The following is a 63,015-nucleotide window of genomic DNA, read 5'->3' on the forward strand; positions in this document are numbered from 1 at the left end:
CATCAACATACAGACTTCATGCTAGGGTTGTTGATTCTAGCTTCTGAGCTTCCGATGGTAATGAAGCTATTGCTTCAGGTGTAGAAGCAATGTCAACAGGATATGTGAAGTCGGCGATGAAATCTGCTACTGCTTGACCCTTTTTGGCTGGTTTTGGTTGGTAGGAGATGTCAAACTCACCCAATGTTATCGCCCATTTGATCATTCGCCCAGACGTGTCAGGACTCTGGAGTATCTGTTGAAAAGGGTGATTGGTAAGCACGATGATGGCGTGTGCTTGGAAATAAGGGCGAAGTTTTCGAGCAGACATGACCAATGCTAGAGCTAATTTCTCAATGTTGGAGTATCGTGTCTCCGCATCTTGTAGGGCCTTGCTAGCATAGTAGATGGGCCGTTCGACACCACTGTTATTTCGAATAAGAACAGAACTGACTGCTGAAGCTGAAACCGATAGATAGATAATAAGAGTGTCACCAACTTCTGGTTTGGAGAGCAGAAGGGCTTTACTCATGTACTCTTTGAGGTTCCTGAATGCCTTGGCACATTCCTCCGTCCATGTAATGTACTTCTTATTTCCCTTGAGTGCTTTGAAGAAAGTAGCACATCTGTCTGTGGCCTTAAAGATGAATCTGGTTAAGGCTGCCACCTTGCCAGTAAGGCTTTGGATGTCTTTTGAAGTTACTGGCTCTTTCATGTCGAGGATTGCTTTGATCTTTTCGGGGTTAGCTTCAATGCCTCGTTGGCTAATCATGAAGCCTAAGAATTTGCCAGAGCCCACGCCGAAGGCACATTTGTTGGGGTTCAACCTCATTCGATACCTCTTTAGAATGGTGAAAGTTTCAGATAGGTTGGTGATGTGTTGGTCAGCATGTTTGCTCTTGACTAACATATCATCAACGTAAACTTCCATGCTCTTCCCAATCTGTTCGGCGAACATTGAATTGACCAGTCTCTGATAAGTTGCTCCTGCATTCTTTAGACCGAAGGGCATGACTTTGTAGCAATATAGTCCCCTGTCAGTAATGAAGGCTGTGTGTTCTTGGTCTGAGGGGTTCATGAGGATTTGGTTGTATCCTGAATAAGCATCCATGAAGCTCAAGAGCTCACACCCTGCCGTAGAGTCTATAAGTCTATCAATGAGAGGAAGGGGGAAACTATCCTTTGGGCATCCTTTGTTTAGGTCGGTGTAGTCGACACACATTCTCCACAAGACCTTTTGAAGCAGGAGACTTTCCTTGGTCGAATTTTTCTTAACAAGGACAACATTTGCTACCCATGTTGGGTAATTGACTTCACGGACGAAGCCTATGTCCTTGAGTTTTTCAACTTCTGCTTTCATCGCCTCGTATCGTTCAACATCATAAGATCTTCGCTTCTGTTTTACTGGTTTGGTCTTGGGATCAATACTCAAGTGGTGACAGATGATATCGGGAGAGATGCCCGGCATATCTTTATATGACCAAGCGAAGACCTCGGCGTTCTCTTGCAAAAATGAGATTAATGACAACCGAATGGGTGGTGACAAAGTGGTGCCAATCTTCACCATGCGATCTGGATGGTCTTTGGAGATAGAGACATTCTCTAACTCTTCAGCGGGTTGTGCTTGCTGAGTGAAGGAGTCATCTCGAGGGTCATCGGGTTGACTGTTGCCATTATGAAGATCCGAGTTGGCTTCATCTGGACTGGTCTTTACTACTTGGTTATGTATAGAGAGGGTCTCCTTGGGGACAGGCAGGTGTTGTTGCTTAACTGAAGTGTTGTAACATGATCGAGCACTAAGTTGATCTCCCCTGATGTATCCATTGCCGAAAGGGGTTGGAAACTTCATCAACAACATATGTGTGGATACCATGGCCTTGAGATCATTGATGCCTGTGCGTCCAAAGATGACATTGTATGCCGTCGGGCAATTGACCACTAGGAAGTTAGTGGTAATAGTAGCTGTGTAGGGGCCTGTACCAATGGTGAGGGGTAAGTGTATACTCCCTAAAGGTTGCACGATATCGCCAGAGAAGCTTATCAGAGGAGAAATCGAGCGATAGAGCAAGTGTTCAACTACATTAAGTGCCTTGAAAGCTTCAGCAAACATGATATTGACTGAAGCACCTGTGTCTATTAGGATTCGTTTCACATCAAAATTTGCTATGTGAGCCTCCACGATCAACGGGTCGTTGTGAGGGTAGATGATACCTCTTTCTTCCTCAGGGTAGAAACATATTGGATCCCAGTTAGGCTTTTGATACTTGCCTCCCCTGATGTCTTCCACGTGAAACACTTGATGGCCAGGTCTCAAAGTTCGTTCAATGTTTTTCATGGCCCTATTGGAAGATTCAGACATAGGTGTGCCACCGCTTATAGAATATATCACATTCACCTGGCGTTGGTTACGGTTATCCCTTGGAGGGTGAAGGAGGAACTGATCAATTTTTCCTTCACGTGCCAAAGCTTCAATATGATCACGGAGGATGACGCACTTCTCGCCATCATGGCCATTATACTCGTGGTAGCAGCAAAACATGCCCGTGTTTTTCGTGGACTTGTAATCTGGCTGTCTTGGCTTTGGCTTTGGTATCAGATGAGCTATACTGGGGTAGATGGCCGCGCATGTAGCGTTCAAAGGTATGTATGTCTCATACCTCGGGGTAGGGCCTGTCTTGACATGTGATTGGCCCACTGCATTGACTGCCTGGGGACGGGCGTTATTGTGACGATATCCTGAGTTATCCCGATAGTGCTCCTTATTCTTTTTATTAAAATAAGATTGGTGAGGATGGAAATCTTTCCTTTTGCCCTAGGATTGATATGTCTGCTGACTTGGCGAAACATTAAATGAGGCCGGGGGGTGTGCTGCTACCGTTTGGAAGGTTGAGGTCTTTTCATTCCGTTGGATCTGGCCTCCACTCCCTACTTGCTGATAAGGGGTGACTATAGGGGGTTTCCCTTGATATGTCCTTGCCTCGGCAGAGGCATGGTTGTAAGCTTGTGCCATCACCTCAGAGTAAGTCTTCCAAGTGTTGGCATTGATCATGTACTTGAAGAAACAGTCACGTAAGCCTGCCGTGAAGGCTTTGAGGGCGGTCTTGTCATCTGCCTCAGCACAGCGGGAATACTCATGGCTGAAGCGGCCAGCATACTTTCGTAATGACTCGTCCGACTTCTGGCGAATAGTGTACAAGTCATCTGCGGAATGCAAGCGATCGGTCTGGAAGATGTGTTGAGAGACAAACAACTTCCTCAACTCTTCAAATAAGTCTACCGTCTCGGGTGGAATACGGCAATACCAGTTTAAAGCTCCGCTAGAGAGGGTGGAGGGGAAGAGAAGGCACCGTTCTTCATCGGTGTGTCTCCGGTATACCATGGTGGACTCAAAGAGGTTAAGGTGTTCAATCGGGTCTTCCCTTCCAATATAGAGTTGTGAGTTAAGCTTCTGCTTTGTCTTCGCTTGGAGGGGGTGTTGATGATCCTTCTTGTGAGGGGGCCAGGCTTGGGTTGGTTCCAGTCAGGTATCTCGGCTTGACGTTCAGCCTTCAACTTGTTTACTTCCTCCAGGAGCTGTAGGACGAGGGGGTCCTGAGTGGAGTTGTGCATCATTGAAGTTTTCTTCCGTAAGTCCCCATCGCCTCTTGGAAGTAGGAAAGTTTGATCAAGATAGCATGATTTTTCCTTGGACTCGTCACACTGACTCCTAGAGTGAGTATGTCGGAACATTTTCGAGTCCCCTGTACCTTCACGTTCTTCTGGGACTTGTTGCCCATTCCCTAGATTAACTGCTGGCCTGGGTCGTGCGAGATGACCGAGTCTTTCAGAAACTCTTGGGTCATTGATCTTCGAGCTTATGTGGATGGGATTCTCTCGACGTTGCTTTAGGAAGTCTCGACAATCGCGATAGACGGCTTTTGATCCTTCCACTCCTTCTGTGAGGAGGTGTTTTCCTCTACTCCTTCTGCTTCAGGTTGAAGCAACTGGGTTGAGAGAAGTCTCATGTTGATTATCACATTGATGTGTAGCTCGATCCCTATCAGGGATGTCCGTGTTGGATATCGGTGACCCTCCGTGTTGGGGGGCATTCAGATGATTGTTGACCTCAGCAGGGGCGACGAGCTTGTGTGCTTGAGCATGCCTAGCCTCGTGAAGCATCTCGAAATTTTTTTCATACTGCTCCTGGAGGACCTCGTTCCTCATCACTATCTTGTTGTTCTGAAGAGTAACTCTATTTCCTTCCTGCTTTCGTTGCTTCATACTAGGTCCAATGGGGGTGTCATTCTGTGTGCTATGGCTTCTTTCGCTCCCCATGTTGGAGAGAGATGTTTGGCTAAAAGAAAGTGTACGAGCGGTGGAAACCAGCTTAACAAAGCTGAAGATAGTGGGAGTAAGTGTCTTTCCCACATACAGCGCCAAATGTTGATGCACAAAATCAGCGAGGACTTTGGTATAACAGAAAATGTCAGGTTTGTGACCTTCGCTTGGTTGCTTCGATCACTAGTGAAGATAAGTACGTAAATGAATAGGGACAGGGAAGCAAACACAAGATGTACGTGGTTCACCCAGATCGGCTACGTCCACGGAGTAGAGGAGTTCTCATTAATTGTGAAGGGTTTACACAAATACATAGGTTCAAGCTCTCATTTTTTGAGTTCTAGTGAATAGTTTAGTACAAAATGACATTAGAGATTATTGTGGGAGAATGATCCCTATTTATAGAAGAGAGTTTTTAGTTTTGTTCTAACATTGACACGTGTCATGTTGTGATTGGCTTCTGATGTTGACACGTGTCGCGCTGTGATTGGCTTCTGATGTCGACACGTGTCGCATTGTGATTGGCCTCCTGGTTGAAGGGAAGCTCTTCTGGGTCCTTGACGGTATAACGTTGACCGGTGCTCAGTAGTTTCGGGATTGGTCAAGTATGGTACAAACAAATATCAACAATCAATATATATGCGCTAATAAATAATAAATGCGAATAAATATATTAATAGAGTATGAACAAAAATGGAATAATATTAAACAGATAAATTGAAGATCGAGGCTTGCATACCGCAATGTCCTTGAAACAGAAATTTCGTCCATACTCAGTGCTTGTAGTTCTACGGGCGTCTACTTCACCAGGATTCAAAAATCTAAGTTAGAATTCCAGCACCGGAAAACTTGACTTCTGGCGAATTTCCTTGTGGTTATCTCAGTAAGTATGTTTGGGATTGTAGAAGAAGAATTTTCAATTTTTGTGTACTAAATGCCATGTAGATGGATGTATATATAATAGATGTATGCCTGTTCGCAACAGGTATGAGAATGATATGGGAGACATCTTCTCAGAAGGGTGCTTTGCTCTCTGCGTTCTTTCATCACCTCAAACTTCATCGAAAAGATGAGTCTGTTGATAAAAAAATAATTAATTAATTAAATTCGAAATTAATCAAAAATAATTAATTAAAGAATTTAATTATTAGAGCCCGAGCCCCAAGGCACAAGACCCATTTTTTGATAAATTATCTATTAATTATATATTAATTATCAGTTAATTAGTACATCCCAAAGCTTAACCCTTAAGCCCAATCTTATTCTCTATGGTTCATCACTCCAATCATTTTCTACAATGGATAAAGCTTTATAAAGTGAGAGAACCTTTAGTAGTGACCAATGTGGGACAATAAATTTTTTACTCAAAATTTCCAACATGTTGTACTTACCATAAGACTGCCAAAATGGGAACCATTGATGATTCCGAATTTTGACGACACATCTGATCTATTTGTCTACAACAGTAAGCTTTTCAGGCTAAAAATCAGTAAAAGGGCAATCCTCAGATCAATTGCAATAGTTGTTGTTGTGGGTGTGGCTCTTGGAGGTTATATAACCAGTGGCAGATCCACATAGGGACCTGAGAGGTCCCAAGACCCGTCGGCGATCCTAAATCGCTGCTAGAAATTTTCCGGAGACCCCTCGTACTCGAGCAAGAGGTCTGTCCAAGTTGCAGGTTGCAGGTTGCAGTGGTTGTCTTCTTCTCGAAGAAGATGACCGCGCACGGAGAAGAAAGAAAATAGGGACCCTTCTTGCCTCTCTCCTCCTTGCTTTTGCCATGGTCTCATCCACTGGGGCCACCCACTTCTCCTCCAACCTCTCTCTGTCGTCTGGCAGGGGCAGTACATAAGCCCAAATTTCCCCAAATTATTTCAACCACCTTAGTAATTTTTCTTATGGGTGAAATTTCCTTCATAAGGTTAGTAAGATGGATATGATTTGTGGGTTGGTGAAATTTGGGGGTGGAGCTGCCATGGCTTCGGGAGAATGGGGAGGGAGGCGGTTGGTGGAGGTATGGCAGCTGTGTTCATAGTGAGAAAAAAGGTGGATGTTTGGAAACTAGTAAAAGAGAAAAATGATGTGTTTGGTTAGAAATATAGTGGGAGTTTGGGGAGAGTTTTATTTGACCGGTATTTTAAATTTAGTGGTCCATATTAGATAATTAATAACTTACGTGCTCCCTAGTAACTTATGAAACCTCGTAATGGACGCTTGAATTATGATTTTATAATTTGTAATATTGTTTTGCATATGATTTTTTAATTAAATGTATTATATTTAAATTTTCAATGTTATTTTTGTTTATAAATTTTTTGACCTTTACTATTGGGACCCCCCGAGTTTAAAATCCTGGGTTTAAAATCCTGGATCCGCCACTGTATGTAACCCTAAAATATTTTCCATCTACGCAATAAAAGTGATAGCTTGTAATTTGAATGGGTGCTAGGGTTTGTTAAGATTGAAGTTACTCATGATTATAGAAGTGTGCTCAATCCTTTTCTCCTATTTGTACCCATATTTTTAAGAGTATAATTTTCTCCCCTCTAGATCCTTTCTGATCTCCTTCCCTCCTCTTTCACTTACCTCCTTTTCTTTCCCTTTCCATAAAAAAAGTCAACTTAAGATATTGACATGGTTTAATCGTGACCGTTCAAATAGGAAGAAATAGGAGGAGAGAGAATCATACTACCAATACCCTTTTTACTTTAAGAAGGCTTGCTACAGTTGTATCTAATGTTGTCGAAAAGAATGTGACAGATTAACGAAACAGAAAGGTTCACTGCATTTCATTTAATAGGAATGCAAATTACATAATTTAAAGAGTCAAGGAAAAGTCATTATTATTTGAGGTCGCTGACAGTAGTGCAAATTAAGCTAGCTAGCTTCAGTTGCTCCAAATAAATTGAAAGTATCGGTAGAAAAAAAATCAAGAACTCATGTGGTATCAGACTACAATTGCCACGATTGCAATGACAGTGGCGATGAAGACTTGGTACGATCCAGACCATATGAGGCTACGAGCAGCAGATGATTCGTCTGCAACGGTAATGAAAAGCTTCATCCCCTTATCAGCACAGTGGTTGCTAACTGAACAAATGTACCATTTGTTTCCAGCAGTCGTTAGCTTTATTTTGTCATTCCCAGAGGTAAGTGGTGCTTTATCATTTTCCGTTGGTTTAGTGCATTCCTTGAACCCAGCTCCGTCCACCTTGAACACGTTGTGATTAGGAGCCTTGTACTTGAACACTGTAATTAAAACGTATAAGCTTGTGCAATCACATTAAACTTTTTGCGAACTATGAAAGAATAAGAAGTGTGTAATTAAGACCCGCTTGATAATCATTCTAGTTTTTATTAGTTATTTTGTAACTGAAAATAGTGAAATTTAAAAAATTAAAAACTTGTTTGGTAACAGTTTTCAATACCATAATTTAAAAACTCACAAAGGTTGCTTTTAGTTTTCATTTAAAATTTTAAAGAATTACCAAACAAGTTTTAGTTAAAAAAAAAAAACACTTCAAAATAAGAGAAAATTGTAGGAATTGTCTCTCAACTTTAACCCAATTGGAATAATGGTCCCCAACTAAAAAGTCATGACCATTGATCCCTTAACTCATCAAAATGTGTGCAACTATGGTCCCTTTCATCAACTATGTTAGAATTTCAGTCAAAATGAATTATGTGCCACGAACGTGAGGCTGAATCAAGAGACAATTATAGAAAACCAAATGAGAAAATTTGTAGCAATGATCCCAACATTAACCCAACTGATGAAATGGTCCCTCAACTTTAACGCAATTGGAGCAATGGTCCCTCAACTTTAACGCAATTGGAGCAATGGTCCTTTTGACATGACTCATTTTGATGGAATTGTGACGGAGTTGATGAAAGGAACCATAGACACGTTTTGATGAGTGAGAGGAACAATGTCATGAATTTTTAGTTAAATGACCATTGATCCAATTGGGTTAAAGTTAATGGACAATTGTTACAATTTTCTCTCAAAATAAAAGACTGAAAATTGAAAACAAAATTGCTTTGAAAACAAAATTGCTATGTAATGTATTATGTATATACATACCCAATGTATCACCAACTCGAAATACTTTGCCTTTAGCCCACTTTTGGTAATCAAAATCCGTTCTCCAGCCGCTATCATCTCCGACGACGAACTCTTTTGCCATGGACAGTGTAGGAAGAAGAATCACGAGAATGGAAATTAGGGAGACAAATTTGTTCGAACCCATTGGAGCTTTAATAATATGTATCTTTTCAACGAATCTTTGTTATATTAGCTTTCAGTGGTTCTAACATTGAGGTATGTAAGGGTCTATTTATAATAATTTTTGTTTGTAAAGTTCATCCAAAGCCTCGAATTATAGACAAATTTGAAGACCGACTACGGTCGGCTTACCATACTATATATGTTAACATTAGAAGTATATTTGGTCGGCTTATTATAATTTATGCTTCACAAACTTAGAGAAGGAAACAAAAGAGCTTGGGAAATGGTATTTTGGTTTATTCCTGACTTGATCAACGCCTAAGAAGGATCGTTGGATCACTAGAGATCTCAAATTTGCTCCTTGTTCCACTTCATAATACTTTCTTGGTTAGGAGATTTTTCAGTTGTGCCACGAACATGTTCGGACACTAAGTTTTTGTGAACACGGAAAATTCCTGAAACGAAAGAGACAAGAACAACGTGCACAAAATAATATTTGTGTTTGATGATTTTGGGTTACAATCTCTCTCAAATTTGATCCTCTGATTCGATCTCCGTAAGGTGTTGATTTGTGGATGTTTCGTTGATCCAAGGGCCGTCGAGGCTTGATCTTGGATGAACTGTTGGAAGTTTCTTCAAGGGGCCGTGGGCTTGATCTTTGAAGGTGGATTTGAGCGGATCTTCAAGGAGCCGTTAGGGCTTGATCTTGAGGATGAGTGTTTCTTCAAGGGCCGTTAAGGTTTGATCTTGAATAACGGTGATGAATGGATCTTCAAGGGGCTTTTGGGCTTGATCTTGAAGAACGGTTGGATGTGTGGATTTGTTGATGTTTGTTGATCCAAGGGCCGTCGGGGCTTGAACTTGAATTGGTGGAAGTTCTTCAAGGGCCGTTGGGGCTTGATCTTGAATTGGTGGATGGTTGATCCAAGGGCCGTCGGGGCTTGATCTTGGAAGAACGATGAACGAGGAACGAAGAACACTTTCTTCAAGGGTCGTCGGGGCTTGATCTTGAATTAGTGGATGATTGTTGATCCAAAGGGCCGTCGAGGCTTGATCTTGGGATGAACAGTTGTGTGGATTTATTGATGTTGTTGATCCAAAGGGCCGTTGGGGCTTGATCTTAGGATGAACATTTGTGTGGATTTGTTGATGTTGTTGATCCAAAGGGTCGTTGGGGCTTGATCTTAGGATGAACAGTTATGTGGATTTGGTGATGTTGTTGATCCAAAAGGACCGTCGGGGCTTGATCTTAGGATGAACAGTTGTGTGGATTTGTTGATGTTATTGATCCAAAGGGCCATTGGGACTTGATCTTAGGATGAACAATTGTGTGGATTTGTTGATGTTGTTGATCCAAAGGGCCGTTGGGGCTTGATCTTAGGATGAACAGTTATGTGGATTTGGTGATGTTGTTGATCCAAAAGGGTCGTCGGGGCTTGATCTTAGGATGAACAGTTGTGTAGATTTGTTGAACACTTTCTTCAAGGGCCGTCGAGGCTTGATCTTGAATTGGTGGAAGTTCTTCAAGGGCCGTTAGGGCTTGATCTTGAAGGAGGATTTGACGAAGAACGAAGAAGGCTTTCTTGATCCTTCGGGATTTGCTTGAATTTGGGAGGTTGGATGCTTGAAAGCTTTAGAGTTTCAAAGCTTCAAGGATTTTGGATGTGTGGGGAGTATTCTCTTCCATTTTGGGAGTAGAGAAATGTATTTGTGAATTGGTTCATGATACCTTGATGTAGAAGCCTATTTATAGGCTTTGAGAATGAATCACCACCACAAAATATTTTTTTCTTTTCCAAGCACCATTGCCTAATTTCCCACTTAATACAATTTTAAAGTTGAAGTGGTAATTTTATGGCCTAATTTTCCACTTAATATAATTTTAAACTTGATATGTGCATGCTTTGTCATTGCCCAAAATGAGAAGAAAACCTTGTTTTGATCTTCAATGGATTGAAATGTGCTTGCCTTGTCATTGCCCAAAATGAGAAGAAAAACTTGTGTAATCCTCCAAGGGTATTTCTTCTTATTTTGTTGAGTCACACACCATGTGTACAATTTGTATGACACGTGGCATATGCCATGTATGCCCTGACACGTCAAAATTTTAATGCGTTGGTGAACATTTATTTCACCGCAATTTCGATGTCTACAGTTTCATATTACAATTGTTTGGAATTTTTTTTTCAAGTTTCAAACTAATTATATTATTACACTTGGTGTACCGAACTTTATTCCCGGCACACCATCTGGTACATTGAAAAATCTCCTGTTGGTCAGAGGCAGTGAGTTTAACTGTGGTTGCTTTAGGCGGAGTAGCCTGTTGATACTTTCGTCGGCAGGAACCAATATGAAATGTCTTACAAAATTTTTAAGAAGCTTATGTACGGGGAAAATGTCACACAAATAGGCTTTTTGTGATGGTTTTGAAAAAAAACCGATTAAAGTTCATGGGTAATAGCTAATTTTTGTGAAAGATGCAAATATTATTCACAAGTACGGGAATGAGCTCATCCCTCATATAGGAATGCAAATATTATTCTTACTGAATTTTCGTAAGATCTTTTGCATGCTCAATAAATAATACTTATGTGACTCAATAAATAGTAAGATCTGATTGAACTCATTAGTGATCCATCAGCCGTCTAGGTCCCATCCACTTCAACATATCTCATGGCACGCAAAAACTATTATGAAAACCCAACAATTGCATTATTCACAAAACTAGTGAGCAACTACCCACTTTCATTGGTTGTGGAAGTTTTATAAAATCCATAACGTTCTGGCTAAATTTTCACCCCAATGGTATGTTTAATTTACTTTTATGTTTTCCAGCTTAAAAGTTCAATAAATAAATAAAATGGTAATATTGCTTCCAAATAACTTATAACAATTTTCAGTTGAGGATGCAATGTAACCTCAAAAATTGTGAGCCATTAACCACATTTTTAATCCGATTTGGAATCCTTAAGATTCAAGCATAACATTTTAAAGATATTCAATATCATATGTATGACTGAATAATGGGAAGCTCGCTTTCAAGTGGGTTATCACATTTTTCCTTGTGCGTGCAAAATATCTTACGAAAACTTAACATTTGCATTTTTCAAAAAAATGTGAGCAATTAACAACAATCCTCACAAATTTTAGGTTCCTTGTCCAACGAACTGAAGGGGAGATTTAGGTCCCTGTGCAGGCTACTAACACACCATAATTCTAAAACTCCCCATCAATTCGTTGTATAAGGAGCTAGCATCAGTGCATAAAAGTGCTTCAATCTATTATGTCTTCGAGTTTGATTATCTAGTAATTCATCGTGTCGTCTTCTTCAAGTATGTAAGATTTGCACAAATTGATATAGTGATTCTACGAATGTAACCAACATAGACGCAAAATGTTATTAAATTAATAAATTTGGATACATGGAAAAGCAGACTCTGATTGAGCAATTACATCAACATGCTAGCAGCTGCTAGCTAATACAGAATTAAATTCTATTATTGTATGTCGCACACAATTAATTAAAAGAACAAATTAATAAATTTGGATACATAGGCATATTGCATGTGTCAGATATGACCATCAGATTGCAACAGCAAGGAAGACTCCGACTACGGCGGCCGCGAAGACTTGGTATCCGGAAAAGATAATCCCGCGAACGGCGGAGGATGGAGCGGGCGCAGGCGCGGCGTCCATAACAGTAATAACAAGCTTCTGTCCCAAATCAGCACAGTGATTGGCAGCTGTACAAATGTACCATTTGTTTCCAGGAGTCTTCAGCTCTATTCTGTCGTTTCCAGAAGTGAGTGGTGCTTGATCATTTGCTGTTGGTTTAACACATTCCTTGAAGCCAGTTCCGTTCACCTTGAACACATTGTGGGGTGGGTTCGAGTACTTGAACACTGCATGCACGAACAAATTTGCATGATTAGTTGTTATAAATCAATCATTTGTGCATGCGAGTGTCGACTATCAATAACTTTTTTTGCCAGATTTGTCAAACAAATGTGTATATATTTTGTTAGACTGTGAATCTAGTTGACGAGAATCAATCAAATTAAATGGCGGATCGAGATTCACAAATCTGACAAACAATTACATATATATGGCAAAACAATTATTTTTTATTATGCTAAACATATAATTTATACTTAGAATGTGTAATTGAAATGTGCATGTATTACCTAGTGCATCACCAACATGAAACGTTTTGTCCTTGGCCCAATTTGAATAATCAACACCAGTTGTCCAGCCGCTATCACCTCCGACGATGAAGTCGGTTGCCATGGCGATTGTAGGAAGAAGGATCATAACAAGGGTTACTAGGGTGACAAATTTGTTGGAAGCCATTGGAGCTAATTAATTTGATAATACAGATATTAATCTTTGTATTAGCTCTCACTTGGGTGTATTTTGGTGTGGGGATGTATGTGTTTGGTCTATTTATAGCATTTTGAATTGTTGAATAAACATCGAAACCCTCGAATTAAAAGACAAAAATATGGAAGACCGCCTTTGGTCGGCTCATCACACTATGTGCTAATACAATAGGTTATAGGATGGTCGGCTTGATTATGTTTTACACTACTATGCATGTAAGGTTAAAAAATGGAAGGAAAAGGCTGGGAAGATAAAATGTGTGGTTTGTTCGGAGCTGAACGTCCACAATTAATAGACGGAATAATGCTTGCATTCTTTTACGAGGAGAATGCACATATTTTATTATTTACTAATAACATTTTTATCGTATAAAGTTTATAATCGAAATTGTTCAATTTTTTAATCTTAATTTGAAGATTATCCATATATATATATATATATATATATATCATTCAAATTGGAGATTTTTTGGTCATCCAAATCTATCAAATGAATGGACGATTCATCATGAACATGTTACTTTAAGACTCACATCGTCGATTTATTCCATACATTTGGATGCCCGATCTTTGCTTCGAATTATTTTTTGTCAGAATGATGTTCAAATAAAGATTAAGAAATTAAAAGGTTTTGATTATAAAATTGATAGGGTAAAGATACATTAATAACAAATGGTGGAATGTATCAATGTTAATTAATTAAAATTTTACTTGGTAATTTATTAATTGTTCCAATTCTAAGACCTCAAAGAAGAGAAAATCAAACTTGAAATCTCGGAGGTAGGAATAAATACATGTAAGATAATCACTTTGTTCATATATTTGTTGACAATCCACTATTTCCTATTGGTAAATATCAATAGATTCGAATATAATTACAAGGTTTAATATAATTCTCTATTTTTTACATGCTTCACTTGATCCCAAAGGGCCAGAACACGCCATATGGAGAAACAATCTGTGAAACGGTCCTAGTCATAAGGTCTCACGCGGAGAACAAGAAGATCAATTCTTTTCTTTGCAAATTCAAAAACTTGCCGGCTTCGTTAATTAGCACCTGGTCAAAGCATATGTTAGATTATATGTTAAAATTGGTATATAGATTCTATATAAATTGTTTGATAATTCAACTGAATCGGAATGAAAATCAATATAATTACTAAAAGGCCTCTAGTTGAAATAAGTTTGCAAATTCAAAAACTTACCGGCTTCGTTAATTAGCACCTGGTCAAAGCATATGTTAGATTATATGTTAAAATTGGTATATAGATTCCATATAAATTGTTTGATAATTCAATTGAATCGGAATGAAAATCAATATAATTACTAAAAGACCTCTAGTTGAAATAAGTTTTTTTTTACTCAAACGATAGATTTGTTAGATTATATGTTAAATTAGGGAGCCGATAAGATTCGAACCCACGCGCTGTGGTGCATGGTCAACACTCCTCTCCACCATTGTGGTAGAGGGCCACTTGTTTGAAATAAATTATTTTATATACTAATTTTTGGGTTAAATTTTATATACTAATTAATAGAAAAAATGTTAAACGCCCCTTTCACCAAATGTTAAATTTTAAGAAGCTTATGATACAGGAAAACTGTTAAGCAAATAGACTTTTTATGATGATTTTGTGAAAACTGACTAAAATTCATTGGTAATTGCTAATATTTGTGAAAAATCTAAATATTATTCACAAGTTGGAGAAGAGTTCATCAGGGGGAATGCAAATATATATTACTATTGTTGAATTTTCATGTGATCTTTTGCATTCTCAATAAATAATCCTTATGTGACTCATGCCGTTGATCCACCTGCCGTCTAGGTCCCACCCACTTCAAAGTATCCCATAACATTTTCCTTGTATAGCACGCAAAAGCTATTGTGAAAAACCAACAATTGCATTCTTCACAAAGAGTAATGTTGGGAAACTAAATATGTAAACAAAATTTTAAAAATTAAAGGACATGAAAGTTGATGATTTGTTTATTAATTAAGCGTTGATAAACGTGTTCATTCATATGTATATTGATGACACATAATTTAGTTTGCAAATTTTGTCTCTCTAGCATTACCCCTTCATAAACTAGTGAGCAACTACCCTTGATTTTCATTGGTTGTAGAAGTTTTATAAAAACCATAACGTTCTGGCTAAATTTTCACCCCGATGGTATGTTTCATTTACTTTTATGTTTTCCAGCTTAAAAGTTCAATAAATAAATAAAATGGTACTATATTGCTTCCAAATAACTTATAATAATTTTCAGTTGAGGATGCAAAGGATTTTGTGTAACCTCAAAAATTGTGAGCAATTAACCACATTTTTAATCCGATTTGGAATCTTTAAAATTCATGCAGAACATTTTAAAGGTATGAATGTGTCGACGGATGCCCAAGTCTAGTTAAGTTCTTAGTTCCGATGGAATTTTTATTTGTTAATTTCATTTTCCAGTTTAAAAATTCAATATCATATATATGACTCAATAATGGGAAGACCACTTTTCAAGTGGCTTATAACATTTTTCCTTGTGCGTACAAAATATCTTACGAAAATTTAACATTTGCATTTTTTCACAAAAACGTGAGCAATTAAGCACAACCCTCACCAATTTTAGGTTCCTTAGGAGTTTTAGGTCCCTTTGCACGCTGCCAACACACCAGAACCCTAAAACTCCCCATCAGTTCATTGTGTAAGGAATATCAGTGCATAAAAGTGCTTCAATCTATTATATCTTCGAGTTTGATCATCCAGAAATTCATAATGTCTCTTCTCCAAGTATGTAAAGATTAGGTGTTTTGATTTGCACAAACTGATAAAGTGATACTACAATGTAACCAACATAGACGCAAAAATGTTATTAAATTAATAAATTTGGATACATGATAGAAGAGCAGACTCCCTGATTGAGCAATTACATCAACATGCTAGCAGCTGCTAGATAATACAGAATTAAATTATCTTATTGTATGTTGCACATATATTTTAATTAAAAGAATAAATTAATAAATTTGGATACATAGGTGTATTTATGCATATTGCATGTGTCAGATATGACCATCAGACTGCAACAGCAAGGAAGACTCCGACGACGGCGGCCGTGAAGCCTTGGTATCCGGAAAAGATGATCCCGCGAACGGCGGAGGATGGAGCGGGCGCAGGCGCGGCGTCCGTAACAGTAATGACAAGCTTCTGTCCCAAATCAGCACAGTGATTGGCGGCCGCACAAATGTACCATTTGTTTCCAGGAGTCTTTAGCTCTATTCTGTCGTTTCCAGAAGTAAGTGGTGCTTGATCATTTGCTGTTGGTTTAACACATTCCTTGAAGCCAGTTCCGTTCACCTTGAACACATTGTGGGGTGGGTTCGAGTACTTGAACACTGCATGCACGTACAAATTTGCATGATAAATTGTTATAAATCAACCATATTTGTTCATGTGGGGCTAACACTAACGTTTTTTTGCCAGACTTGTCAAACAAATGATGTGCATATTTTGTTAGACTATGAATCTGGTTGACTAGAATCAATCAAATTAAATGGTAAATCGAGATTCACAACTCTGACAAACAATTATACATGGCAAAACAGAGAGTATTTTTCATTATGCTAAAACACACACACACACACACACATATATATATATATATATATATATATGTATGTATGTATAATTGAAATGTGTATGTATTACCTAGTGCATCACCAACATGAAACGTTTTGTCCTTGGCCCAATCTGAATAATCAACACCAGTTGTCCAGCCTCTATCACCTCCGACGATGAAGTCGGTTGCCATGGCGATTGTAGGAAGAAGGATCAAAGCAAGTGTAACTAGGGTGACAAATTTGTTGGAAGCCATTGGAGGTAATTAGTTTGATAATACAGATATTGATCTTTGTATTAGCTCTCACTTGGGTGTACTAATCTGTATTTTGGTGTGGGAATGTACGTGTCTGATCTATTTATAGCATTTTGAATTGTTGAATAAACGTCGAAATCCTCGAATTAAAAGACAAAAATATGGAAGACCGCCTTTGGTCGGCTCATCAGACTATGTGCTAATAAAGTAAGTTAGAGGATGGTCGGCTTTATTATGTTTTACACTACTATATAAGGTTAAAAAATGGAAGGAAAAGGCTGGGAAGATAATGTGTGTGGTTTGTTCGGAAGTTGAACGTCCACATTAATGGATAGACTAACAAGAATGCTATTCTTTTACGAGGGGAATGCACATAATCTATCATTTACGAGTAAATTAATCATTCAAATTGGAGACTGTGTAGTCATTCAAATCTATCAAATAAATAGACGATTCATCATGAATATATCATTTAGGACTCACATCATCTACTTGTTCCATATATTTGGATACACGATCTCTGATTCGAACTATTTTTTGTAAGAATGATGTTCAAATGAAATTAATAAATTAAATGGTTCTGGTTACAAAATTTATTTGGTGAAAAATAAGTTATTAGCAAATAGTGAAATATGTGCATGTCCCACAGAAGTATGCATGTATTATTCTAGTGCAAATCAATGCTAATTAATTAAATATTGATTTTTATTACAAACTGTTTTTAATTGTTTCAATTTTCATGACGATTAAGCTAACTAAGACCTCGAATGAAAGAGGAAATCGAACTTAAAATCTCGGATGTGAGAATAAGTACATATAAGGTAGTCATTTTGTTGATATATTTCTTGACAATCAACTATTCTCTATACGTAAAATCTCAATAGATTCAAAGATAATTACAAGGTTTAAATGGATACTCTATATTTTATATGCTTCACATAAGAGCCAGAACACGCCATATGGATGGAGAAGCAATCTGTGAAACGGTCCTAGTCCCGCAGAGAACAACAAGATCAATTCTTGTCTTTGCAAATTCAAAAACTTTGCCGGCTTCGTTAATTAGCACCTGGTCAAATTAAGCATAAAAGTTATTTTCTTTTATTATTATTATTTCGTAATTATGTATTTTGTTTTAAGTTAGTCCAAAATCCAAATACATTTGTTTCGCCGCGTAATGAGAAAATGACATGTATATTCACAGAGGGTATTTAGAAATTAGATTTTTTTTTTTGGTCGAAGCTTTGAGGTAGGGTACGATCAATCTCTAACTAGCAGAGAACACATTTTGTGTGTGTAAACAATCGTCCATCTCCTCCCACGTTCTCCTCAAGCGCAACCGCTTCAATTCATTCAAACTATCCAAAAAACATCATAATTTCACTTGTATGAAAAAATGATGGTGAGACAATTTCTTTTAATAAGTACATATTTTTATCTTATGTAAATATTTTGATACAAAATTACTATTTTGCCCTCCTTATGTAAATATTGTGTATCAAAAGTGAGGGCAAAATAGGGGAAAAGGGGATATGATTGTCATTTTATCAAAATGTACAAAATTACTATTTTGCCCTCCTCATCTCAACATTGTGTATTCAAAAGTGAGGGGCAAAATTGGAAAAAAGGGGCAAAAAGGTTGACAAGGTGTGTTCTCTTAATATATAATATAGATGAGGCCGAAAGGGTTAAAAATATTTTAACCCACCTTTGATCACAATCAAATGACCACATTTGTTGAGAGGTAACAAATACTTAGAAATTATATGAGAGGTAACAAATAATTAACCTCTGATTAGTTCATGGACATAAGCCATGCATGATCGAAGGCTCTTACATTATGTTTGGATAAAGAAAATAAATTTGGAATTTTGAGATCTCTAATTTCCAGTTAAAACTCCATATAAATACGTATCATTTCCGAATTTCAATGAGTACGAGTTTAAAAATAAAAATTTTATATTCAAATTCATTGTTTTTTTAAGTTAACTAAACGAGAAATTCATAAATTTTAAAAAATAAAATTCTGTTATTTTGAAATTTCTTAGTAGTAATATTAAATTTCTTCGGTCAATACAGTGTTAATTTTCATTCAAAAGCAAAATCCATAGGAGCTCTGCCATAGGTCATTATTCCCGTTACGTGATTAGTTGCCCAAAGATTAGGGAGAAACTGGTTAAGAAAGGTGTTCGAATCTTAAAGAATGGTGGTGTGTCGATTTTTGTAACTGGTCTGTAATTAAGTAGGACATAATCTTATAATTTTATAGAAGATGAGAGATTCATTCTATCTCATGTCAGAGAAAGCATCCAATATTGGGTGAGCATAAAAACCATCAAACCGCAAAACCGCATCAAACCGTATGAAAAAAAAATAAAAGAGCCGAGTTGATTGGAAAAGTCAACTTTAAGTAAAAAATCAAACCGAACCAGTTCAAACCAATTTCGAAATAACAAGAACAGGTCGGAACTAAATCAAATCGTTTTATTAATAATAAATAAGTTAATTATATATATATATACGTGTCATGGTATAATAGATTGAAAAATAAGTTTCATCAAGTTGCAAAGCAGTGAATCCATCCCAATTAGGGCTCACCCACCCTCAAATGTTTTTGCTTGCTACTGTTGTTGCTGCTGCCAATATCAGGAGACCGATGCTGCTTAAGTTCTTGATTTATTTTTTTTTGTTGACCGACCAACGCATATTTCTTTTAATTGTCTCTTTTTGTTAACTTAGTGCCACTGCTAAAGACATTTGTATTAAAAAAGATTTGTGTTGTATGCAACTTTATATAATCGTTTTAAAAGACGTATGTGAATGCATGATGATTTGGTGTTCAAATAATTTAGTATTCAGAATCGTAAACTGGTAAGAACCAAATAGGAACCGATGTAAACTGAACTGTATGGTTCTAGTAATAAATTTAAACGGAACCACACCGAATCGAACTGTTGATATTTTTCGGTTCTAGTTCCAATTTAAGGGTGGAACCGCACCGTGCTCACCCCTACCCAATAAGGAATGCACATTTTCTCCGGATTAGTTCTATATGAGGATCCTTCACGGATTAATCTCGTCTGATGATACAAATTCAACCGCCGAATTAGTTCACATCAAACGAATTCTGCAATTCTCAAGTAAAGAATTAAAACTAAAACACATAATAAAATTGTTTTAGTAAATTAATGTCAAACTTGTCTTCTACAAGAATTGAACTAGTAATTCTAAATTATCAATTTTAATTAATAAAAGATAAATGTTTGGTTTCTCTCAAAAGTGAGACGCTTTGTAAGTGGCATTTACCAAAATGGTGGAAAAGTGTGATGAACCCTTACATAACGGCGTGAGTTTAAATTACGTTATTGGTTAATCTAACATCTAATCTAACAAAATTTATTATTTAAAAATAAAAAACGTGAGATGTTTCATGATCTCTCCACATTAGGGATGAGCAATGGTTAAGCGGGTGGGTAACCGCGGTTAATTTACCCATAACCGTTTACCCGTTGGGTAATTGCTTAAACGGTTATACCTATACCCATAACCGTTTATAAACGGTTAACCATACCCATTTAACCGTAACCGTTTAATACCCGTTTAGCCATTTATCATTTTTAACCCGTTTATCTTTTTTTTTTTACCATTACCCTTTTTCACCCATCTACATGTTTTTTAACAACTTGAAAATTTTAAAAAAAAATTATCATAATTTTTTTTTTACAATTAAATAGCGTTATAGGTACATTCATTATACATTTTCATATTTTAATTTTTTAAGTCCTTATACCATTCCAATAATTGAAATACTAGTTTATGGACGATATTTTTAATTGTTACCAATGAAGGTAAATATAATATTTGCTAAGTATTATTGGGTTACAAAAATTATTTAGAAGACATTTATGTCAATTTCACAGTTACCTGCAAGAAATTTAAATTAATTTGATCAATTCCTTGATGATGAAAATCATCATTCTTGTAGTAGTGTTATTGAGAGAATGACCCATGAACTCTTTGCTAATTTATTGGGTGCTAAGTATTATTGGATCGAGAACATAGTTTGTATTAGTTTTACATATATATAATAAATGGGTAAATGGTTACCCGTTTATAACCGTGGTTAATACCTATAATCGTCCATTTAAATTTTATGGATAAACGGTTATACCCATAACCATTTATTTATCTAAACGGTTATGAGCAGGTAACCGCGATTACCCATAACCAATGGGTATTTGTCCATCCCTACTCCACACCTCATGTTCTTAACAAAAACAAAGATTAAGTGTTGTGGGCGCCACACGTGTGACACATCAGTGAACTAAAGCGCTAAACCCTAAATCCTGATTCCTGAACGTACCCTTCAGACCGCCGCCAGTTATCCCCGCCATCCAACTCCGTCGAACTTTCTGTTTACCAGCCGCCCTCTCACCTCTCTCACTCTCCCTCACTCCACTACTTTTTCATTCGACGCTCCCGCCCTATCTTCTCTGCCCACGGTAGCTACCGTCAGTTTTCTGTCCGCTTCTTCTTCTTCCTGCTGTCTTTCATCATGGGTAAGTTTATTCTCTATCAATTTTTTTGCTTTTTCATCTATGTTCTTCGATTAGGGTTTGATAATTTGGGGAAGATGGAGAGAAAAAGAGAGTTAATTGATGCATATATTTAATCTAACAGTGCAATCGAGACGAGAGAAGCGAAAGGAAGCTCGGTTGGCGAAGAAAGCAACAAAGCATGAGTTGTGGAGTCGACATAAGGTATCAAGTCTTCAATTTTTAATTTTATTTGACACAATTAATTGTCTTTTTTTTCTTCATATAGTCTGAAATTTGAAGCCTTGAGCAATATATGGATTTGGTGATGTTTTTTATTTATAATATGAATTTAACAGAATATTCAAAAGCTTGGTAAAGCCAATGTCAGGGATTTGAAGTCGAAAAATGTAGAGAAGAAGAAAGATTCTGTTGGTCTGACTGCGAAAAGAGTTAATTCTGAGCGAAATGAGACTAGGTTTCAATCTAATACGGTGGAAGAGAAAGTTGAAGCGAAAGCAGAGTTTCTGAAACGAGATGATCATAAGGCCTCAAAGGCGGTTAAAAGAGAAAAGGTATCTAAGAGAACCCCGAAAACGAATTTTGAAAAGTATCTTGAAATGGATAGAATTGGGGCTGAGGAGGATTTGGAATTAGAAAGGAGACTTGCAAAGAAACTCAAAGTGAAGGATGGGAAATTGAAGGGGGAGGATTTTGGCCTTAATGTGTTGTTTGAAGGGATCTTACCTGTTGATTCATTTGGCACAGAAGAAACGATATATGCTGATGCATTACCTGTTCAAAAATCTAAGAATAGCGAGTCACGCAAGAAACGGAAGAAAGATAAGTCATTGGAGGGCAGGCTAGAAGGTGAGCTACCTTCTAGAGGAGTTCCAGAGGAGGCAGTAACTGATGGTGCAGAGGTGGAAATTGAAGACTTTCCTTCCAAGAAATCATCGAGGAAAAGAAATAAGAAGAGAAAGCTGATAGAGGAATCTGAAGAAGCCAAGGAAGGTGACATGATGGTTGATGTATCTGAGCAAATGGAATCATGTGGTGCAGAGATGGCATCAGAAAAGGTTCCCATGAAGGCGCCTGAAAAATATGTTGCTCCTCAAAAGTATGTAGCTCCTCACTTAAGATCTCGTGCAGGGAATGAGCCAGAAGAGCATAGTCAGATTCGTAGACGTGTAAGAGGTCTTCTGAATAGGTTGTCCGAATCTAATGTGGAATCTATTACAGGAGACCTGTCTGCTATTTTTCGTTCCATTCCTCGTGCCATTGCTTCTCAAATGTTCAGTGAGGAGGTTATATCATCTTGTGCTGGCGGTCCTCGTGGGAATGAACAGTTAAGTTTTAGTTTTTCTACTTTACTAATCAACGTTTGATACTATCATACCAGTATAGTCTAACTTGCTTCATGGAGAATTGTAGTTCCACCTTTTGGCTTGAGATTGGTTTTGTTTAGCAGCAACATAAAGATCTTCTTTTACCAACGTGTTCTTTTAAGTCTTCTATTCATCGGGCTTTAAGTAAAATTTTTTTGTCATTAAAATAGATTTTGTGTATGTCTTTTATTGCATATAAGGGCTTCAGTTGATCTCTGTGTCTTTTCCTGTGCTGACAAAAAGATCACTTGTAAAAAAAAAAAACGAGATCAAAAATTTGTTTTCGGGCCTATGGTTAGTATAGGTTGCAGAAATTCTTGGGAGAACAATTGTGTAGGACTTTGGTAATTGGCTTTTTCTGTGGAGCGAATCAAATGAAAGACAGATAAACAAATAAACTTCCAACTTTTTGGTATCCCTGAAATATTTTCTTTACTCCTGTATTTGTAAACAGGTATTGCTCTATTATTGTTGTAGGTTATGAGTATTTCTCATTTTTGTTGAAACCTCTTCTACCGTTTGAAGAAGTTTAGCAGATAAAATCTTAGTAGAATCCGTTTGTTTTCCTTTCCCCTTTTGCATAACATGGGAATAAATTTGATATAGCACAGAATGTATATTTAGGGGGACAGTAAATATTATTTCATTCATTGGAGCTTTTAGAGTTGCACATATCCAGAGTCATGCAGATTCAAGCTGTCCATTGTTCCGGGCATGATATACTAAATCCTTGCAAATTCGAAGAAGTTTGTTCCTTAAGTTTTGATTTCATTAGTCTCATAATTGGATATAAAGCTAATCCTTACTTTTATTTTTAAGTTTTAGTGTTTCGATTTATCTGTGTATTGACCTGTTTATGCGGTTTTTGTTGTGAAGATATGCTGCTGTTTTTGCTGCTCTTGTGGCAGGCATGGCCTGTTTAGTAGGAATGGACTTTGGTGCAAACCTTTTGGCTTCACTTGCAAAAACCTTTGAGGTGAGCCACTAACTTCTTTAAGTCTGATGATCAATTATCCAAAAAGCTTTTGACTAAACTGATTCATCTTCTTTTCTGTTTTAGGACGAGTACCACAAAGAAGACAATATTTCGCTGAGAAATGTTACGCTTTTACTTTCATATTTATGCATATTTGGAGTTTGCTCGAGGTAGGTAACCTGAATTCTCATGCATAACTGAATTTTTAGAAAACGTAAATAAAAACTGAATTTGAAGGAGTTCAAAGCTATTAATGTAGAAAGTTTTAACTCAAAACATATATCACTCTGAATCTGTATTTGAGATTATAATTTTGGACAGGTTAATTTTCAGTCTTTGAACCTTGCGAATGCATCCCTTGAATGAAAATAAGTGTATCTGGATATTAGCATCAATGCTTGTAGTGTACCTCTTACATCATAGTTCAACGATAGAGTTGCTCCTACTTACATGAACGAAGAGATAACTGTCAATGTTTTTGTTTTTCTCCTAGACTAATGTAGCATAGCACAATTATATGCTTGGTTATTTATTAAGATAAGTGAAAAAGAAGAAAAATAAATTTGCAATGATTTTGCAAGCTAATCTTTTTGGTGAAACTACCTCATGAAGATTTGTTCTTTCATTACTAAATATTTTTTTTTACTAAATTAATTTTTTTCAAAGTTTATTTTCAATGAGTATGGTCTACAATATTTCCTCGAATGTCAACCCTTTTCTAATTTCTGTTCTTCTGGTGATACGTTTCAGTGAATTGATATACGACTTTCTGGTTGTTTTGAGCAAGCGGTTAACCGAGGTTGATGTCTCTACCATCCTGACAGTTTTACAAAGTAAGCACTTTTGGATTTCTGCCACATGCTTTTACTTATGTGGCCTTGGCTTCTATAATCTCCTGCATTTTGTTTCTTTTTTCTTTGTAAAAAAAAAATATAGTTTGGGACGTGTTAAATTTAACCCCGACAACAAGATTTCCGTTTCGTGCACGTAGTAAATTATAAAATTTCTGCTTATCCCAGAAAGCAAAAATATGGTATCATCTGCAAGCTGCAGATCTTTACTCCCTCCATTCCGAACAAGAGCCCTTTCATAATAAAACATCTTGTCCCTCGAAATAAAAATTTGTTACATCTTGTTATTAACGTTTTGACAAAAGATGCATATTAAGCCTGCATTCATCTATCAAATGGTTCTGCATTTCGTTTGTTATCTCCATTCTTTCTTCTTTTTTTTTTTTCTTTTTTTTTTGTCTCCATTCATTTGGTATTTTTTACAGAAGCATGATTTCGTACTCTCATATTTGTTTAAAACGTCTAGTTCAACTTATAACATTGTAGTGGATTAACATTCTTCATGATTTTGTAGTGTAACTCTTACATCATTCAACTTATGAAATCACAAATCGTTTCTAACATGAATTCTTATTAACTGAACAGGCTGTGGAATGAAAATAAGGGCCGATGATCCTCTTGCGATGAAAAACTTTATTCAAAGTGTTCAAAATAGAGTGAATGAGCTAAAGGCCTCCTGTGGAGATAACCAGGATAATATTAACGGCAAAAGAGTAAGTTAGACATCTTTACTCTAAGAGTTAACTTTTGCATCAAAATCTGACAATTCTTTTCTGATACTTGCAGATGGAATTCATGCTTGAGACCATATTGGACATCAAGAACAACAAAAAAAGGCCTAAAGAGGATACTGCACAGCATACTAGGATAAAGAAATGGCTACAAAAGGTCTTCAGTTCATTTATATTTTCTTTATCAGTGCTTCTTGAATTCCAAATTAATGAAATATTAGGATGAGCAAATCTGTCATGAGTTTCCCTTATCTGCTTTTTTATTGCCTCATGGCTATTCGTGAAGAATGTTAAAATTGTAAAACCAATCATGTGTCTTTTTATCATAAATACAAGGCTTACTATAGTTAGATGAGTAAAAGGTAAGAGAAAGTCATTTAAGTTGTTAAACTATATTCCGACTAATGTTAATGAATTTCCTTGGCCCAACGAAAATGAAAAGATTTTAATGAGCACGCCAAGATGACCTGAAGAAGTGCAGTGCTAATGCTCTCACGATATGAAACCTATGTCCTAGTGAGAGAGATCAGTGCAGTGTTAACAATTGTGTCATTCGAGTGACAATTTTGTGGATTTCGTCTGGCTTTCATTCACCTCACAATCCTTGTATTTTTTTTTTCAGTTACGGGTAGAAGACAGTTTAATAAGAGGGCTTAAATGGAGCAAACTTCTTGATTCTAGTAAGAAGGGCCAATGGTGGTTATCTGGGGATATTGCCTCAGCAACAGACACTGTCGAAGATGTTGCCAACACAATAGACAAAGAGGTTCTTGAAACCCAGAAAATGCTGCATATTGCTGCTGCACAGAGAATGAACACAGATGCCAGGAGGGCAATCTTTTGTATAATCATGAGTGCTGAGGATTATCTTGATGCGTTTGAGAAGCTTCTAAGATTGGATTTGCCTGGAAAGCAGGTCGGTGTCATCAGATTTGGAATTTTATACACCTTTTTTCTGTCATCTTTTATTGTCTTCGAAAATTTATTTTTCTGGTGTTCCATTTACAGGACAGGGAGATCATCAGGGTTCTTGTGGACTGTTGTTTGCAGGAGAAAGTGTTTAACAAGTATTACACCACTCTGGCTTCCAAGTTGTGTGAGCATGACAAAAATCACAAGTTCACTTTACAGGTATTTCTTGTGAAGTCTTTTGAAGTTTGCGTTCTTTTAGAATTGGTCCTTACGTCACCAATTGGTTTGCTTTCTATTGTCGGGTATTTATGTTGCTTGGCCTGGTTGTGGCATTAACCTTCCAAGGGTGAGCTTGAGAAACATATTGTTGAGGGGCCAGTGTGGAGGGAGAGTTCAGGGTTTTTGGAAGCATTTAACGTTCGAAAACGAATTGATTTTGTAATTGAATACCCCAACTGTCTTCCCTGTCCAATGTGACTTGGAAAGCATGTTCAAGGCTGTAAGCTGGTTGGCGAATCAACTCATTCCTTATATCAAACCATATACCAGCTTTGAATCACTTGAGTGAATGCCTTGGATCTTACACCAATCCAAATACTCCTCGATTGCAACAATCTAAATTTTGCTTTCAAAATTTGGAACTTGTACCTTTACGTTCCGGTAATATCTTCAGTTGTGTCATGTTCTTGATTCTCCACAGTATTGTTCTCAATGGTATGGTTTTAGAATCTTCTCCTGGTTCGCCACCCACAGAAGTCAGAACCATGGATGGATTGATTTTAATGAGAAATGCAGAATCCAGATTAGATATTAGCTTTCTATTGCTGCTTATTCCATTACAACAATTTTTGTTTCGTTTAACGTTTATGTCATAAATATTTTCCATTCCTCCGCAGTTTTGCCTTTGGGACCACTTCAAAGATCTGGAGTCGATGCCGCTTACCGGGTCAATGCACCTAGCAAAATTCGTAGCAGAGATGGTAGCCTCTTTCACCCTCTCCCTTGCAGTATTGAAGACGGTAGATCTAGTCGACATTAAGCAGCTAACAGCAAAAAGGACAATGTATTTCCGGATGCTATTCGAGGCCATCTTTGAGTATCCTGACAGCCTCATATGGAACATATTCACGCGTGTAGCTGTTTCCCCGGAGCTCGAAGGTCTTCGGCATGGGATCGAGTTTTTCATCAAATATATTGTGGAAGCCAATAGAGCCCTCAAGGAAAAGTTTAAGCTTGCAAAGAAAGCCCTGAGTAATGTTGAGGGAGTTCTGATGTGATTCCATTAGGTATCTATACAATTTTGTATAAATACGCCGGCGAATAGTAGAATTTTCATTAGGTGGTCTTTTTTCCTTGGACAAGTATTGTCTGCCCTCCCGTGCTCTTCTGTTTTGTGTGGTCACGGTTAAGCCACGTCAATATTTTATATTGTTTATTTTATAAAGATAATAAGACAAAAATAAATAGTAATATAAAATGTTAACGTGGAAGGGCAGACAATCCTTGTCCTTTTTCCTTACCTTGCTTGTTTCTGAAACTCCAAACCAAACCCACCTGGTCCGGTGCAAAGTTGGTGTTATGTTTCATGTTTGGTCTTCTTACCAAACTGGACAATTTCGAGATAAAATTGCACGTGGTCTTGCTACCATGTTGCACCATGATGCTTGAGAAAACGGTGATATTCTGGATGTCGTAATACGTAAATATGTATACGAAATTAACCATAAGTGTCTAATTGAAACATAATTTTGCAAGTTGTAGATGTGTTTTAGTAGATTCTTCAACCTATTGCATTCCGAGTTCAAACGTTCCGCTATCTTTTTAATGTAGCTTGAGTAACACTTGTAATGAAAAGGAAAATTTAGGTGAAGTACCAATGTGATCAAATTATTTTCTTTTATTTCCAGAAAGTAGTCCAGGTGGGAATAGTAATAATTTAACCTAGTAAAATGTGCGTTGACATTTTCATTATTGTTAGCAGGCATGATTAGGAGAACTTTTTAGGGTACGGACACCCGTGGCAGGTGGTATTCTCATTAGTGGAAATTTAACACTTAACTAATGTTCATTTTTTAGTCAATATTGGTAAAAATACAAGTAAATTTTAAAGAAAAAAAATCACTTGAACTGCTAACTTCTTACAAAAAACACATAACTTATGCTTCTTACAAGAAACATTTATGTTTTTGGGAATCCCAATAACATCTTCACTAAAAACATTTTTAGCCATTTTAAATACACTTCCAAACAAACCATTAAAACGTACATTGGACAAATTGGTAAATGACCATTTCTTCATTTATCATTGATTAAGTATACAAAGCGTTAAGACAAATTGGTAGATGACCATTTCTTCATTTATCATCGATTGAAGTACACCAATCAAATTGGTGTCTTTGAAAATAACAGTAGGCACAGCCTCAAAAATACAAAATATAAAGGAAAAATAAACAAACAAAAATAAAAGATAAAATGCCCTCCGCATTAAAAACCCTACTAAATATTTCATCACACAGTTATTAATCCAATAAAAACATGATTTCTCATCCTTTTGATCGCAATAGAACGTGAGGATTCAACCCTCCCTTCCTCTCAAACGATTCACTTGGCACTGGCGAGCTGGGTGCGGAGGAGCTTGGCGGCAGCAACCATGTTGCTGAGCGCCGGCTTCACTTCTGGGTACTTGCGGGTCTTGAGCCCACAGTCGGGGTTCACCCACAAGATGTTGGTCTCCAGCACTGCAAGCATCTTGTTGATCCGGTCAGCAATCTCGTCGGTTGATGGTATTCTTGGAGAGTGGATGTCATACACACCAGGGCCGATTCCAGCACCGTACTTGACTCCCTCACGGAAGACTGACAGGAGCTTCTCATCGGAACGAGAGTTCTCAATGGTGATCACATCAGCGTCCATGTCGATGATTGAGTGGATGATGTCGTTGAAGTTGGAGTAGCACATGTGAGTGTGAATCTGCAGGTTTTAAAACAAAACCAGTTAGGAAAATTGCACAGGAGAAAAGAAGATAAACATAATGAGTAGAATTGAAGCGAATATTGAGGCGGAATAATACCTGGGTAGTGTCCTGGACACCACTGTTGGTGATCCTGAAGGAGTGCACAGCCCAATCCAAGTAGAAAGCATGTTCAGACTTCCTTAGAGGCAATCCCTCTCTCAAAGCAGCCTCATCGATCTGAATAACACTGATACCAGCCTTCTCAAGATCCTCCACTTCATCCTTGATGGCCAAAGCAATCTGGTAGGTGGTCTCGAATCTGGGCTGGTCATTTCTGACGAAAGACCAGTTCAGGATGGTCACGGGGCCGGTAAGCATACCCTTCATTGGGCGGGCAGTCATGCTCTGAGCAGCAGATGACCAGAATACAGTCATAGGCTTGGGGCGGCTCACATCACCGTAGATGATTGGTGGCTTCACACATCGAGATCCATATGATTGCACCCACCCATTGGCGGTAAAGGCAAAGCCAGACAATTGCTCTCCGAAGTACTCAACCATATCGTTCCTCTGCAATGAGAATAACCAATAATGAATTGAAGGAACAAGTATAAAGGACTGAAAAAATGAACAAGACATTTATATATGAAAGCTTACCTCAGGCTCTCCATGAACAAGGACATCAATGTCTAGCTCTTCCTGAAGTTTAACAACCTTATTAATTTCTTCCTTGATGGCCTTGACATATTCCTCCTCAGAAATCCTGTGATAAGAACCATCAGCACGTTTACTCATGCATTATTAATAAAATTGTGATAATTTCACAATTTTTTAAAAACACTAAGGAACAATTAACTTCACTCACTTCTTGGCCTTGTACTCACGGCGGACCCTCCTGAGTTCAATGGTCTGAGGGAACGATCCAATGGTGGTGGTTGGGAGAATTGGAAGGTTAAGCTTCTTCTGTTGAGCATCGAGTCTAGCACTAACATTGGTAGCACGACGGTGGTCAGAATCCTTCAAAGCAGCAGCCTGAGAAGAAAAAGAAATGGTCAACTCAAAGTACCAAACCATTTTTAGCCACATGTCAATTTGAAAGGCACATGAATGGAAAATGAAGCACTCACAGCCTTCTGAACAGCCTCATTGGTCACCCTTGGGGAGGACTTCCTTGAAGCCTGGGCAGCGGCATTAGCAGAGAAAAATGCCTGATGACAAAAACCGAAAAGGTGAGTTCTTATCATGTTACAATACCACACAAGAAGAAAAGAAAAATTAATCAAACCGTGAGAAACCAATGCTGAATCGAACAAACTCAAACTCCAAAATGCAGCTCATGTTAGACTGCCCACTACTCCAACTTTATGACTATGACCTATAACAGACCAAAAAAATACCAAAGGTTTTACCTCATCCTTGTGACCAGCCAAGGCCTTGGCCAAAGCATTAACTTCAATAATTTTCTGGGCAGCAAAAGCCAACCATGACTTAATTTCCTGGTCGAGCTTGGTCTCATTGACAAGGTCAACAGCAGTGTGAAGAAGAGAGGTGGAGGTGGAGACAACAAGTTTATCTGCACAGACAAACAATTAATGATATACAAGTTTTAAAAAACGAAATTACTTCACAAAGAACTGCAGAAAAAAAACTGAATACCTTTTCCAACAATGCCTTCAAGGGTCTCCAATGTGCTTAGAGAGGCACAAAGATCATTAGCCCAGATGTTCCTTCCATCAACCACACCGGCAAAGAGGTACTTTCCCTTGGGGAATTTGCTCTTAATCAAATCCAGGGTCTTGGTACCACGGACCAAATCAAAACCATAAGCGGTGACACCCTTCAAGCTAGTGAGGGTCTTGAATGCCGCAGCAGGAACATCAGCAAAGTAGGTCTCAATAAGAACATTCAAGCCAGATAAAGCTGACTCCAGTTCAGAGTAGGCACCAGTGAATGCTTGCAACTTGTCGGATTCAAGATCCAAAACAAGTGTGGGCTCATCAAATTGAATCCATGAAGCTCCAGCTGCCTTAAGCTCAGATACAACTTCCCTGAAGAGACAATCATAATTGGAACAATAATGTGAATACTTCAACTTAACAAAATAAAAAAGAAATATATACGATACATAAAAAGAAACCAAGGTATCTTACTTATAGATAGGAAGAATTTTAGGAAGAAGAGAGAGAAGAGAAAAGGTCTTCTCAACACCCTTGGCTGGCTTGGACAGCAACAAGTATGACACTGGGCCAACAAGGACTGGGACAGTATCCACTCCAAGCTGCATAAGAGAGATTGAAATACATCAACACATAACTTGAATAAAGATAGCTAGTAGGATAAGTTGCACCATTGCTAATCGGGTCCCCCAGCAAGGATTGCCCTTTCAGATATGCATGTGTGTGTACCATGTGATTATCCGCTCATGTGTGTCATACATATATAAAAACAAAATTGTTGAATCATATTTGTGGGATCGATTAAATAGGATGTTCCTTTAGATATGTGTACATATAGATAAAGTGAAGCAAAACCACCATGGCAAACAAGTTTAGCTCAAGTGGCATGCGGTGAAATGTAGCTTCTAAGTTTTAATTCTATGACCGAATAAACAAAAAAAGAACAAAACCAATAGTACAAAAACATACAACCCTAAGCATGTCAAACACTCTTAAAAAATAATGCTACAACCAAGATATTAAGTTTCTCCTTTTACCGTTCTAATTAACACCCATCTCAAACACTCAAATTAAAAAGAGTATAAAAACAAATACATACCGCCTTAGCCTCCTTGTATTCTTCAACAGCCTTGTGAGAAGCATAAGAGAAGTTCACATCAGGGCCCAACTCAGGGACAATGAAATGGCTGTTTTAATACATCAGTTAAAGTTAGTATAAGACTATCAATTCATGCTACTTGGAAGCTTCGAATCCACAAAATGCTCAGAGATGGTTCACTTACTAGTTGGTATCAAACCACTTGGTCATTTCCATAGCAGGAACTGAGGCATTTCCTCTGGCCATGGAGAAGTATGTATCGAATCCAATCTCACCGCCGTTCCACCCATATCTTGGTGGGACAGCCCCAAGCAATGCGGTGGTGTCAAGCACCTGATCGTAGTATGAGAAGGTGTTGCTGGGAATGTGCTTGATCCCGGCATCAGCCATCTGCTTCCAGATGGAAGATCTGAGATCAGCAGACACCTTCTGCAAGTCCTCAGCACTGCTCTTGCCATCCCAGAAAGATTCAAGAGCAAACTTGAGCTCTCTCTTAGGGCCCATACGGGGATATCCAACAATGTGAGACGCCATTTCTCTGTTTGATAAGATCAAGATGTAACAAAGTTTAGCTGACTTAATCAACAACTAGGACAACATATATTATGCATAAAAGCTCGGAGATTTATCCATGATGTCCAATAACAAGAAACTTCGGCTCGCATAATTCAAACTCATAACTCATTGATCTAAAGTCCAATCATACCAATCATTCAACAAAGCAAAGTTAAAACACTTCTTCATTTTAATTTAAGTACTATTCAGTTTATACCCCCATAAAATTAAGAAACACAACAGAATCACAAAAGTGTAATTATTTAGAGTTATGTAAAAAAATCAGAACAGAAATTAGATAAATTTGAGACAATAAGAAGCTCAGAGAATAAATATCTTTATCGAATCCAATCATAGATCAGAGAAAGCACGACCTTAAACACAAAATCTTTGTACCTATAGATCTAATGTTTAAAGCAGGCAATTTCATCTTCAAATCGCAGTATAGTGTAGAAATGGTTCAAAGAGAAATGCTCTCACTTCTAGATCTAATCTTAAAAGAATGGAATTTATCTGAACCACTAAACAAAATCCATATTTTTTTGGCCTTATCCTAAAGAAAATCTTAACCGCTCAGAAACAGAGATCTACTGCAAAACCCAAAAACCCGATAGCAGATCTACGGATTCAAACACCACAACACACTCAGATCCGCAACCCAAAATCCACAAACCCCAAAATCCCAGTGCCAGCAATTCGTTCACTCAATCAAACCAAAAGGGTATCCAAAAAATTCAAAATTTAAGCAAAACCCACCACAGAATCACAGAAATGGACACTAACCAGTACGGATCTCAGCCTAAGACAAGAAGACAAAGATCAAATCTTTGAAGAAAAAAAAAAGGAAAGAAACAGCAAAATGGGTGGGAAGCACGAGGGTTCTAGATCACGTTGGCATGGCAAAACAATTGGAAATCTACTGAGAGAGAGCGATACTGGACGAGAGAGGCAGAATAAGAGGAGGGAGTAAATGAAAGAACGGGTACTCGTACCTTTCGGAGGGATAGAGAAGACTGGTTCTTTCTTTTGGGGGGTTCACTTCTTCTTCCCTATCAGTATTTGTTAGCAGAGAAGAGAGCGGAGCGAGTTCGAATGCCTTACTCGTGCCCTATTTATAATCAAAAGCTGCTGCTAGATCTGGGATTATCAACTTTTTTTTTTCTTTTTTTTTATTTGTTTTCTGATTTTAATTTTATAGAAAGTTTCTTTTGTTATGACAAACGTCAAACAACCTTCTCGTTTGTACCCTCTTTCTATATTTTCAAGCACAGATTTTTATTTTAGTTATCTAACGTTATTCAATAATTAGATGAATTCTATTTTTCAGTTTTTTTATTTGTTAAATTTTTTGTTAGATTAGCTACTAATGATGTTTGAACCTTTTATTTTTATTTTTTTATTTGTTTTCTGATTTTAATTTTATAGAAAGTTTCTTTTGTTAGACAGCGCCAAACAACCTTCTCATTTGTACTCTCTTCCTATATTTTCGATTACGGATTTTTTATTTTAGTCATCTAACGTTATTCAATAATTAGACGAATTCTATTTTTTCAGTTTTTTTATTTGTTAAAATTTTTGTTAGATTAGCGACCAGTGGGGTTTGAACATATGCCGTCATGCAATAGATCAACACCTTTCCACCAGTATGGTAAAGCCACTTGCATATTTGTCTGTTAAGTACTAAAATTTTAATAACATTAGTTAAGAGAAGTGTTATTGGCACTCCAAAAATCACATTCTACACTACTCACAAATGTATTTTTCTTTTTAAATATAAAAAGTTTGGAGTGTAGAATGAAAATTTTAGAATGTCAATAACAATTCTCATAGTTAAAATGGATTAAATAATTTATAATTTAGTTAAACTTAACAATCAAAATGATCAAGTAAACGGGAATGCATGGAAAAATTGGTAATAATATAATTTTTATTTATTTATGGTAATTATTTTATTTATATTTGACACTAAATCCGTGGTGTTTTTTAACAATTTTGGAGTGACGCGCTTGTTGTGGGCTGTGGGTTGTGGTGGTGAGATGATGGTGGGTTTTGGGCGACGCGGTAGGTGAGGGCATCTGGTGGGGTCGACACCAATATGTTTGGGGAGTGGGTGGAATCTGGAGAGAATTTTTATAAGATTTGAAGCTGTGGAGTTGGAGGAATTATTTTGTGTGGTTATCTGTTAGCACCAGCCTATTGCTTTGAGTTACCTCATAAAAATTTAAGTCATGTAATACCATAATTAGACCATCTCCAACCCTACTTGTAAATGAAAGGAAACTTGCTTTGTTTGTTCAAGTTGTGGAAATGAGTGAGACATGTTAGTGTATATCAGTATGGTCAGAGATTCGAACATTTTTAACAATGAAAGAGTATCAGTAAACGAAAAGATTGTTGGTGTAATATTTTTCAAGGTTTAGATAACACAATCGGTGAATTGAGCGGTTGTTAAACATCTTCATAGTAAATTAAAAACGACAACGTTGTTTTAGTTTGAACACTAACGAAATTTGTCCGTGCATCCTAAACTGATTCGTTATATCATAGTTGTATGTGGTTCTAAAATGTGAATTTATCCACAAATGTAAATTATTTGATTAGTATAGTTATCATTTTCAAGAAAATGGAGAGTAAGTTTCACAAAATTATTTATCGGTAAATTTGTCTTGTGAGAGTGCAAGAGTAGGAATACGTAGACCACCTACTCAAGAGTCAAATCAAATGACGGCAAGTGTAAGCCACCCATGATTGGTGCTGTATTGAAAAGTACACCACCTTCATAATGCAATACAAACCTAGAAATGTTTCCCAAAAAAAAAAAAAAAACCTAGAAATGTTTCCCAAAAAAAAAAAAAAACCTAGAAATTTTAGATTTCATCAGAAATCAAATTGTCGGGACCTTAGAAATTTTCACATTATAATAATTTATTGTAAATCACATGATTAGAAATTATTTTAAATTTTTTATTTAAAATTGAACACAAATAGTACATAACGAAAACTAACCATGATAAATAGCTTAGATGTGAGCATCATTAGAATCCCCACAAATAATCCCAAACCTAGCTCTCCCAGTTGAGTCAGCATTATCAGTTTGTCACGCTCCCCAACAGCGTTTGGTCCAAACATCCACAAGCATTAGTAAAGTTTTCCTAAATTTTTGGTTTTTTTATTTTAGAGAGTTATTATTGCTACTCCAAAATCCTCGTTCTACACTCAAAATTTTCTATATTTAGAATGAAAAATACACTTATGAATGATGAGTGTAAAATAAGATTTTTGAAGTGTCAATAACATTTCTTTTAAAAAATATATATATATATATGAGCGAACGACAGTCAAATCAAATTAATTTTAAAAATAAAGATTCAGAATCGGAATGCAGATGAGAAAATACGCTGTTGTCGTCGGATTGACTTAAGTTTGGTAACGTGTTATTTTGTGTAACTTGTAATGCTGTATAAAATTGGATGAAAATGATTGTACAAAAAAAAAAACAAGGGAGAAAGTTGGTGAGTTCCTTTTTTTTTTTTTTTTTTTTAATTTTTAGCTCAGAGTTGGTGACTGAAGTTTGTGGGAGGTTGGTGGCGGGCCCACTTGTTTGCACTATTGTTGGGAGACTAACATTTTCCTCAATTAATTATTAGTTAATGCACTAAATATTGTGTGAATTACCAAATGTATCCTTTGATTAGTATGCAAAAATGCTGCGGGTACTTGTTTTGTTGCTTAGTGAGTTGGTGGAATGGGATCAGAATTTATACTTAAAACGCACGATAATATTAGTAAATTATAACATGAGAGTGCCACGTGATTTTTATTTTTCTAGGATTTTTTGTTAAGCTTTTCAAAATAATAACCTCACTTCTAAACAATTTAAATTTCTATTTTGTTTGCTCCTTGATTATGCAATTGGTGAGACTGCTATTTTGATTCAATGTTTAAAATATCAATGCGGTAGAAATATGGATATGAAAAATTTCTGGAAATATCGATGGATATATTGATAGTAAATCGATATTGGTTGTGTCACATCCCGGCCCGGGGCGGAACACTTCTCAGGCCCGCTCCACCACCGTAGCACGATATTGTCCGTTTTGGGCTTAGCATTCCCTCACGGTTTTGTTTTTTGGAACTCACGAGCAACTTCGCAGTGGGTCACCCATCATGGGAGTGCTCTGGCCACCTTCTCGCTTAACTTCGGAGTTCCTACGGAACCCGAAGCCAGTGAGCTCCCAAAAGGTCTCGTGCTAGGTAAGGATGGGAATATACATTTAAGGATCACTCCCCTCGGCTATGTGGGATGTTACAATCCACCCCCTTAGGGGCCCGACGCCCTCGTCGGCACACTTCCGGCTAGGGATTGGCTCTGATACCAACTAACACACCCCGTCCCGAAAGAGGGCATGCTGGTTACGTCACTCTCACGTGACGGCCAGCATGCCCTCCTTCGGGACGGGATGTGTCTGGTTGCCTTCAATTGAATTTTGCTCAAAAATTGTGGGAATTTAAATGAAATTTTAAGGAATGTCAAATATTGGTTTAGACGAAATATAAAAATTTATCTGATATTTAACTCATATGTCGGAAATATAGACAAAATCTGTCGATTTTAGTCTAAATTTAAGAGATTCTCTAGTTTTTTTACAAAAATATCAGCCGTAACGAAGAAATTTCAAACACTATTTTAATCTTACGTGTAGCATAAGTAACAATCGTCTTTGGTATTGCCAATAACGTGTTATAATCGAATCTTAATGAATACAATCTTAAGAGTTCTAGGTAGTAGAATTTTTTCATCATTCTTTTCTTGTAAAAATAGATAAAGTTAATGTAATTTCTTCACACGGGCAACTCATTACAGTTTACTGTTTTAGCTTAGGTCACAAACACTTTAATTAGAGACATGGTTTGACTTTAATCTTGTATTCAAACTTAAATATGAAAGATTTGTTACGTTTAGTATTTAGTCTCAACTTACCTTAAGTCAAATGATTGAATGTATTAAAAATTCTTTAGGTATAAGCAATGGCGGATTCAGGATTTTAAGATCGGGGGGTCCCAACATAAAAGCTCAAAAAAAAAAGAGGACTAATTTGGTTCCATATCACTATTTTCTATTGAAGTTGGTTCATTGAATAAATCAAGATTAATCTCAAGGGTATTAAACCAACAAATTCTCCTCAGTAACACAACGCAATTAGTGACTCTATAAAGATAAAATTTGTTAATGTAACATACATATTATTAATTGGGAGTTGGGACTAGAGTCTAGGATTCAAAAACTTATATGAATTTGGAAGAAATAAAATTAGGCAGCTAAAGGCGGTGGAACGATAAATGGTGGTGGGGAATAGGGTAACTTGGGTTGAAAATTGGAAGGTTGCGACTATTGGAGCTGAGAATTCTTAAATATAATTTGGGGATACTGGAAAAGACCAGGGTTCTTGGGCTCTGTAGATAAAACAAAGATATTTTAGTTTTTAAATTCTTTATAATTACCTAGCTAAAAAATGCTATCGTTTTGGCTAGGTCTTTTAAAACAAAAATTAAAACCTCTTATTCTTCTTTGTTATAAGCACTACTGCTTGCACATTCATGGAAGCAACAAGCCTCTCCACTGCAATTGCCCAAATTGTTGGAGGGTCTCGAAGGTTGATCACAAGTGTTTCTTCGGGCTTCCGAATGGTCCCGAAACCTTCCAGGTCCCTATATGGATCCGCCAGTGGGTATAAGTAAAGAGTGATACCATGCCAGTCCCTCTATCCCATTTTTCGACTCACTTCATAACTAAAATATAAATGACAAAGTTATATAAATTGGTTAGAAAATAAGCCACAAGTATAAACATGGTAAGCGGTAGAAAACTAAGAAAAAATATAAGAAAATGAAAACTAATGAAAATGACTTGAAAACTTTGAGTTTTAATGATAATGACAAAATAAAGGGTAAAATGAATAGTACCAGGATTGACTTTTTAGTGTAAAAAATATGGTTTTTCCTTAAAATGAATAGTACCAGAAGTTTTTCATTAAAGTTCCCTATAAGAAATCATTTTGACTGAAGTTTTCAAGAAAAGAAGTTGAATTTGAGTGCGAAAAATTAAGCACACTGCTCTAATATCTAAATGCGTCTAGATTTGCAATACCTGAATTTTAAAACCGACCCACTTCTCTTGTAAACTTTGAGCTTATTGTAATTAAATATTAACATAGTCCATTAATATGCTAATATGACCAGTCAGATACCACTTTTCCATCTGATCCTATCGTCATGCTTGCAAAAGTTAATATGAAATGACACTAACGCCCATTAGAGCAAAAATTAACCCTTCTTATTACTTTCTCACTATCTCTCGCCCTAATTACTTTGTCTGCCAATAGCTTTGACAATCTCAACAAATCACCCTATAAAATCTAACTAATTAATAAATCATCCACCACGACCCCTATATAGACTAGCTTGAGCTCCAACCATTGTATCGTAATAAATCTTCAATTTTTAACTATTTCCAAATTTCTTGCTCTACTTTCTCTTCCTATTTCTTCAGTTCTCCTCCTACTTCTTCCTCACCTGCATTTCACGTATGAGATTTCCTGGTTAGAAACAACGGTTTCAGATATCAATGTCTGGGATCGTTATAAGATTGTGGAATTTTCCAGTAGTTAGAGTCTCGGTGCATCCATGCCTCTCAGATCTCTCCAAAAACCTTTGAGTTGACTTGTGTAAGGGCTAGCTATGTTTCCCTGAGGGATTGTCTGAGACCGGTGCCGTGCTCGGTAGTAGTCTGGTTTCTAGAAGAAAACGGTCGGTAAGAGTCTAAGAGACAACAATTTCGGATATCTGCTCATGCATAATTGTTTACATTCTTTAACTTACCACAGCTTTCTTTTGCTAAAGTTGTTTTGTGTTGAGTTGAACTAGTAGATTGGATAAGTGCAAGATCATTGGCTAGCTTGGGATAATCTGTGGAGTGGGTTTTCGGGACCTCTACGCTTTCGAATCTGGACTTGTTAGCAAAAGAAGAGTGCCGATTACTGCAGTCCCCAACGAGTTTTGAAAGAAAAACATTTTCCCTAGTTCCTCTTTTTGGCATGCTACTTGGGGATCTTCCCTTTGTAGTTTGTGTTGTTAGAGAAATATTTTGTGAGAGAATTCTTCAGTTGGGAAGCCGAGCATGCCAAATTATCACAGAGATAGGCTGAATGTCCCTTCCAATAACACTGATATTGTTCCCATCTTGGTAATTACTACATGCACAATCTGTCAGATGTGAAGTTTTATTTCAAAAGACTCAGTATTAGTTCAAGTGGGGTTAGGATATTTAAAATCTTCTTTTCTCATATATATAATCGATGTGAGATATTTCGATGTAGACGTAGGAAATGGTGTCTCTATTAAGGTTCTGGAATGATAGGTGTTGTGCGCACATAAACACAAATGAATACGAGAACAATTGTGAGTGAAACAAATAACAATAGCAAAAGATAAAGAAAGGAAATCAAACAAGAACACTAAGATCTATACTAATTTGGCGTTAAAGTTTAAGTTCAGTTTGAAGATGACGTATTAGTGATTTTTCTATGATGAAGAGAGCTACAAGGCGGTTCGTTTTCTATGAAACACTTTAACTTTATAAATACATATCTCTAATAAAAGTATTTCTAGGAAAACAAATTATGAGAGGCCTTTGGTTAATACAAATCAAAATTCAGGTAAAAGGGAAATAAAAGAAAGGAAAAGTGATTAAATATAATCATCATCTACAAGTAAAGTTTTATTTCTTTGAAAAAAAACAATTAATTAAAGTTTGATTTGGGGATCTGAGATCACATTGCTATACAAATAAAATGTCGGTGACGGTGAGGGAGAAATTAGTTCAGCTTTGAATTGTATGGCTTCGGCAAATGCGGCCAGATTCAGCTGGGAGGGACCGAATAAGAATAGCGTACATGCACGCACACTAGGTGTCGGTAGTACTTGGAGTGCTTCTGCCTTTGCCCAATCTCCATCGAAACACGCACATCCAATAAGATTTACAACTTGCATGATTTGGAAATTTAAGGCTGTCTCGTGGTTTTGAGTGAACTAAAATCAATGCCCACGCTCCTTTTATTTTTGTCAGGGGCAAGTGAAGTTCACGTTTTATCATGTCACATGGAGATCCATTACTGCAGTAGGGCAGTGGACTGCATGGCCTTGTCTTCGTCCCTCGCGGCCGATGCTTGGGCTCAAATTGCTTGCAGCAGTTGTCGTTTTCCATTTATAGACATTTTCATTTGGATTCTCCTACTTAAATTATCAACTTGTTTGTACTCAGTCCAAACCAACGGTAACATTCACTCATAAGGTTTCTTTGAGTGATTAGGAGTATTAGGTATTTTAGGTGTTTTAACCGTTAGATTCTTATTTAAAACATCTGGAGCATTCAAGAATTTTTATATAGACATATATGTGTGCAGTCCTATAAGGGAAAGAATCCTCTTTTTTTGTTAAAAAAAAAAGGGGATTAGTTGTGGGACCAATTCCACATCGAACTTCACTAATTTGAACAATCTATTTTATTAGTCCTGATTCATAGATCATCTATGCAAAAAATCAATTCAATATGAAACTATAGTGTTCATCAATTTCTTTGAACTCAATTAGATTCCTCAAATATTTCCAATTTGGCTAATATTTTATAAAGATGAACTATGAGGTGCAACTTAAAAATAGACGGTTTAGATCATCGAAGTTCAATGTGGTGTGAGCTCCCACAACTAATCCTTATATAAAAAAAATGGGAATCCATTTCCTTAAAGAATTCGTATATGTGTGTGCATATATTACAGATTGGGAAGTTTACCTACCCCAAAACCTTAGTTAAAAGAGAGGTATTTTCTTGCCATTGATTCACCACATGTCAAACTTCTATTATGGCTACGTAGTTCATCTTTTGAACACGTGACAAAAGTTTATTGGATGGGTGATGCTACTAATTATGCCTATGTTGCAAGAGAGAATCTATCCAGTCAAAGATGATTCCAAGCTCGTCATTGTTGTTGGAGAACAATTTATAAACAAAAATAACATAAATACATAACTTGAAATACTTATACTTTATTACTAAAAAATACTTGCAACACAGAATGAAATTACACAATAAATATATAAATAAAATGATACTAACTTGAATGAATCAAAGGTAGAGGCTAGCGCAAAAGCTATGTCCTTCGAACAGTATTTTCGTCTCACTCTTGTGCTTATGGTTCTACAACATCTGCTCGACCAGGATACAACTACCTAATTTTACAGCCCGCATTGGACTATAGAATTCTAGCGAATTGCTTTGTGTGTTTACTCTTTGGAAAGTTTGTACGGAAGAAAAGGAGGAAGAAAAAGATGATCCACGATGGAAATGAGACTCCAATTATATAAGTTCTTTGATTATGGTTTGAATCACCTTTGATTACGATAAAAATTAACTCTCGAAATCGATATTGAGCTATTATGAGGGTGCCTCGGAGTAGTGATTCTAGACCATAATCAAGGGTATTCATCGCTTTCGAGAGTTAATTTTTATCTTGTTTTTAGAGGAAGCCAATTTTGTATGGATGCTATTTCTTCTCTGCCGCTCCCAAATGAACCTAAAGTTACAAATTCGTTCTCGTCCTTGGCTTTTAGCTTTGTCCTAGTTAACTCAAATTGAGCTTGACCATTCATCTGAACCTAGGATTATGATTCACTTTGAGTCAACTCCAATGCAAATATCAAGGACGAGATATTTGACAGTTTCCTCTGTTGTTCGGATGATAGGTTTTCAGCTCTTAGAAATTGTTGAACTCTTTTGTTTCTGCCATTGGTATAAAAATAATATATTGCTTGTGGTTTGTTGTTATGTCAAAGTTTGGGAAGGTTATCCTTCCTTCGCAGCCCTCCCAAAACAAAGTTTAAATGTACAGTGCTTTTTCATAGGAGAAAAGTTTAAACTGCAAAGGCTTTATGGTAAAATAAAAATATGTGCAAATTTTTATCTACATGCCATCGTTTTTTTTTTTCATCAAACGTTACGTGGCGATGTATTCATGATATAGGTTGCGAGATGGTAAAAATAAGCCCTAGACGTTGAGTTGGTTTGCAGTTGCTGCTTCTTGTTTCTGCAAGAAAAAAGCTAGGATATGGGGTGTGGGTGTTTGTGTTTGTCCTTTCTTCCTTTGAATCGAGGGTTGGCTCCTGTGACATGCACTGAAGGACTAATCTAGCATAATTCCTTATATAATTACGAAAAATACATCATTACAGACGTATAATTTGTTGAACAATCAGCAAAATATCCATTAATCTTTTTTTGTGCTTATTGTTTTAAATACTAAATAATGATACGTGTGAAAGATGTGTTCGTTTATTTTAAAGTTGCGCACAGATTTTTCATAGTAATTATTCTAGATGCAACTGCGAATTGACCAAAAACCATTACTGATAGTAACCCTTTTTTGTATCAGATTGATTTTCGACAAAGAGCGCACGTCAGCTTGTAGGTAGGTATATGGACCAGATGTACATCAAATACCTAAAGTCACCAACTCACCTTAGAGGATAATTCACGGTTGGTGATCTATGAGACTACAAAAAGGAAAAAGTGTATTTTCAACACCAACCATTGGTTGCTCCCTTTGGTGTTCACTTTAACGAAAAACCACATTTTTACACTAAAAAGTCAATCATGGTACTATTCACTTTACCCTTTATTTTGTCCTTATCATTAAAACTCAAAGTTTGCAAGTCCTTTTCATTAGTTTTCCTTTTACTAATTTGTCCACTAACCCACAGGAAAATGCATCTTAGATAATGTAATTACGACCCATATTATAAATGAAATAAAGAAAGAACTAGCTTTGAGTTGGTGATAGGTGTTTCTACTGGCCGGAGGCATGCTCAAATTCAGCTCATGTGAATGTGATAATAATATATACTCGTGATTGAGTTTGATATGTGTGTGTGGCTAACTGATAGTGATATACAACTTTGCTGTGAGTGTATTAGTTCGTTAAATATCTTCATAAATATTATTCTTTGGCGAAAACCTAATACTATTAATGAAATGGACTCTTCAAACTAGAGCGTTTACTGGTTCATCTTACTTGGAAATCCCCTCATTAATTGTTTTATGATAAGTTAGTGCTGCTTTTTGAACTTGAGGTTGCTCATATCATTTGAAGGATGATAGAGATGCTCATAGCGAATGCATCAGCTACATGTCAACATGACAAAATGCTAACATTCGTTTTTTTTTTCCCCAATAGAAAATGCTAATTTGGATGCCACAATGTTTATGATTTGGGCCACTTGGAGTTCTCTTCCATCCTCAATGCCCACCACACTTAAAGGCCTAAGGGTGGCCTTGTTAGATAATGAAATCAATTTTCAAAAGATTATTGTTTCGGTCCGATGAACTATAATAAACCCATGCATATTGAGTTGGATCACAAGTGCAAGTGGCTGCAAGCCAAGGAGGAACGGAAAGGAGGCGAAAACGCAAAGGATTTGCAGTTGAGAAGGTGATAATACACTAGGGGGTGTTTGTTTTCCCTCACTAAGGTTCATTGGAATGGACTGGACTAGACTAAGGGTTAGTCTAGTCCCGTGTTTGGTAACAGTGTGGCCTAGGTTTAATGAGACCAAAGGGGACTTGCCTACACTAAATGCTTCACTAACCGGTCCTAGCGAGGCCCCCAAAATTGGACGGACTGCTAAGAACTTTATGCAACTTTGCCCTTCCCATCTACTTCATCTTCCTCACTTCGTCCCTCTGCTTAGCCATTGCGCGCATCTTGGCTTCTCGTTGTTCGAGAAACCCAAACCAAAACTACTTCTTCCTCAATTCGCCCATCCCGCTGCGGGCATCTCGGTTTCCCGCCGTTTGGAGAAACCCAAATCAAAGAGACCATTTGAAAATCGATTGGCGAGATCCATAAGGAAGGAGGGTCGTTGTTTGGAAGCTCCGATGTAGAAGAAGCTCCGATTCGAATTGCATAACTCCAATTCTTTAAAGCTCTACAATAACTCCAATCCCTTGAAGCTCTGCACCATATGCAAAGCCTTTTCAAGAAACAAAAAAGAACAAAAGAGCAAGAAAAAGTTCGAATACCCCAATGCCTTGAAGCTTTGCACCAGTTGTGGAGCAACTTTTCCAGAAGAAAAAAAAGGAACAAAAGAGCAGGAAAAAGGGAAAGCATTCGAGAATTCTAGAAAAAGTAAAAGAAATTTTTTTTTTTTTATTATTCTACTTCTTAGTCTGATACTGCACCAAACACTTCATTAAGTCAATCTAGCTTAGTCTAGTCTAAGCCAGTTTGACTTAGTCTTTGAAGCTAGTCCAATCCGAAATAGTCCAGTATAAGAAACGCACCCTAGATGTTTATGTCTCATTTGATTAGGTGTAATTTTTTTTTCTATATCGAAAAAATTCTCTATACAGCCAAGAGTTCTTAAAAAAAGGTCGGGGAAGTTGATCGACAAGTGGATCACAACGGGTGACCAATCACAAGTATTAGGCTACTAGTTTTTCGATAACTCAAAAGTTATAAGGCCATCTCTAACCGATGACTGGCTAAAGGGCTCGTTTTAGCTCTCTGGCCTTCTAAGATATTAATATTTTAATGAATAGTACATGGCCGTATTTGTCTCCGTCTACAACTAAGGGCCAAAGGGCTAGATGGCTCGTTTTAGCCCTGTCACAAAAAATCGTCTCCAACCAAGGGTCATAGGCCAAACATAATTTATTATTTAAATTTAAAAACAACAACCACTTAAATTTAAAAACTACAACTTATATTTAAAAACCACAACTACAATTTAAAAACAATGAATTAAATTTAAAAACTACAAATTAAATTTAAAGGAATGGTGAATGAATGGTTTAGGTATTTATAGGGAAAAAAAATAGATTTTTTTAAGAATTAAAAAAAAAAAGGCTAAAAAAACCTTAAAATAAAAAATCCAACGGTAACTGGCGCTAGCTAGCCGTTGGATTCAAATTTTAGTTTAAGCATTCATGTCGGATATAACCGACAAGAAATATGATTTTTCTGGCCAGCCCTCTAGCCTTCTCCGATTCCGTGGGGCCCTCTTAGATTCCACAGCCCTCTGGCCTAGCCCTCGATTGGAGACAGTTTTCGGGCTATTTTGGACCATCTGGCCCTCTGGGCCCTTCGGTTGGAGATGGCCTAAGGGGGGAGTAAAAAGGGTTTGATCCGAAGGGTGTGGGAGTGGTTGTAGGCACAATTAGCTGAGCCACTATCAGCTCTTGTGTGGATTATTTAGGTTCTTTGCAGGTGATTGCATGCATAGTTATCATAATCCATTGACAAGGTGATGTTATCGAAAATTTCTCTACAATCTCTCGTCTCTTCCAGAAGAGATTAAGTATCCTTTCACCTATAATCTGGTAAATGATGATATTTTACTGCCGGCTTTTAATTAAGATTTGTAGCCGAACAATTATGATATGTGTTTGTACCATACTTGACCAATCCCAAAACTACTGAGCACCGGTCAACGTTATACTGTCAAGGACCCAGAAGAGTTTCCCTCCAACCAGGAGGCCAATCACAGCACGACACGTGTCGACATTAGAAGCCAATCATAGCACGACACGTGTCAATACCAGAAGCCAATCACAACACAACACGTGTCAATGTCAGAATGAAACTAGAAACTCTCTTCTATAAATAGAGATCATTCTCTCACAATATTTCCTAATGTCATTTGTACTAAATCATTCACTTGTACTCATTAAAGGAGAGCTTGAACCTATGTACTTGTGTAAACCCTTCACAATTAATGAGAACTCCTCCACTCCGTGGATGCAGCCAATCTGGGTGAACAACGTACATCTTGTGTTTGCTTCCCTATCTCTATCAATTTACATACTTATCCATACTAGTGACCGGAGTAATCTAGCGAAGGTCACAAACTTAACATTTTATGTTGTACCAAAGTCCTCGCTGATTTTGTGCATCAACAATATGTATTAGGGATTCAAACAAGCAATATATACTGCAAAATTTCATTCATGAATATCTCATTGCTTACAATGTCATATGTTGTAGATCAAGTGACAAACGTACAATACAATACATCCACTTATTAGCATATATAAGGATTTACAATCAATTTTGATACACATCAAGTTTGTTTTAATAACAAAATATACGTATTTAGGTGTTTTAATTTAGATTGAACATACTACGTACTAATGAGTCAACAACTTCTTCCGCATATACTTTCAGTCAAAAGCAGCGTCATTGTGAGCTCTAAAATGTGAAAACCCTAATTCAAAATACCAATGCACCAATATTAGTTCCAGCTTTACTAGCTAGCTAAACAACAGCTAATGGCATCGAACGATTGAAGCTTCCATGAAGAGCTCTAGCTCGACTCGATTTCTTCTTCTTCGTTCCTCCTTTGATGATCTCCTCCTCTAGTCCCATAGATTTTTTGCCAAATGAAACTGAGGCCTGGGTCAAGATATGTGCCATATTACTATTGTCTTTTGTTGCACCTCTATGAATAAGTATCCTAGTAATCCCAACGTAGTGCAAAGACTCAGCAATTTGCAGTGCAGTCACACCTTTGTTAGTTCGAGCTTCAGCATCAGCTCCTTTCTTTACCAACATCTCAATCACATCCGCATGTCCCGACTCCGCTGCACAGTGCAACGCAGTGTATCCATCCTCATCTTTAGCATCCATATCCACACCCTTTTCAAGCAGCGTTCGAATGACTTCTATCTTCCCTTTGAAACAGGCTCTATGGAGAGCAGTCCACCCATGTAGGTCTCTTCCATTGATTGCCGCACCTGTCTCAAGCAACTTTACAACTGTTCTTACCTCTCCCTTCCTCGCCGCGATACACAAGCTATCACCAAGTCGAAGGGCATCAAATAGTCTCGTGTGTCCATTCTCCGCCGCAACATCATAGGCTGTTAGACCGGCAAAGTTTCTTACATCTTTATTCGCACCCTTTTGCAGCAACAGCTTCACCATGTACTCGTCCCCTAGGCTTGCCGCGATTTGCAAAGGCGTGTCACCTTCTCTACAATCACTAACTTCAGCTTTAGCCCCGCTTGCCAATAAGAGCCTCGCACAGTCCCTTCTTCGCTCCTCAACAGCAAGGTGCAAAGCCGTGCTACCATCCTTTGTCAGCGCATCAACATTTGCCCCTTTGATTATAAGAAGCCTAAGAACCTCTGCGTGGCCTCCTCCGGCCGCGAAGTGAATAGGTCCCCAAGTGGAGGACTCAGATCGTTCAGTGCTGGCATGTCGAGCCAATAGAAGCTCAACTATCAAGGCTTCTCCTCTTGAGGCTGCAACCTCAAGCGGAGTAGATCCTGACTGGCTTTGAGCCTCCACATCGGGCTCAAATTCAAGAAGTAGCTGGACAAGGTCAGGCCGGCCTTGAGCAACTGCCAAGTGAATCAAAGATTGGCCCTCAGAATCCACAGAATCGGCGGCTCTCCATGAAGGTTCACTCTTCTCAAGCACTTCTCGAATATCATCCATCAAACCATCGGACACAAGTTGTGCCAAAATAGGTGAACCAACAAACATAATCTTGACACCACTATCTATGAACACTTGTTTCTTCTTTGTGGTGAACCAATCGTTTGGAACCGCATCGAATGTCGAAGAAGACACTTTGATCGCCGCTCCAGGCACAACCACGCTATGCAAAAGGAAGGAATCATGGCAGTAAGGAAAGGAGTCCGGGAGGCTGGACCCGGGCGGAAGATGATAAACAATCTCTACGGTCAACTTCTCGAGAGGAGATATGATCCCGGACTGAGGCCTCACCGTGTAACGATTCTTGATCAACGCTTCGAGCCGGAAGGCTACCGGCATGGTGTACATAACGTTGCGTAAAGTAAGCTGGCCGTAGCATTTCTGTCCTGGTTCGATCCGTATTGCAACAAGGTTTGATGGCTCCAAACTTATGAGCCTGTCCATCTTTCTTTGATTTTCACTTTCCCTTCAAATCAATGGGTTTTAAGGGTTCTTAAGATGTATAGAAAAAATTAAGACACATGAAATACTGAAGGAGGAAGTGATATTCGAATGTGAAAGTATTGGGTTTGGTGGGTGTAGTTTAAGAGAAGGGAATGCGAAAGCCGGCTTTGATGAGAGAATGCCAAGTGGGGGGTGTTAAAAACAATGCTGACTTGTTCTATTAGTCGTCTCAACTTGGAAGAGGATAACTCCTAAAACCAGAGTTGTATGAACAAATTTTTTTAATAAAACAGTATATATTTGCACTAGAGAACTGAGATTTTTGGACAAAATCACACAACAGGTAGTTATATTTATTCGGTATCAAACTCGTAATGTATGAGAGTCGAATATAAAACCTTCCAATTACAAGTAAAGAGAAATATCACAATAATGTAGTGTTAGATAATAAGAATTTAGTCACCTTAATATTTGAGGAGTGATTTTCACACACTCTTATTCTCCCCCAACACCCCCGTATCAATTTTTTATTATATAAATTTGGGGCATGGAAGGTTAAAATAGTATGTAGAAATCATTTTTCTAAATTTTTGTTAGAAAAAACAAAGTTAATTATAATTTCAGGGTGTTGTAAAATTGTGAGAATGAATGCCCACAGTAGTGTGATTGTTATTATGTGATGTTTTCAAAAGGCCACAGTAGTGTGATTGTTATTATGTAAAGTTTTCAAAAAGAGAAATCACTTCACCTTTTGGTTTGTCACGGATGTGGTTATATATAAAAAGCACTCCGTGTGCAATCACAATACACAGAAAATGAAAAGAAGTGAAAGCAATAATATCAGTATCTCTCCCTTCCTTTTTTCCTACAATCTTTTGTGTTATAGTTACAAAACTAAATAGAGTGATATCTTACACCTGCTTCTCTCATGTCCCTAATAAAGGTTATCTCTCTAGCTTTTTCCTATTTATAACACATGGCTGTTTCTCTAGGATATCGCTCTCTCAGTTTTGCATTATAATTTATCTTATGCACAAGAAAACCTTTTTTAATTGTTGTCTAGAGGAGACTTAGGTCAAATGAATTAACCTAATTGTTTAACAAAGTGGGATCAATGAAGAAGCAAACAAGATGCTCTCCATCCAATTGAAATTTTCTAGGAGTACAACTATAAACTGATTATTAAAACACAATTTTCTTAGTTAATTTCATTTAAAATTAAAATTAACAACCCTATGTGAACGTATAAGTTTTATTACAAGAATATTTTCTTTTTTCTGATAATTTTATCACAAGAATATTACTGAGTAAATATAAACAATTCTTCTTGTGCAGCGACTCAATCCTACTACCATGTACAAACAGGCACTATGAACCTTTTCAATGGATTTTGTTTCAATATTTCTGCTGGCAAGACAACTAGCCACAACAACAAATTGATGAACATTGACACGTGGCATCATTTGGTTTGTGAAATGGTGAGAACCCTACCCTATACCTCTTGTCATTTGCTCTATTTAGATCATCAGCCTTGTCTTTGGCTCTTCAAATTACATAACAGGACCTTTTCTACGATTGTGATGTTGCAGCACACCAGCCAACTATAACTGGATGAAAAATAAAACTGTAAAAGGCTCATTGATTTAATCACTCGCGCTGTTGCAATCATACATGCAAGCATGATGAGTTGTTTTTCTTGTCAATTAGAGCATCCGATATTTATAATCAACGGAGATGGAGATTCGGACTTAGAACTTCTTCCAATATTGAAAAGTGAAAAACCTTTTAACTTCATTTACTAGCTAATTTCTTTTAGCCATTTGCTCTATTTAAATCATCAGCCTTGTCTTTGGCTCTTCCAATTACATACAGGACCTTTTCGACGATTGCGACGTTGCAGCACACCAGCCAACTATAACTGGATTGTTTACCAGAAAAAAGAAAACTGTAAAAGGCTCATTGATTGGATTACTCGCGCTGTTGCAATCATACATTCAAGCACGATGAGTTGTTTTTCCTGTCAATTAGAGCATCTGGTATTCATAATCGACGCAGATGGGAGATTCGGACTTGCTATTTTGGTTGTTAGTCTGAGAAAGAGTCAAAGTACGAACAAGTTAAGTGAAAAAGGGAAAAGAGAATAAAATAAGAATTTTCAGCATTATTTTTTCATGCATATGCCATTCAATGAAATATTTATGTTTAATTTAAGAATTTTATGTCGATTTTAGTATGACAAAAAAAAATTCAAATTTTGTCCAATTTCATAGATAGTTTCTTCGATTTTAAATTTCGTGTCAACATTTCCACTAATTTCAATATTTTCATTGTTGTTGCTTCAATAAGATCTTTCAATGAAAATAATAAGGGCCCAAAATTATAAACAAAGGGACTAGAAATGCATTACATGATCATCACAAAATTATGGACATTTGCAATGACACTTTTCAAGTAGAGATTAGCAAATTTTCCTCACATAGCTTGGTAATGAACATGTGGTGCATTTCTAATCTCTACTATTTACATTTTGTAGTACAATCATTCGGCCTCAATCTCTTGAGACTTGGAAGTCTCTAACAAAACAAAATGTAAGAGCCTATTTAGTGAGCAGGATGAGACATGTTATTAGCCTTTAAAATGGATTTGAGGCCAAGACCGTTGTTTCATGCATTCAAAGAGCATCATGGGTTGGATCATTTTGAATCCAAGTCCAGACTAGCACAGGATTCATAACCTGTTGGTGGACCAGGATACAAATCCATCGCGCCTTTCCCATTCTATTTAACTAATTCAATTTTGAATTCAATCAATCATATTGAAACACTCTATGTATACACCAAACACTAGACACAAAAACCATCCAATCTAATGATAGGAAGATCAAATTTTGAGAGACCGCATTGTACATCTCTAATAAAAATGTGATCCACTTGTATTAGTGAACACTACGTTTATTAGAAAAGTCGTACAATATAATCTCCCAAAATATGAGTTCTCTATCATTACTCTTTACAACGGCATAACCACATGAAGGCCACAATACGCCTAGGCCCCTTCTGCAGCTCCACCATAGCATATAGCATTTTGCCCTTACAAATTGTTAAAACATGCACCACACATGAAAGAGCAATTGTGTTGAAAACTAATTCTATCTGAAATAAGGCCCCTGTATAGTGTCTTGCCACCATATGTTTTTAATAATTAGTTTTAAACTTATGGTATAATTTTCTCAATACTGATATCGCATGAAAACTCTAAAAGATTCATCCTTCTTTTTAGTTTGTAATTCTTTATGCCAACGTAACTAGCACCATATGTACTTTTCTTCACATGAAAGTAGAAAGCCTTAAATTCAACTCATTTGAATGACTAATGTGACACCAAATTATAATTATGACATGCCTATTATGTGCTTAACCTAAATCTTCCCTTAGTGTAAAATAATGTTGTCTCAAAATAATGATTGATGCCAGTACCAAGAATAAACCTTTCCTCCCATACATTTTGTTTAAGAGAAATGCTTCGCAGAATCTCAAAGTGCGACTCTCCATGCACTTTTTGTCACCTCATGTTTTTGACACAATATTTTATAATATTGACTCATAAATTGTGCAAAAAACATGAGATGATAAAGAGTTCATAAAGAGCTCCACATTTAAGAAAGTTTACTTAGCATTTCTCTTTAATTAATTACGGCCTAGTCTATGTGCCCCTAGCCTTGATTTATGACTCTGCCACTAACTCTTTATATATACATGACAAGTATAATAATCAATCCAACCCCGTTAACCTGATATTGGGGTCAATACCTAGTTTATATCCCTAGCATCCTTTCCCAATTTGGAGGACGGGGATGCTTCCATGCATGTCACGAACATAACTTCGTTTTTTATTTTTTTGAACAAACGATATTATGTACACTAAAGGATGGGAGAGTTGGTTAAGTCTCACAATTGGCTATAATAATGTGATTCAAGTTCGCCTTTGACGAGAATATAACCTAAAACCTCTCACTTACAAGTAAAGAAAAATATCACAAAACCATAATATTAAATGACCAAACACAACTATTAATGCACGGTTTCTTTCATTAACTTGAAAATTTTAGCCACACCAAGATGAAGGCACAATCAAACTCCATTGAGAATTTGTAGTTCCGTGTTCAAATAAGTCATTCCATGCGTCCGAACTTCCATCCAAAGATGGTTTCAATTGTAACACGTGCACGATGTGGTTGGATACATTCTCATAGCATCAAGGGAAGTGCATCAGAGTGTTCAAGGAATTCTCCACTAAAATCGAAGGCCCTGGGTAGTGGTACGACAGGTTTAAGGTCGACGTTGATGAGTAGCCTACCTCTGTAGGTTACACAGTGGATGGTTTTTGGTTCAAGTTGGAATTTGTTTTCATATTTTCTCTCTTTTTCTTCCTTCTACCTTTAATACAGATCCAAACCGTTCATTTCTTTCCATCGTTATTATCTTTATTACTATTACCAAATCAAATGACCGCAAAAGGATGAATCCTCTCTTTGGGTGTCTATCTTGTATCAACAATAGCTCACACCTTCTCAATGCCACCGTGTTTTCTTTCCATAATTTCTCGACTCGGTGTGAATTGTGAGATTCTTCTTTGCTAGTATCTCGATATGAAGCAAAAGATTTGGAGTTCCCGAATTCCCTAACTTGTATCAAAAGAAACGACACAGTTATGATATGATGTTCCAACAAGTATTTGATCTTTTAACCCCTTGATTGCTGATACAACTTGGTTCATCCCATGGAACGGATCTCATTCAAACCTATTGCTCTTTCCAATTCATCAATAATGTAATCTAGTTGTGGTACATTGAAAGCAAAAACCCAATACATTGAAAGCTCAGCACGTGGCCTGGGCTTGGGTCTAAAAATCTTAGCATATCTTAGCCCAGAAATTTCTTTTTTTAAAAAAGCCCAGCATGGCCCCGCCCAAGCCCACAAATTTTGTGGCTCCTAATTGATGGACGAGAAAGGAGAGCAAAAGAAAAAGGGTAAATTACACTTTACACCTCAGGTTTGATTACAACCTCATACAATATCTTTAAAACATTTCATTTTCATACATCAAGTACTATTTTATTTCAATATAATACATCCGTTACATTTTCCATTCATTGGTCCGTTAAGAGTTGACGTGTTTACCACATTTATGCTGACGTGTTTGCCAACTTTGTGCCATGTGGCAAAAATAATAATTTTTTATGCATTTAAAATATTATAATAATTTACCCTATAAAAAAATAAAAATAAAAACTCATACGCACACCCAGATCCTCTTCCTTCCCCCTTACCTCTCTACAACTCCTCCCTCTCTTCCTCCATCTCCACCTCCCTCCTAAGACACTCCTCCCCCTCCCCCTCCTACACACCCATCGCCCTTTCTCCCTTCTCCATCCAAACCATCTTCTCTGTCCACCTTCCCCGTCTGATATCCACACCCATATTCCTCGTCCATCGCCGTCACAATCTTCCTCCTGGCATGCTCAATGTAGGTCACGGCGTCACAGATCACATTCTTCAAGGAGATCTTAAGCACTCCACGGGTCTACGAGGAGACCTAGATCTCGTCGGCTGGGTTCGCGATGGCATAAGGGGTTGCGTGGGCGTCGGTTGTGGAGAGAGAAGGCAGGGAAGGTTGTTTGGGGGTTGCAGGTGGGGAGAAAAGGTGTGTCTGATTTGGGTTGGGGGTGTGCTCGGGTGGGGAGAATGGATGGGGAAGACGAACTAGGTTTTGGCTTTGTTTTTTTTTTGCTTTTTTAAATTAATTATTTTTAAAATTTTATTAAATGTTTAGCCACGTGGCATAAATGTAACAACCATGTTAGCACAAATGGGAACCCTTTATTTGCCACGTCATCACTTAACGGTTTACTTAATAGATTTTCTAACGAATGTATGAAATTGAAATAAAATGATAAATAAATGTATGAAATTGAAATGTTTTAATGTAAAAAATTGAAATCAACCCCAAACCTAATGGGGGTAAAATGTAATTTACCCAAAGAACATTAGTAGGAGAGTTTCACATTTCTGAAAATAGTTGTTAGATCATTTAACTTAATGAAATCTAACTTAAATGTTACTTTTGATGTGCATATTGGTGGAGAGATTTTAAACTTTGATTTGATTTTAAAATCAATTTTCTTTATTTTGAAAATTTAAAAAATCAAAATTAATTACCAAACAGAAATAAAACCTAAAAAAAATTTATGGTTACCAAATAGGTCCATTTCTAGTTTAATTAGAAATGCAACATTTCAATCACTCAGTACTACGGTCTGATGATATTCTTATTCTGGTGAGAGGTTTTAAGTTAGAACCTCGTGGATGACGAATTCGATAATAAATTAGATTTGTTTATTGTGTGACTTAGCCAAACTTCTCATTCTCAACCTTTCATGAAGTTGCAGTTTGTATTTGTAAGGATGTGTCACTTGGAAAGATGCAAAATGATAAACAATATTTTTGCTCACAAGAAAACTCTATTTATGATCATTGAATGAGTTTAAATTCGAAATTTGTACGGTGAATATACATAAATTTTAAAATTTAAACTTATTTAATGATAATAAATAAAAATATTTTCAAAATTTAAACTCATAACAAATGGTGGTGAGTATTAATATATTATCACCACTTAAAAATGGTGAGTAAAAATGCACCCAACCTGATGTATTGAAGTGTCTCTGTGCAGTTCTATAGGAAGCCATTGCATTCAAGTTTATTGTTGCAACTTGAAAGAGTTATATGAAAACACGAAAGAACCTAAAAGGATCTTACTGATTAACAAGAAAATACAAACAGACCCAAATATTATTAAATTAGTTAAGATTTTGAAGATAGCAAAGCAGGACATGGATCTCTAAGGCCAAACTGAATCGACAGAAACTCTTGACTCTAACTGCAGATAGTCATCCACCAAACCCATTTTCTCACGGTAATTGCAGCTCCCATTTCTAATCAGCGGTTTTATGGCGGCAGTAAAAGAATTAGAAGCGGCGGAGGTGGCAGCTGCGGCGGCAGAATTAGAACAAGAAGAAGAAGAAGGGGGAAGTACCCAGAAGTTACTTGGATCCGTGTTGTCACTCCTGGGACGCCCTAGTACGGACAACAGAAGTACAAGAGAAGCCATTGAGAGTAGAACTAAACTTCTTGTGCTTGAATTGACGTTGAAGTTGAGACGGTGGTGAATAATGTAGGGTTGCTGTTTTTTTTTTTTTTGGTGAACGGTTGCTGTTTATGTATGTGTCTATATATATATATGGGCATTGAGCTGCAGCCCACTGGTTTAGGTTGTTTTCATTGAAGGAAAAAGGAAAACAACGGGTAGGGTTGATGTTTTTTTTCACCTGTAATTAGAAGAGGCTGAAATGTCATTGTCAGTTTTCTCGGTCTTATTGTCAGTCTTCTCGGTCTTTATAAGAGATGGATAATTATAACTTGTCATCAGTTGTCCATTTAAAAAAACAAAGAAAAGATAATGCTAGGGAGACCACATATTTAAACTAAATTTACAAATTAAATGATGTGTTATTAATAAAAATTAGCACGTTAATTGATATTTAAATAATAATTCAATTATCAATATCCACATTATTTAGTTTAGAAATATGATCTCTCTAACATTATCATGTAGAAATATATTTAGCTGCATGTATGATGTACCGTCCCTCTGATCTTTTTCTTTTTCTGTCTTAATTTGTTGGTTTTGTTCAACTAGATTGACACCTATACATCGATCTTACTTTTGCTGCTGCGAGTACTTGCATTCTGTGTGCGGTTTATTTATTGTGGCTTCTTTTGAAAGAAACTGTAAACTCCTGCCGACACTTATTTTATTTATTATTTTTATTGAATATTTATTTTAAAACAAATGATATTAATTGCTATAATAAATTACAAATTTAGAAAAAGAAAATTTAAATTGTAAAAAGAAAGTAAGTCAAAAGTGAAAAATTCAAACTTAAGTACAAAGAATGAAGCACATCGTTTTAATTAATTTGGCTAAACCTAATTGATATGCCGATTTGAAAATTCAATTCACCCGTTATTTGTTATGAGTTTAAAAAAAAAAATCTCTTTTTATGAACAAAAATGCACATATGTTTTTCTTATGTACATATGGGGTGCTTTTTAATGCATAAATTAACATATTGGTTGATCCGCTCCCTTACCTGTAGTTTGGACCACAATAAAAGAGTACTTATTACCATAAAAAAAGAAGAAAGAGTTTTAATGAAAAACCAATGGTATTGTTCACTTTAACGAAAAACCACATTTTTACACTAAAAAGTCAAACATGCTACCATTTACTTTACCCTTTTTTTTGTCTTTATCGTTAAAACTCAAAATTTTCAAACCATTTTCATTAGTTTTCCTAAAAAAAAAAAAAAGTATAAGGACTCCTTTCCTATTGGGAAGGGATTCTTTCTATATTTACTTTGTGGGGATCCGAAGGATCCTCACATCATAACCGTTCATTGTATATCGTGTGATCAGTTTTCGTCAGATACTATTTGTATTTAATATTAAATAAAAAAATCAAATGATTTCTAATCGCACAATATACAATGAATGACTAAGATATGAAAATCCTTAAAATTTCCACAAAATAAATCCGAATGGAATTCAATTCCTTTCCAATAAAGGGATATGTTAATATAATTACTCTTTAATCCGATTCAACACTAAAGTCAATTACTATTTTGCAGTCCAATTTCTCACCAAACGAACCCAATCCATTGCCAATCCTCCTTACCAAACAAACCCAATCCATTGAAAAAAAATCATATCAAGTGTGACAACTTTAATGTAATTTACAAAATCCCTCACCCCCATCACACGACATAGACTCAAAGTGTTTGACAACAAAAATAATAAAATAGTGTCTGGGGTCTAAATTTCATTGGATTTCTCTTTTCTTATGTAACCGATATTGAAAGAGGGAGGGAGTTGAACCAAGACATTAAGGTCTAGGGTAAATTGTTTAACTACTTTGGGCTATATACATATTCGGCTTTTTTTTATTTTACATCAACTATGAAAATGGCATAATTCATTTGGTTTATGACTATAAAACATATAGAAGTTGTGCCTGAGTTTGTTCTTTGTAAATTATTTTGATCATTCCGTGAAAAATGTTAATATTATCGTTAAATTGTCACGTGAACAATCACGTGACCACCTTTTAAAGGTATTTTTGTCAAACCAACCCCTTTAGTACACGAGGATATTGACAGATTTTTTATGAAATGATCAAAATAATAAACCGTGGACAAACTCATGGACCACTTCAATTGATTTCCATTGCCAAGAACCAAAATGATAACTTTTGTGCCAATCTCAGAAACCATTATAAATAAAAAGCTTACATATTCATTTAGTTTATTACCTTCTCGTACAATACCAAACTTCTTCACTACTAAATAAGAACACGCATGTTTAATTTTTCCCAGTATTTGGTTGCATTGCTTATGGCTTGAAGACATCACTAATTCATTATCTTAAGAGTATTTGGGTGCATTGCTTATGTCCTGAACACACGACAAATCGAAGAAAAATTCGACAAGCTAATCATCTTCAAAAAATGAGAAGCATGTGTTTATTGGCCACTCCTCCACATAATATATTATTTAACTCTATCAAATATTTTGTTAGCCTTGGAATGCAATTAAAAAAAGGTCCTTCTATCTCATTTCAAAGATAACGTTAGTAATAAAAATGTATGTTAAACTCGTCATTCACAATGTATATTAAAATTGTCATTCACGAGATTTAAATTAAAGAGTTCTCACTTACAAGTTGAGACAAATACTTATATTTTAATACAAAATGATACTTTAGTCTTTTTAATAAAAAATGCTACTACGATTGGCAATACAAGAGTATATTAAACAACTAAAACGATTAACACAGATAATACTAAGCAGTGAGCATTCGTCCAAAATATTATTTCATATCAAAGGCTTACGAAGGTTTCACATTAAATCATATATTCAAAACGTGCCAGAAACATTTTACATGTGGCTAGTAACAGTATTCAGCAAATACACACATTCTTTTTGGTTCTTGGTTTTTGGTTGGGCTGTGAAACAAGCCTTTTTCTTCTTGAAATTTAAGTATTGGCTGCAACGTAAAGGAAACAGGAGTTGAGCATGCTCTCTTGACGCCCCAAACACCTACAAGGGCAAATCATACATATATAATCAGGTAGAGATAAACAATTAATTGAAACTTAACAAATAAATGAATTAACTAACAAATTAATTAAACCTGGCCAACCATGTGTTGCTCACATTTAGGTCATATTGTAAAGATAAATCTCATAACCAATATAAGAAAATTATACGTGAAGTCATTCTTGTAACAGGACAATATTGAGTAACAATATGTTTCAAAAATAGCATTTGTCAAAAAATTTAATGACTAGTTTTGTTTGTTTCTTAAATCTAACTAATCAAAATTCTTTTGTGGATTAGCAAAAATGAAATCAACTAATGAAATAATTACCTGATTATTGGGCAGATGCATGCACATGCGACGGATTAATCGCTGTCGCTGCTATCATCCTTCTTGTCCTTCTTGTCCTTCTTGTCTTTCTTCTTCTTCTTCTTCTCGCCCTTGTCTTTGTGGTCATCTTCGTCGTCTTCCTTATGGTGGTCGTCATCTTTGTCCTTGTGGTGGTGGTCATCTTTGTCCTTGTGGTGGTGGTCATCTTTCTCCTTGCGGTGGTGGTCATCTTTGTCCTTGTGGTGGTCGCCATCTTTGTCCTTGTGGTGGTCGTCATCTTTGTCCTTGTCGCCTCCAATGTGGAGGGCACCTCCAATCTTGCCCATGATTCCTGACATTTTCAGTCTCTCTCTCTCTCTAACTTCTCTGTCTAAAACAAGCAGTTCTCTCTAACGTCTCTGTGCAGCGTTTGTTATATGAGATATGAAGCTGAATGTGTGCCTATTTATAAGGAAAACAGGAAAAAAGACGACCTTTCCTTTCCCGTCTTTCTTCAAATAAATAAACAACTAATATTAGAGTTTATCCGCGGTTTGATTGCTAAGTACATTGACCATCGGCCACCTATTTTCTTGAGTCTACATGCACTCAATTGTTACACATTTGTGTGTTGGATTAAATATAATATTACTCACTCCAGTTTAAGCCATTATATTAAATACAACCTTTAAATATGTGTTGTACTCAACGAAAGTCGATATGTCGTAGCTAAGTATAATTTGATGGGCTTGTTTAGATATGTTTTTAAAATGATTGAAAGTATTTTTGTTGAAAATGTTTTTTACAACAATCCTTAGTAAAAATTCAAGTGAATCCTAAAAAAACATTTTAAGTACTTTCTGCAAGAAGCACATATCTGATACTTCATCTAAAATGCACTCAAAATGATTTTGAAACTCAAAATCAATTTATCCAAAAACGTTTTCAGACATTTTAAAATGACATCTAAACAAACATTATAACACATCGATACCATATCCATTCTACGTCAACGTGTACGCGGGAAACAGTGGGTGATCAAAGTAGAAAAGACTGTATAAAGTCTACTCCATCTTTCTTTACATCCCACATCTGTCGGTTGTCGGTAAGATCACTTTATTTTAAACCAAAAAAAATAAAATTGATTATTACTACATCAAAGTCCTCTTGCTTTTCTTGGCCAATACTTTGTCCTGGATCTGGCATTGCGGATCGACTGTTGGTTTGTGGCGTGGCACGTTACATCGAAGTCTCCGACTCTTGCCGTGAATCATGGCTGTGTCGACTGCATGGCTTAATAATATACAAAGAAAAACTTGAGTCGAGATGCCGACCAAGTCATTTATAAGGCTTTCTAGCCAAAAAAAAAAAAAGTTTTTAGTCTCACTTCATGTGAGACCCATCCTATTTTTATCTCGAACATGTTATGTTTCATATGCATATTTTACACATTAATCTTGCGTTTTGATGTAGGTTTTGAATTTACCGTTTAGTAGTTAAAACTTAATATATCAAAGAAAACACGAGACAAACATATTTCAAAGCATCTTAAGTCGTTATATTTAGTAGAAAATACAATAAAACGACGTTTAAGGAGAAACGAAAATTGAAGAAATGTAGATATGGCGATGACGAACTACAAAAGATGGAAGATGTTTCTTCTCTTTTGGCAACACTTGGATAAGCAAGAATCTTAGCATGAATTAAGGCAGACCCCCGGCTCACCAACGGCTACAAAACACTAAGTTCACATGCCCTGAGTCCTGACTAATTACACTGCCTCTCTTGTCTTTAAAGCTTACGATCCTTACATAACGCTGCACTCTACGCATTCAATACAAATAGTTTTTACAGTGGAAGTACCATGTTCCGTCACGTCGATTTGAGACAAGTTTCTCATAATGCAATGCACCAAATCCCATCCCCCCTCCACCCCCCCCCCCCCCCCCCAACCCAAGACACCCCCAATATCCCAAACCCAAAACCATCTCCATATATGAAGCAGGCAAATAAAACTGTAAATACAAACAATTGAACATATTGGATGCAAAAAATGGTAACCAAACGAAAGAATTGTGAAAGGTGAACTTAGTCTGTAGCGACGTAGATTGGTGGTTGAAAGGTATTGAGTTCTTGCATGCCTGCGTTGGTTCAAACTTCGTCGGTGACTAGTTTAACGTTTAATCTAACAAAATCTATTGTTTAACACAAAAAAATTAAAAATTAAAAAAACCCAGATTTAGCAACTCTAACTAAAAAAATCACGTGAATGTCACGCGAGACAACCAACTAATGAGTAAAAGTAAGTTGGGCTTTAACAATGATTGGGCTAGGGAATGAGTAATTAAACAAGTATCCAATTCATTCCAGTTGACCTTCCAAACTTTTAATGCATATTTCAGTTACACGTGAATAGTCACTCATTAGTACAATTAGTTGTATTCCTTCTTCATTTGTAATTGAGAGATTTTAGGTTTAATCCTTACTAAAGACAAATTTGAACCATATTGTTGTTAGCCCATGAATAAAAGTCGTTAAATCATTAACGTGACGAGATCTAACTGCTATTGTTTAAATATATAACTTAAGGGGTAATATTAGATAGACTAAATTTTTAAACCAAATTTGAAAACTAAATGATGTGTCACCAATAGAAAATAAAGACGTTAATCAACACTTAAGTAATAATCATCAACAATTACATTATTTGGTTTAAAAATTTAGTCTCCCTAGCATTAGCCATAACTTTATTTTAACAAACAATTTATCTAAACTAAGGGGGACGAGATGAGTTTAGCCTCACAATAAACTAGCAATAATGTGGTTCATATTCACCTTTGGCGAGAATCGAACCTAAAACCTTTCACTTATAAGTAAAGATAAATAATACTAGAGGGTAGTACTAAGTGGCAACATTACTCAAAACTTTTTTATTTTCTTTTTAACAAACGATATTATTTATATTAAGATAAAAGAGATAAACTTAATCTCACAATAAACATTAATGTGTATTTTTTATGAACGTTACGACACTCGCAAACCCGATAGTTGGCCGGCCTTTTGGGCGTAGTTATATTGGTTAGAAATGTATGAATTTTCTCTATATTCGAGTTTGAATTGTCTTGTGTTTGAAAAGCCAATTGAGCGGTCGTGGGTTTGTTGTCCTGAATAATGTGTCTCTTCTTTAGTCCTATGACATGTGTGCTCTACTTAACATTAAAATTTAACACAGTTACTTTCCATAAAATTTAATTAAAAATTAAAAAATTCAAAAAAAAAAAAAAAAAACCGAAAGGACACTGTTGAAACTCATCATTTCCAATCTCCCTGCAATCGTTCCCCAATCTCTTGCAATCCTTAAAAAGAATCCCTTAAACCCCCTAGAAACTCATCTTCCTTATCGTCCTTATCAACCCTATGAATCCAATCACAGTCATCAATCTCCCAACCCGTAGAAGAACCCACAAGTTCAAGACGTCCCCCCCAAATCGTCTCTACCGCTACTTCAACCCTAATAAATCCAGAACCCACAATCGTCTCTACCGCCAATTCAACACAAACAAACCCAGAAACAATATGGTGAGGAGGATGAGGTTGACGACGAAGACAATGACCCAGAACAGTTGGGATGTGGGAGCTGAAACTGGGTTTCATTGATTTGACCTAGAGGAAGAAGATGACAATGATGGGTTGGTGAATAAAGAGACCGGCGATTGCGAGCGAAACAGTCGGCGATTGGGGGAAGGGGTGGCTGTCGGGGTGATTTTGGTGGGTGATGGGGTGATTGAGTTCTTGTGGGTTTATTTGTATTTCTTTAATTTTTTTTATATTAATTCTATTAAAAAAAACATTAACAGCGTTTACGTAGAGTTAGACCTGATTTGGTACTATAATGATTTTGAAAAAAAGTAGGTATAAAAAAAAGCTGACAATTTTTTTGTGTTTAGTAAACATTCAGCTTCAGTTTTTTTTCACAATTTTGGATGAAAAAAAACCAAAAACACAAAGCTGCAAAACCCAGCTTTGAAAAACCGACTTTTTTTTCACATCTGTTTTACATAAAAGT

The 63,015-nt window shown here is 36.6% G+C and overlaps 6 protein-coding genes and 1 long non-coding RNA gene across 9 annotated transcripts; 2 read left to right on the forward strand and 5 right to left on the reverse strand.

Moving 5' to 3' along the window:
• Positions 1–7,243: 7,243 nt before the first annotated feature.
• On the reverse strand, positions 7,244–8,546 carry LOC126593406 (blue copper protein 1a-like). The gene is made up of 2 exons (XM_050259471.1): positions 8,381–8,546; positions 7,244–7,545 (listed from the first exon to the last, which is right to left on the reverse strand). Exons 1-2 carry the CDS (start codon positions 8,544–8,546, stop codon positions 7,244–7,246), a joined length of 468 nt encoding a protein of 155 aa, XP_050115428.1.
• Positions 8,547–11,953: 3,407 nt separating this feature from the next.
• On the reverse strand, positions 11,954–12,911 carry LOC126593404 (blue copper protein 1a-like). Its single transcript, XM_050259469.1, has 2 exons — positions 12,709–12,911; positions 11,954–12,426 (listed from the first exon to the last, which is right to left on the reverse strand). The coding sequence occupies exons 1-2, from the start codon at positions 12,872–12,874 to the stop codon at positions 12,107–12,109; spliced, it is 486 nt and encodes a 161-aa protein (XP_050115426.1). The 5' UTR covers positions 12,875–12,911; the 3' UTR covers positions 11,954–12,106.
• Positions 12,912–15,926: 3,015 nt separating this feature from the next.
• Positions 15,927–16,761, reverse strand: LOC126593405 (blue copper protein 1a-like). Its single transcript, XM_050259470.1, has 2 exons — positions 16,596–16,761; positions 15,927–16,282 (listed from the first exon to the last, which is right to left on the reverse strand). Exons 1-2 carry the CDS (start codon positions 16,759–16,761, stop codon positions 15,963–15,965), a joined length of 486 nt encoding a protein of 161 aa, XP_050115427.1. The 3' UTR covers positions 15,927–15,962.
• Positions 16,762–21,066: 4,305 nt separating this feature from the next.
• LOC126593407 (uncharacterized) lies at positions 21,067–27,905 on the forward strand. Its single transcript, XM_050259473.1, has 11 exons — positions 21,067–21,317; positions 21,439–21,518; positions 21,653–22,641; positions 23,558–23,657; positions 23,742–23,827; positions 24,408–24,490; positions 25,094–25,221; positions 25,295–25,396; positions 25,862–26,155; positions 26,248–26,370; positions 27,048–27,905. The coding sequence occupies exons 1-11, from the start codon at positions 21,314–21,316 to the stop codon at positions 27,426–27,428; spliced, it is 2,370 nt and encodes a 789-aa protein (XP_050115430.1). The 5' UTR covers positions 21,067–21,313; the 3' UTR covers positions 27,429–27,905.
• Positions 27,906–28,427: 522 nt separating this feature from the next.
• Positions 28,428–33,586, reverse strand: LOC126593408 (5-methyltetrahydropteroyltriglutamate--homocysteine methyltransferase). 2 transcript variants are annotated; one of them, XM_050259474.1, is made up of 11 exons: positions 33,427–33,586; positions 32,064–32,417; positions 31,880–31,967; positions 31,255–31,382; positions 30,761–31,152; positions 30,514–30,677; positions 30,232–30,312; positions 29,970–30,136; positions 29,762–29,867; positions 29,222–29,674; positions 28,428–29,121 (listed from the first exon to the last, which is right to left on the reverse strand). In XM_050259474.1, exons 2-11 carry the CDS (start codon positions 32,411–32,413, stop codon positions 28,753–28,755), a joined length of 2,298 nt encoding a protein of 765 aa, XP_050115431.1. In that variant the 5' UTR covers positions 32,414–32,417; positions 33,427–33,586; the 3' UTR covers positions 28,428–28,752. The 2 variants fall into 2 exon arrangements, with proteins under 2 accessions (XP_050115431.1, XP_050115432.1); XM_050259475.1 differs by lacking the exon at positions 33,427–33,586 and adding an exon at positions 33,218–33,356.
• A 5,502-nt stretch (positions 33,587–39,088) lies between these two features.
• On the forward strand, positions 39,089–39,811 carry LOC126593409 (uncharacterized). Of its 2 annotated transcripts, none has more exons than XR_007612938.1 (2): positions 39,089–39,245; positions 39,359–39,811. It is a non-coding gene; the product is annotated as an uncharacterized LOC126593409 (long non-coding RNA). The 2 variants fall into 2 exon arrangements; XR_007612939.1 differs by having other exon boundaries at positions 39,362–39,811.
• A 6,833-nt stretch (positions 39,812–46,644) lies between these two features.
• On the reverse strand, positions 46,645–48,423 carry LOC126593410 (protein VAPYRIN-like). The gene has a single exon (XM_050259476.1). The coding sequence runs from the start codon at positions 48,421–48,423 to the stop codon at positions 46,798–46,800; it is 1,626 nt and encodes a 541-aa protein (XP_050115433.1). The 3' UTR covers positions 46,645–46,797.
• Between the last annotated feature and the right edge of the window lie 14,592 nt (positions 48,424–63,015).

The sequence above is a fragment of the Malus sylvestris genome, chromosome 12 (assembly GCF_916048215.2).
Source record: "Malus sylvestris chromosome 12, drMalSylv7.2, whole genome shotgun sequence".
Lineage (NCBI taxonomy): Eukaryota > Viridiplantae > Streptophyta > Magnoliopsida > Rosales > Rosaceae > Malus > Malus sylvestris.

What these genes read in the sequence shown, in the direction of transcription:
- LOC126593407 (XM_050259473.1), top strand. An exon ending in CATCCTGACAGTTTTACAAA is followed by an intron (nt 24,491 to 25,093) that starts GTAAGCACTTTT and finishes TTAACTGAACAG; the next exon opens with GCTGTGGAATGAAAATAAGG. An exon ending in ATAATATTAACGGCAAAAGA is followed by an intron (nt 25,222 to 25,294) that starts GTAAGTTAGACA and finishes TGATACTTGCAG; the next exon opens with ATGGAATTCATGCTTGAGAC.
- LOC126593404 (XM_050259469.1), bottom strand. Translation starts at nt 12,874, where the DNA reads ATGGCTTCCAACAAATTTGTCACCCTAGTAACCCTTGTTATGATCCTT. An exon ending in TCATGTTGGTGATGCACTAG is followed by an intron (nt 12,427 to 12,708) that starts GTAATACATGCA and finishes TCGTGCATGCAG; the next exon opens with TGTTCAAGTACTCGAACCCA.
- LOC126593410 (XM_050259476.1), bottom strand. Translation starts at nt 48,423, where the DNA reads ATGGACAGGCTCATAAGTTTGGAGCCATCAAACCTTGTTGCAATACGG.
- LOC126593406 (XM_050259471.1), bottom strand. Translation starts at nt 8,546, where the DNA reads ATGGGTTCGAACAAATTTGTCTCCCTAATTTCCATTCTCGTGATTCTT. An exon ending in TCGAGTTGGTGATACATTGG is followed by an intron (nt 7,546 to 8,380) that starts GTATGTATATAC and finishes TTTTAATTACAG; the next exon opens with TGTTCAAGTACAAGGCTCCT.
- LOC126593405 (XM_050259470.1), bottom strand. Translation starts at nt 16,761, where the DNA reads ATGGCTTCCAACAAATTTGTCACCCTAGTTACACTTGCTTTGATCCTT. An exon ending in TCATGTTGGTGATGCACTAG is followed by an intron (nt 16,283 to 16,595) that starts GTAATACATACA and finishes ACGTGCATGCAG; the next exon opens with TGTTCAAGTACTCGAACCCA.
- LOC126593408 (XM_050259474.1), bottom strand. Translation starts at nt 32,413, where the DNA reads ATGGCGTCTCACATTGTTGGATATCCCCGTATGGGCCCTAAGAGAGAG. An exon ending in AATACAAGGAGGCTAAGGCG is followed by an intron (nt 31,383 to 31,879) that starts GTATGTATTTGT and finishes TCTCTTATGCAG; the next exon opens with CTTGGAGTGGATACTGTCCC. An exon ending in TGAAGGCATTGTTGGAAAAG is followed by an intron (nt 30,678 to 30,760) that starts GTATTCAGTTTT and finishes TTGTCTGTGCAG; the next exon opens with ATAAACTTGTTGTCTCCACC.